At 47.7% G+C, this 60,948-nt stretch overlaps 2 protein-coding genes across 2 annotated transcripts; both read right to left on the bottom strand.

Annotated features, from left to right (window-relative positions):
• Window positions 1-659: 659 nt before the first annotated feature.
• Gdf2 (growth differentiation factor 2) lies at window positions 660-4,855 on the bottom strand. Its single transcript, XM_059273156.1, has 2 exons — window positions 4,513-4,855; window positions 660-1,609 (listed from the first exon to the last, which is right to left on the bottom strand). Exons 1-2 carry the CDS (start codon window positions 4,853-4,855, stop codon window positions 660-662), a joined length of 1,293 nt encoding a protein of 430 aa, XP_059129139.1.
• Window positions 4,856-11,185: 6,330 nt separating this feature from the next.
• Window positions 11,186-23,637, bottom strand: Gdf10 (growth differentiation factor 10). Its single transcript, XM_059274547.1, has 3 exons — window positions 23,106-23,637; window positions 13,864-14,792; window positions 11,186-12,140 (listed from the first exon to the last, which is right to left on the bottom strand). The coding sequence occupies exons 1-3, from the start codon at window positions 23,410-23,412 to the stop codon at window positions 11,949-11,951; spliced, it is 1,428 nt and encodes a 475-aa protein (XP_059130530.1). The 5' UTR covers window positions 23,413-23,637; the 3' UTR covers window positions 11,186-11,948.
• Between the last annotated feature and the right edge of the window lie 37,311 nt (window positions 23,638-60,948).

The raw sequence follows: 60,948 nt of genomic DNA, 5'->3' as shown, positions 1-60,948 counted from the left end.
TGGGCATGGAGCAAGCAGGCCATGCTGGGGCACAGCAAGTGGTGGACGTGGACCTGACTCAGCCCTGCCTGGCCTCGTGCTGGGCCTTCCATATCTAGTGACTCCTGCAGCACACAGTGACCTGTTCAACTGCATGGGGTACTTGGGAAGGTCCCAGGCTTTAGGGCCCCACAGACTCGGGGCAGACTCCTACCGCCGGGTTGCAGTAACTTGCTTGCTGAGTTTTGATTTCTACAACTGACACGATGCACATCTCAGTGGGGGTGTGGAAAATATCATGACGTGAAGGATGGAGCCCACGTCTTCCTTTACTTCTTTACTTCTTGGTTTCTTGGACCCTGTAACTCCCATGATGCTCTGCACCTCACCTGTATCTTCTGCTAGTTTCTGCTCTCCCCCATCCCCCTTTTTCCCCTTTCCTTTTCATTATCTTTCTAGCCACCACCCCTTCCAGGGTTTCCCACTTTGCCCACAGACCCATATACCCCAGTCACTGTCAATTCAGCAGAGGAACCCCCTGGGAACAAGAAGGGAAAGTGATTCTTTTCCCCCTCCAGGATAGTTCCAGATCAACTTAGCCCCCATCATGCCCAGGGGGTGCAGGATCCTATCAGGACCTCTTCCTTGTGCTTCATCCCCACCCCGGGTGGCTGCAGGGACTACCTGCACCCACACTCTGCCACACTCATTCCCTCGTAGTGGTACTTGAGGGTTGGCACCCCCATATCATCCTTGTAGAGGATGGAGATGGGACTCAGTTTGGTGGGAACACAGCAGGCTTTGCCCACCTTTGTGGGGAACTTGAGATGCACCAGAGTCTGCACAATGGCATGTTTTGTGGGTGTCACATCATCAGCCAGTGGGAAGAAACAGCCTCCTTTACACTCATAGGCATCATATTCCTTGGGCGCAATGATCCAGCTGTCCCAGCCAATGTCCTCGAAGTTCACCCTGAGGGACGTCCTCTGGCAGTGGCTGCTGGCCCCGGTGCTCCTCTTCCTTCTAGCTAAAAATGGTCCCACAGCTGTGTGCCCATCTACTTCCTCGTCCTCCTCCTCATGGCTCTCACCTGCCTCCTGGTAACCAGTTTTGGGTGTCTTCACAAGCACCGTTTCCTGCTCATGGCCGATCATCTCCTTCAGCTCCAGTCTGGTCTCCTTGGTCCCATTGCTGCGGTCATTGGAGAAGACAACAAAGAAGGGCAGGTTTTTGGAGCCTGGTGGGACACTGATGTCCAGCGTATCACAGCCCTTCCTATGGCTTGCCACTGTTACTTCTAGCTTATTTTTGTTTGTGGTGGAGTCTGCCCTGACCCACCGCTTCACAGCACTCGACACTTCCAAGGTCTCCCAGCCTTCAACCTGAATGTCCTGAGATACCAAGAAGGTCCTGGTCCCCGAGGCACCATTCCAAGTGTCCTCTCCATCCAGAACATCATAAACAGCCATGTTTCCTTCCAGCCCATGAGTGGAGTCCACATGATTTTGACAGGAGACATAGAGACGGAGCTCAGCCCTGGTGATCTGCTCGTGCCTAGGGATGGAGATGTTGAAGAGCAGGATGTGTTTCTGGAAAGGGAAGTCATCTGTGGCAGCTGTTGATACAGCATCTGAAAGGCAAACACATGCAGAGGAGCATCTGCCTGGTACCCATTTTTATGATACCAAAGTCAAACTTCGTGGTTTACTGTGAGGGATATCTAGGACATAGATTTTGCCACTATTGTCTCTACTCTGTGTCAAGAGCATTTGAGAAGGTTCTCTTAGCCCCCATCATGCCCAGGGGGTGCAGGATCCTATCAGGACCTCTTCCCTGTGCTTCATCCCCACCCCGGGTGGCTGCAGGGACTACCTGCACCCACACTCTGCCACACTCATTCCCTCGTAGTGGTACTTGAGGGTTGGTACCCCCATATCATCCTTGTAGAGGATGGAGATGGGACTCAGTTTGGTGAGTTTTTCCCAGGAAAAACAGAGGCAGGTACCTTCAGCTAAGGCTAATAGTGTCTACTATTTATTGAGCGCCTACTGTGTGCTTGGCATTACACTATGAGTTTGGGAGAATCTAGTTATTACCCCAACTTCATACATGTGGAAACGATACCTGTAACTTTTTACTGTTAGAGTACACACAGGTAATCGGCACCCTCATCTAAGGCAGGCCAGAAAACACATTGTCAGCTTTAGAGTGAAGATTCCACAGCCCTGGTTGGAGGCAATGAAAGTCCACATTTAGATAAAATAAAAAATTGCAGCATTAGAGTGTTTGGAATTGTGTTAATAACTTACATCAAAAGTGAAAATGGATTTTTTAGAGGAAAAAGTATTTCCACCCCAACAGTTTTGTTATGCTGGGCAAAAATGGGGATTTTCTCTTAGCCTCGTAAATGTCTCAGTTTCCCACTTCTGGGCTGCGGCTTGACCACGGACACTGCCACTTGTGAGTCTCCACCCACATGCCATCACTGCCTTGTCCTTGGGAGACACATTCTGATAGGCCCAGCGGATGCTTGGAAGTGTGAGTACAGATATTTCTAAGCCCTGCACAGTGTTCCAGTCAGAAAGAGGCCTGGGTTCTCTCAGATTAGGGGGACTCCTGTATGCATCACCATGAGCAGAGACCCATGGTCTGCTGAAACCTAGCAAGTGGTCTAAAGAATGGAAGCCTCAGTCATGACTCTGTCCCTCACTGAGCTTGTATCCTTGGGAAGTCTGAGCTTCTTGGTGCCTCAGTTTCCTCTCTTGTAGAGTGGGGCCCATCTTACCTGCCTTTATTGAGGTAGCACATGGGACTTGCAGGCCAGTCATGATGTTCAGTTAATACCTCTGTCCCCCTCCCAACCCGTGCAAGCCCAATGCTGTGACAAAGCATGTGGCCCTTTACTCAGGCTCTCTGGTCTCCTCACTCAGCATGGATGTGCCGTTCCAGCTCCTGAGTAACATGGTGAATGCCATGACAAATCAGAACAGTGAGAACTGTGCATTGCACTCATGGCCTGAGGTGATCTTACTGTGGGGTACCTCCACAGTGGCCATGGACCACTGTCAGACATGAGAAATCGCATGCCTACTGGGATTAGATGGATGTTTCCTAGGCCATGTATGTGTGTTTGTATGTATGTATGTATGTATGTATGTATGTATGTATGTTGATGTTGCTGCTGCTAGTGCATGTAATAAATGTGTCAAAGATATATGTGTAGGTGGGCTGGTGTCTCTAGGCTTCACATTCCAGCCCATGGAATATGATACTTTAGGCCCCAACATAAACAAAACAAAACAACAACCTCCCCCTGCCAAAAAAAATCTCAGCCTTTCCCTAAGGCAGAGATCATAGACAATCCCAGGCCCGGTGGCCTACAAACTATATTATATAATTTTTTAAAAATGAATCCATATTTTTTAAAAAGTAAGGCAAGTTTCCTTGAAACTTTCGTTGGGCAGTCAGAAAACTTAGCAGCACTGAGAATGCATGATGATCACAACTGTCCTTAGACAGGTACATGCTCTGCAGGCTGGCCAGATCTGGCCAGGGCTGGTTGTGGCCCTGAAGTGAGACCCTTGGGCAAATCTCTGGACCAGAAGCAGGGAGGCCCTGGGCTCCTGGTCCTGCAGAGTGAGACGCCACAACAGGATAAGGGGAGCAGGCTTTGTGCAGGAAACAGGGCCAGTGACATGACCTTGCAAGCGTGCCTGGCCTGGGTTCCCCAGCCCTGGCAACCCCAGCTCTCTGTCCAGTAACCCATTCTACCCAGATTCTGGAATTCTGTGACTTACCAGTTACAGACCTCACCTCCATGTTTATCTTCCAGTCTTCCTAAATCAAGGACACTTATATTTAAAACATATTGGACAGACACGTGCCTTCTGTGCTGAGGATGACTACATCCAAAAAAATAACTGGGATCTCTTCTAATTAACATTTTAAAATCTAGGTTTAAAGTCACTTTATAAGAGAGAAATTGGCTTTCCTTCAAAGCTAAAAAATATACAGGTTTACTGGAGCTAAATGAATGATCCATGTCTAAGTCCGAAGGGGACAAGAAGGGAGCGTAGAAGGGAGAGCGGAAGAGAAGTCAAGAGGAAAGGGAGGAGGGGGGAGGAGAGACGTGAGGGAAGTGGGGGTTGGGGGGAGCAGGAAGGAAAGCAAAGGAGACCGAAGGCAAAGGAAATGGGGGGAGAAAAGAGGAGAAAAGGAAAGGAAGGGACAGAGGACACAGAAGGCTGGGACCCTTGATACCTGCTGGGTTAAATGAGGCTGTGCCCCAGGGGAGGAGCCAGGCTGTCCATAAGATCCTTCCGTGTTGATGGACAGGCCCCATGATTTGCCCTGCCCCATAGGGAAGCCATTAGGCACACACAGAAGTTGAACTGGATATTTGCATTTTCACCCTGTTTGACTGTGATTCACTTCAATATAAACTTGAAGATCTGCTTGTGGCCAACCCACCTCACTGTGGGGGCGGGGTGCCGTACGTCCCACCCCAGGGAACCCTCAGGGAGCACTCTATACCTTCAACGCTGAAGCTCCGGACGATGTTGGAGGCCGGAGTGGATGACTTGTCCGTGGTGTACCTGTTATACAGGTCAATCATGTACTGGGGTGGCTCCACTCTGGTTTTGTCCTGGGAGGGAATGCCGCTCAGGTTAAGGCTGCGCAGGAAATCCGCCTTCATGTTCTCCAGGAACATCTTCAAGTCAAAGACGCCCTCCTCTCCACCTCCAGACAATCCCAGTGAGCTGCGGGCGTTTCCCCCCGGGGATGCCTGGACCCAACTCTGCAGTGGCTTCTGGTGTGTGGGACAGACCAGCAGGAACAGCAGGAGCAGGGCCACCCAGAAGGCCCCAGGGGACATCTTGGGCCCTGAAGGGGGGCCTCAGGGCTGTTGTGGTGTGTCACCAAGCACAGCGCGGAGCCCAGGAGGAGAGGGCCCACATTGTCTTGCGGACTGCTCAGCAGTGAGCATGGCTGGCTCAGGTTCTCCCCAACAATCTGAAGGCCTCCCCCCTTCTTATCTGGGTGTGGATGCTGTGCTCGGACCTCTTATCTAAGGCAGCTCTCTTTAATGAAGACTGTATAAACATCTGACAAGCACAGGGCTGGTGGGAAGGACTCGGACTACTGTAAAGGATCGGCATTTCTCCGGGGGGTCATCCACCCTAATTAGGATCTTTGTCCACTTCCTTGCTGGCTTGTTCAGAAGACTCTCCAGGCAGGGGGACACAGACCTCCAGCCCCTGGACCACAGGAATAAAGAATCCAGGAAATGAGGCCAGGAAGTTCCCCAAATATAGAAAGCTCACTGAGTACCCAGAAGATGGTACAAACTGTGGGGGCCGAGAAGGTGGGGTGTGGTGAGGACTGCATCAGAGAGAAGGCTGGGCCTTGCGCTCTCAGAACCAGGCAGTGTAACTAGGCGCTGCCCTTTGAGGAAAGGGCTCCTGGGTATCATGAACGAGCACGCATGGGCCTAGCACACTCAGCGTACCCGTGCCGTCTCAGCCAACAGATGAGGGCTCCAGTCCCAGCTCCCTCGCTTATTCCCCCAACCTGTGGCCTCAGCTCTTTGAGCCTCCCTTTCAGGAGCATAGAGGTAAGACTTAGAAGGTGTGTTCACATACATGTAGGCAGCCACTGGAGCTGGCAGTGGGTAGTTGTGTTCAACCTCCAGTGCCGGGTCTGACTGAGCTGAGTCTGCAGGAGGAAGCTCTGTGTCTAGGCCAGCTGCTCCTTAGTACCACACACATATACATCCAGAGACCCTGAGCTCCAGGCCCGTCTATGTGGTGCCGGTGTGTGCAAGTGCACATGAGTAGGTGTGTGTGTGTGTGTGTGTGTGTGTGTGTGTGTGTGCATATGTATTCAGAGGGCGACTTGGTTCATGTCAGTGGAGAGGCCACCTGGGATATACCTATCAGCCAGGAGACCCACACAGCAGTTGGGGTACACAGGAGCATTTGGGCAGTTCTGAGACTGATCCCATGCCCAGAGATGGTTTCTAGTCTATGAAGACTGCTTGTGGCAGCCCAAGGACAGTGTTTATGTTAAGAGTGGTGTCCCCATTCTTAGCTTCCATCTATTTCCACCTCAAGTGGCATTAATCACAGCAAAGAAAGAGCACAGTTACAAATAACTGGAATGTGTGGCGGCCTACTCCAGGGAAGATGGGCTATGATGCTCTGTGCTGTTGGGGCTCCTGGGGACAGGGTACAGAGGGCCAAGAACGTTCAGGAGGTTGCAGGATGAGCCATGGCAGGCTGTGGTCAGAGATCTCAGAGAAGGAGGGTGAACTGCCAGACAGAACGTGTATCCACCCTTTAGGGACACAATCAGGGGAGAAGGAAGGAGACACTGCTTGGGGGTAGAAAAGGAAGTGTACTGGGCACCGATTCCGTGTAAGAAGTGCAAAGGCTGGGAGGAGATGAATGGAGCATGTAAGAAGTACAAGGCTGGGAGGAGATGAATGGAGCATGTAAGAAGTGCGAGGCTGGGAGGAGATGAATGGAGCATGTAAGAAGTGCGAGGCTGGGAGGAGATGAATGGAGCATGTAAGAAGTGCAAGGTTGGGAGGAGATGAATGGAGCAAATGCCAAGCCCAGGAGATGGAGCTGAAGCTGCAATGTTAAGGCCAGGAGGAGCTGGAGAACAATCTGGACAGTCTCACAATGTGCGGTAGCCTCTGGGGTCCACAGGTCCCTTCCACACTCAGGGGCTGGGCACAAGGGCCTCCAGGTGGACAGTATGAACTCTGGGCAGAGCAAAGGGCTGCTACCCAATACTCTTTTTAATAGTTGACAGAATTTCACCCCACCCATGACAACAGCATATGGTATAGAAAACCGGGGCAAGGCCAAACATAAAGGAGATCAAAAGTCATCTACAGCCTCATGGTCCAGCCACACCCACTGAGAGTTAACAGTCTCAGACATGTACAGCTCTGCGAGTCCCTGCCAAACTCTGGTGGCCTGGAATGCTTTGGGGATTCAGAAAGCTTCAGGCTGACACCAAGTCATCTCACGACATTCCTGTGTTGAGGGAGACACACAGCTGAGTGAACACAAGAGGCATATTTGGTTCATCCATTTATTTCAAGTGCCACTGAAGCCTGTTCACCCAAGGTGGGACTTTGATTCAGCTGTCATTCATGGAGGTGAGAAAGCGTTCACCTGAGTTTCCATAGCACGATCGCCCTAGGATATCAGGAACCCCTTCTGTCCCAGAACACACCACTCTAAGGACACAGCTGTCTGCCTGCAGCTGTTTTTGTTTTTTTGTTTTCTGAGACAGGGTTTCCTGTGTAACAGCCCTAGCTGTCCTGGAACTCGCTTTGTAAACCAGGCTGGCCTCACATAGATCTATCTGCCTGTCTCTGCCTTCTGAGTGCTGGGATTAAATATGTGAGCCACCAGCCTGGGTTCCTGCACTTCTTCCGAGACACACTCCATGCAATTGTCCAGAGGAATGAAAATACATCCCCACGGAAGCTGCAGGGAGTAGCTGGAGGTAGGCAGAACTGGGAGGATTGCTTCCCAAATCTGGGCAGAGCTTCTCTGAGAACCTGTTTCCAGTTGGCCCGTGACAAGCAACGATTCATTGAATGTTCTCGGCCTGTGACAGTGCCCCGTCAGCTCACTCTTTAGAACTGTAGTTCTGAACGTGTGATCCACAGCCAGACCAACACCTAGGAGGTGGCTAGAAACACAAAGGCTCAGAATAGGTCAGAAAGTTGTGTGATCCTAGCAGGAAGTTCTGATGCATGTTCAAATTGAACACTAGATATGGCTTTATTTGGTGAGAGTCGTGTGCTATTGCTCCCCACCCCCCCAACCCCATGTGTGTGTGTGTGTGTGTGTGTGTGTGTGTGCATGTATGTGTGCATGTGTGTGTACATGTATGTGTTGCTAAGCATTTGCTCCAAGTACAGAAGTTTTGATAGGAGAATTGTATGAGTCTATGAGTCTTTTACAAAATGAAACACGAAGAAGCAGTTGTCCCTCAGAATTAGTCGGGGATGAGTCCCAGGGTTCCCCTACATGTATCAAAATCTGAGGATGCTTCAATTTCTGTCATGAAATGGCCTGGAGAGATGGCTCAGTAGATAAAAGCACTTGTTGCTCCTTCAGAGGAACTGAATTCAATTCCCATCACCCATGTCAGACAGCTCACAATTGCCTATAACTCCAGCTCCAGGGCATCTGATGCTCTCTTCTAGCCTCTGTGGGCACCTGCACTTACATGGTGCACACCACACACACACACACACACACACACACACACACACACACACACACGAATGCACACATAAATAAAAACAAATCTTAAAAAAGTGTAAAACAACAAAGAAATGCAGAAATGAAATAATGCATGTTCCTGTTGATAGATAAGGCAATTCCTCTGATCTAATCATTATACTGTGTATATAAATTAAAATGCTATGTTGTACCTTGGAGATATGTGCAATTTCTATGTGCCCATTGAAAGTCAAAACATCTTTTAAAATAAAATAAAATTACACCAAGTTTTTATAGTGTGCAATTTAGAGAAAAATTTCTACATACACAGTACAGAGGCATGTTTTTTTAAAATTGTTTTCAATTCCAGGGTGATTGAGTCGAAGAATTTGGAATCCACAGATATAGCTTTCCTCCTGGTCTCCCAGCCAGGCCACCTCTTACCCTTCTTGATGCACTGTTGTCAAATGCTCAAATGCAGGTAGCACCTGCAGTGCCCTCTTCCAGCCAAGGCCAGCTCTTCCTTCTCTGACCCCACAGTTGCCCTGCCTCTTCTGAAGACCTGTTCTCATGCCTTCCCACCCACACCCCAGACATCCGTAGGCTTCTCCACCATATCAGCTCCATCTCCAGTCTAGCTCCAGAAGCAGCATCAGATATGGACATCTGGTGGCTCTCATGGTATTCTATGAAGGACAGATACATGCAGAGGCACTTATTGGAATGCCTTAGACCAGCCACCTGGTTTCACCAAGATTCTGCTCCCACACTCTTATAAAACCAGAGTCAAATCTTCTCAAAGCCTGGATTTCAGTCTGATGAACTACCCTCTAAGATGCTGTAGCCTTCCTTTTAGAGGGTGTACAAGCTCAAGGACATAGCCCACTGAAAGCTATCAAAACTTCTCTCTCCAGACCAACACAGGCTCAACCGAGTGACCTCAGGGACCCATGCATATCTAGGCAGTGTTCTAGAACCTTTTGGTTCTTGAGACAATGAAATGTTATGTTTTGGTTCTAAGGAGAAAGACGTAATTTTGTACATACACTCATCTCTGGCCTTGCTTTGCAGTGACTGTGTTCACAGTCACTGAGACAACCCTTCTTCACTCACAGAAGGGGCCACCGGCTGGGAAATTCATGGGTAGTGCTGGCCATGTTGCCCTTGACTCAAGCAGCTCTCAGCACCAAACCTGAAGTTGCCTGTGGCCTTCATAAGATGCTCGTGAACACATTATATTTTATATGGCTTTTTTTTTCTGAGACATTCATTGGTTGTTAAGTTGTGAGGCGGTTGTGTGGCAAAACAGATGCCACATATGCAATAAAGGCTGCTGTGTAAGTTAGAGCGGGTCAACAAGCTCCTTCTATTGCAGCGGGGATATCATCATTCACATGTCCAGTTTACCACACCTCAGAATCCTTTTGACACGCCTAGAACACACAGGGCCCCCCAAGTGCTATGCACTCTGCACTGGGCCTGTCCCCCTGCCAATGGCTGGACCCCAGTCAGAGCCTCGCAGGTTGCTCTGACTCATCCCAGAAATCTAGAGACAAAGATTTGAAGGGGTTGCAGGCCTTTGAGAATCTCAGTGGTCGCCCAGGAATTACAGGTGCCAGAAGGAGCTAAATGAAGCCACCACAGGTGTGGAAAGAGAGCAAACAGTTCGATGGGCAAACGGAGTGGCAAAGGTAACAGCAGGATCTGATATTTGGAAGAAAGGGTGGAGTCATTTCAAGGCCTAGTATTTTATTTTGCTATTCATACAATTATAATCTACCATGTTTCAAAAGCATTTCCCATGGCAAGCAAAGCACTAAGTCTGCAGGTCAGTTGGAGACATCCACACCATCTACAACAGCTGAGAGGACTCAGACAGCCTGTGTTAGTGGGCATGGCCCTGTCTCTCTTGACTAACCAGCATGGGGAGCTCTGTAAGCACATGTCCTAGGGTGCATGGAGCACCTCCGAGGATAGGGTGTGAGGATGCTGACAGATTCCTTCAAATGCCCGTATCTCTCTCCTACTCACCCATTCTGATGCTCTTGCAGCTCACCCAGACCACAATGCTGTCATTGCAGCCTCCTTCAGAGATTGCCCAGACTTCCCAAGGCACCGGGGCCACCTAAGCAGAGGGCCATGGAGTTGGGAGTTGGCAGTTCACTCAGGGGCAGCCTGGAAGCAGAAGTTGCTGCACATCCAGCTCCACTTCTCCAGGGCTGGACTCACTGAAGGGCTATGCAGACAGCAGAGTACCTCACAGCCCCAAGGGGATGTGGTGGTTGGGTGGGGGTGGTGTGCATAGTTCCTCGTCTTACCTGTATTTGTCTTACCTGTCTTTCCCAGAACACTCCGAGTTCTAAACTCAGCACACATGCCTCCACTGCTTCTCAGCTCACTCCCCTCTTAGCTTTGGCAGTTTACAGCCCATGTGGTGAGGCTTTTGTCAATGTTATCCCCCCAGGACCTAGCTGATGGGATTGTGGTTCATCTGCCTCAGATTGGACCTGTACTCTCCTTTAAAAAAAAAAAAAAAAAACACTCAGCCCTGGGCTTCAGAAATAACCACTGCAAGGAAGGCAAAGATCATGCTGATGCTATTTATAGTGAGGCACTTGGGGTGGCTGTTTGTGATAGGGCTGTGGGGAGACAGCCTTGTATTTTGAAAACACACGAAGGAGATCATTTGGCCCTTCCAGTCCCTCCTGAACTGTGGACCTCCTGAGATCATCCCTAACTGCTTAGGTCAAATCTGTTTTTATTATCCTGACTAAAAGATCTGTTCTTGTCACTCAAGACAAAAGCTGCCACAGACACCTGCCGATCAACGAGGCGAGGGATATGAGGAAACTCTAGGAAGGTAACTACCATCCTGGAACCACTTCCCATTTTGATGTAACCCAGGGTAGGAATTTACAGACTGAATAAGGGAACAATTGATATTTTGGACTGGGTGACATTCAGTTTTTCCAGACATCACTGTACCTTTAATTTATTAGCTTTCCATAAAAACACAGAACACTCACAATCTACAGTATACAAAGTATAACTTACAAAAATATAAAATCTTGGTTATTTTTTAGTATTCCAACATATTACTGTATGTGTTATTTCCATATGCATGTTCAAACAGCCCACACCTAACCTGCACTATTACCTCTGTGGGGAATGGGGTCAATTCTCTCCTTTGTTTTAAAATAAAGAATACATATATTAAAGGAAGAGACCAATCTTGATTTCATGTGCGTACTGCATGTACAAAAGCATGAGTAGTGAAGTGTAAGAGAAACACCCATCCATGCCAAGATTTAGGCCCTGTTTCTAGTATGTAGCCTGAGGGTTTTCAGATGAGCACTTCAACTGCTAGAGGGGTAAATACCCCAAGATTTGCATAGTCTTTCCAGGTTTTGAGATGATGAATGCATGGAGTCGACATTGTGGACACAGACCTTGAAAAATGTGGGTAGGGCTGATGGGCAAACTTCAGACCATAGTTAATTCCAGATTCCTTCCAGGAACTTAAAAAAGTCTTCACAGAGCCACCCCTAGCAAGGAAAAACTGAAGAACGATGGCACTGTGTTCAGATCTTTCTAGGTCCCAGCAGGGTTGCCTATAAGCTCTGTCTAGCACCTGGAACTGCCCGGAGTCAAGTCCTGGCTCCAAGAATGCCACTCTGCAGGGCAGGGATGAAGCCGGACTGTCTTCCACCTTCCGTCTCACCGACAGGCACAGGTCTCTACAGACATGTTGGGGTACACCTTCAGAACCACATTCCGGTTCTCATCCAGGAAAAGGACTCCAAGAGAGTTCATCTTGTCTGGAACACAACAGGGCTCTGGGATGCCAGGGACGATGCCCACAGCTCTGACGATGCTCTGGATGGTGGCGTGATTGGATGGGCGTACAATCTGCAAGACGAGAAAAGACAGCTCAGAGCAAAGGGTTTACTGCTGTTTCTCTAATAAGACCATACGGGGGGTGGCCTGGAAGAAAAAGCCCAGAGCTGGACAAATGTTTCCTTTAAAATCAGCTACAGGCTCAGTCCTGGTACCTAGGTGCTCACTTATTCTCCTATAAAAAGGATGTCACAGCTGCTACTTGAAACTGGCCACTTGGGGGCGCCTGCATGTTACCTTCCTAGGAGCACCTGGCGCTGAGCTGGAAGGAAGCTTTTGCAAGCCCGCCTAGAACCGTGCTTCAGTCATCAGACATGCCTCCAGAGCAACCCTGGCTAAAATTAAACTGATATGCTTAGTGTGGCACGGGCTGCAGACAGGCATTTCAATATGTGCTTGACTCGAGGTGACAGGTGCAGCATCAGGGCATCGTCTCATCCTGACATCTCATTAATTTATATGGACAATATGACCTTCATTTTACAGACACAGATAACAAGGCTTAAAATGGCTAAGCAGCACGATCAAGTTGCCTCAGTTAGAAAGGAGCCTGGCTTGGAAACTGTGGCCACTTCTGAAAAGATGAACACAGACAGTCAGGTCGTGTTCTTGGCTGGCTGATCAGAGCTGTAGCAGACAAGAAGCCTTATGTTTGGGGGGGGGGGTTGGGGGAGTGGGGGGTGGGGGCAGCAAGAGAAGGGCAAGAGCACATGAACGTGTAGGGTTCAGCCAGCGTTCTGAAAATGGGGAGCAGCAGGCCAGCCTGATAAAGTTAGCCGCTGTGAGCCTGCATCTGTCCTGGGCCCATGTGAAGCCCTTCAGCAGTCACCTCTCCCTACCAGCTGCCCCCTTCCTCTCTCTTGTACATGAATGGATTTGAGGAGAAGCCTCTTAATTCCAGACAGATTATATGGCCCACATCTGGGCCTGGGATTTCCCACTCGCTCTGTTTATTGAGGTTCAAATTGGATTTATATACCGACTTCCTTTCTTGGAAGACATACCACGGCGGAGTCTGCAGAACTAACCAAGCAGGGAGAACTGCTGTAGGTGCTGAGGGGTGACACGGGCAGCCCATTGTAGCACAGGCCACAGGATGATGGCTGGAGTTACCCCAGTCTGGGGGAAAGGGAAAACTCAGGGTCAGGAAGATAAAATAGTCCGGGACTGTGTATCTTTCAGACTGCTGTGCACTGTGCAGGCTGGCTGGGCTGTGGGATGCACCAAACAGGGGGAGCCCCCTGGGAGAGCTGTTGATACCAAAAGCACGGGAGTTCAGACTAGAACCGGATAGGAGAGCCTCGGTCAGGAGGGAACGTTGGATACCTGCCTCGTCCACAGGGAGGCAGCACCGACTCAGTCTCTGAAGACATCTGCTCTGCGGGAATGCCCTTTTCCTGCATTTGGGAAGTAATGCTTTGCTTTTTAAAATACCAATTCAAAGCAAGGTATAGTGGCACGTGTCTCCAGTCCCAGAAGCTGGGACGCTAAACAGGAGGACTGAAGCCAGCCTGAGATACATGCAGAGAGACTGTCTCAGAAAAAAGAAAAAAAAAAAAAATCAAAGCCAACGTTTAAAAAAAGTACCACCCTAACAGGCTGTGGGGCACCTCTGTCTATTTCTGCCTCTGCAGACGGGAGAGGTATCATCTCCATTTTGCAAATGATGCAAAGGGATGGCCAACAGGGCAGAGCCAAGTTAGGATGAGACAAGCTCAGAACACAGAGGCGGTACCTTGGGCATGGGGAACTCGCAGGCCCCGGCACAGTAGTAGGCATCGAAGGACTTCGGTGAGATGATCCATTCATTCCACCCGATGTCTGCAAAGTCCACCTTCAGGTACCTCCTGGAGCAGACCCGTGGCTCATCCCACTGCCTCCTCCTGGCTTTCTGCATTGTCTTCTCATCAAAGTTCAGCACCTGTGAGGAGGTGGTGAATGTATCCTGGTCCTTCTTCTTGCGGTCTTTGCGCCCTGTGCGGGGTTTCAGTGCCCGGAAAGGACTGGACCAGAACTCGTGCTTGTGGTAGTGCTGGGCATGCAGGGCAGGTGCTGGTCTCTCATCCAGTCCTGGCAGTTCATTGTCCTGCAGGGGCCCAGAGACCTGAGCTGCCCGGCGCACACGGGGGTCCGCTGAGTTGTTGGGGGCAGCGCGAGGCTCAAGGTCTCCAGCTGGAAAGGGGTCGTATCTCTGCAGCGTCACTGCCACACTGTTGGGCTCTGAGATGGCCAGATCATTGGCATAGACAAGGATGTAGGGCACGTGGGCGCTGGGCCTGGGTATCCCGGGGTCCTTCTCCCCAGAATCCAGCTGGGCAGAGAGGAGCAGTTCTCCGTCTCTTCGGGCAGCCTTGACGATCGATGAGATGTCCTTGGCCTGCCACAGGCCACGTGGTGGAGGTGCCAGGGCCATGGCCCCTCGGAGCAGCCCCTGAGTGGCTGTGTTCTGTGAGAGGCTTCGAAAGATTAGGTGCAAGTGTGCGGGTGGACCTGGGGTCAGGAGGCGGCAAGATGCATTCTTGGCTCGCGGCTTGCAGGATACCTCACGTGCCCGGGGCCACCGTGGGGGTTCTGAGTAGAAGTGGAAGGTGGCTGTGAGGATCATTTCCGAGTCTTGCATGGAAGTCAAGTTGAAGAAATACACAGGCTTCTGGTCGACCATTTCTGCAAGGGAAAGACAGACCACAACCTGTTAGATTTTCTCTTGAAGTGCATCCTGTTCTTGGGTTTCTGCCCAGACCTGAGACAGTAGAACAATTCCCACGGACCAGCACTTCCAAGCAGGGCTCACTTCCCCTTCCTCAACTCCTGCAGTCCTGAAAGTGTGAGGGCCTCCTTTGCTACCCTCAGTGAACTTGCACAGCTGATATCCAGGGGTAGGGAACTGTCACCATTCCATTGAGAGGAATGAGGATGAGACTGGAGGGGAAGAGGGAGAGTGGGAGTCAGGGAGAGAGGGGAGGATGAGACAGAGAAGGTGATGATCAAGGCTACAAGACAGGAAAGCTCCTGCTCTTTCCTCCTTGCCTCCCACTGGCTTTCAAAGGACAAAGGAGTGTCAGTGACACCTTCCTTAAGGGTTTGTGATGGTTTGGGTCAGATTCAAGATTTGCCTCAGGGCAGCTAGCTGGTCCAGTATTTGCCCAGCACTCTATACTACGCAGTTTTTAAAGGCAACTTCTGTTAAATGTGATCATTCTTCTAGATGAGGTGAAATAAGAAGATCTTCATTATTTTTTACTGCAGTCTTAGCACCTTTTAAGGTAATTTTACAGCCGGGAACAGTGGTGCATGCCTTTAATTCCAGCACTTGTTAGGCAGAGGCAGATGGATCTCTGAGTTTGAGGCCAGTCTGGTCTACAGAGTGAGTTTCAGGACAGCCAGGGCTACACAGTGAGACAAAAAATAGTTTTTCGAAGAAATAGCAATAATGGGGACTACAGTAGGTCACGCCACTCCAAGGTTCACACTGCCATCTGGAGACGCGTGGTCCAACTGAGGAGGGCCAGGCACATTCAGCAGTCACGTGTGTGTTTGGAGAACGCTTCTGCTTCTGCTTTCCAGGGGCAGCTGAGGCCCTTTCCTTCTCCCCTGGTTCTACATGGGGGTTCCCCAGGGTCACCTGCAGTCCCAGCCTTGATGACAATGCAAATTCCCTACAATGAGGAAGTCTAGGATTGAGAAGGAGAAAAGATCTTTTTGTGGATGCCACCTTGGGATACTGTAGACTAGTAGGAGACCAAAGTGGCTGGGTGGACTTCCCCTTCTTCTCCAGCTGAAGGGGTGTGTACTGAGGGGAGCATTACACTCTCTGTGAGACAGGTTGGTCAGTCTCTATGACACCTGTATCCAGAGGATGAGCTGGGATCAGTTTTCAAGAACCATTGACTTAGGACTGAAAATGTGCTCAGTAGTTAAGAGCACTCACTGCTCTTGTAGAGGACCCAAATTTGATTCCCAGCACCTACACGATAGCTCACAACTGTTTGTAACTTCATTTCCAGAGGGTTTGATGCCCCCCTCTGGTCTACTTGAACACCATGCATGCATATTGTACATATGCAAAACTCACACATAAACAGAAAGTAATAATAAAAAATAAAATTTTTTAAATTCTTAAAAAATCCACCCACTGGCCTAATATTTTGTTTCTATTGGGAAGGAAGCATAACTCTGCTAGGAATATCCATGATCTCTTAATGAGCCTCACAAGGAAAAACGAAAGGGAGAAACATCTACAGTAGGCTGAGTAGAGGCTGAAGGTATTCCTTATCTGGTCCCCATGCACCACCACCAGACAGGCACATCAGCCCTTCCCTGTGCTCCATATGTGAAGTAATGCTGGGTCTTGAAGTCTCCCAGAACTCTATGGCTTTGAGTGTCATGGCCTGGAGGCACCACATCCTAACTGGTAAACTTAGGGGTTATGACTGTTGGGAAAGTTGGAATGACACCTCATAGGAGGTGTGTGGATGTGCAGAACTCTGTAGCTGGAAGCTACAGGTGTCTTTGCTCTTGGCCACAGCCTGGGGCTCCTGCACAGCATGTATGTAGACATCAAGGGGATAGCCTGGGCCACCTTCTGCCTCCTACTCACTGATCTGTGTATAGGGACGCTCACTGTCCATGGCAAACACCTCTAAGCTGGAAAACAAGCTCCAGGCCCTGAAGGAGAACATCATATTCTAAGTTTATTCTTTCATAAGTCTCATAGGAAGACTAGAGCCCTCAGCTTGTGTGAGCCTTGGAGGATTAAAGAAATGGCACATGCCATATGCTTGGCAGAGGAGGTGTCCACAAAGGTACTTCCCCGACATTTTCCTGTAAAGGATCAAGGATGGCAGATTAAGGGGTTCCTATACAAACTCAAACCTGCTCACTCACCACCTGGCCTCTATAACATCCCACTTGGCAGGTTTTGTTTACCTTTAATCTAGTTCAGGTATTTCTTAATCAATTATCCCAATCATTTGTCCAGACAGGGCAAGGGCCTCCAGAGGCCAAGTGAGAAGGAAGGATTCTACTACACTTGGCTTGAATGCATTTGGGTGGAGGGAGCTCACCCCTCACTGGACAACTTGGTAAAAAAGATAATCCCTGGTGGGAGATGCTGAGGTCCAGATGGGTCACCTCTAACCCCAGAGTGGGGGGTCCATGCATGCATATGCCTTCATGCATGCAATGCAGGAGCTCTAGACTGTGGCTGAGAGTGGAGGAACCTCTGATGTTTCCAGCTAAGTGGGGCATAAGCACTAAGGAGCAAACAGAAAGAGAAGTCCCTCTGTCCTATATACTGTGCTAAAGCACTGTGGCTCTTGTCTCAGCCAATGAGAAGACAGCCTCCCTCCTCCTCTCCTCCATTTATTCACCCAGTTTCCCAATAAACATTTGCAAAAGGTCTGTGTGGGCTAAGTGATGGACTGCTTGGAGTCCAGGCAGAGGCAGTCCAAGGTGCTTGAAAGCCTCTTGGGAACATAGAATGGTAGTGATCACAATTATTCTTAGAGTCTGGTCACATTACAGCTTTACAGAACAGTCTGAACAAGCTGCCATATTATGGGAGCATTCAAATTGTATAGCACTCCTGTTCAGGTCCTTGGTACCTAAATACGCCATTCTTTACTAAGGCCCCACTTGGGCTTCCTGCCAACCTCCCAAACTATATCTGTCCTCCCCACCCCCAGGTCCCATTCTTCTGGCCTTCCGATGAGTGGCACATGTCAGGGATGGTACTTCTTCTGCCTTCTTGGCTCTCCTGATCACTCAGGCCCCTTCCAGATCTCTGCTCCTACGGTGTCCCCTTCTGCCTTTGTGGCTGAAGATCCACTCAGCCCTGTCCACCCTGACTTTGTCTTCAGGGAACCCATAGCATCCTGATGTGTAGATGTGTATTTGTTTATTACTGCACATCCCTCCAGAACACATACTCCTAGAGGGCCTGGCTTTGCCAGCTGTACTTGATGCTGTATCTCTAGATCCCAGCACAAGGTCTGGTGACAGCTGCTGCTCAGAAACAGATGTGAAGGATGGGTTCCTGGTGCACGCCCCGCACTGTAAGAACACAGGGAGGGGTGGGGCAGAGTGGACTCTGTTGCTTCAGTTAACAAAGGGGGAGTTCTTGGTATGCCAGAGAGAGCAAGTAACTAGCCTAAAGTCGTACAGCAGCTGAGAGGCAGGTTTGAGGTGTGTCCCCAGGTGGATCTCATCTGAAACACACGCCCTTTGCTCTCCAGTGTGCTCTGTTGTCGAGATGTGCCCAACAGTCCATAAATATAAATATAAATATAAATATAAATATAAATATAAATATAAATATGGGTAATTTTGATTTCTGTATTTCCCAGGAAAAAGAACTGCCTTGACTTAAACAACCAATCTCTATGGATCTTTGGGGTTCTCAGGACCCCAACCTCTTAGTGGAACACTCAAGTTCACCCTGGTGACAGTGGGAATGAGACAGGTACCCCAATGGCCTCAGCCTAAGAGTACCAACTCACACGTATGCACAGATGGCTCTGTCCAATACACACAGAAGTCCAGCCACCCTATCCTCGTTGTCCCTGGAACAGTCATCGGGGACAACAGAGTAGGCACACCATGCTGAAGATGCAAACCTCTATGCAAGCTGGAGGTAGGAAGTAGAAGGCCAGTTCCTTGTCAGCAAAGAAGGGCACTGGACCTGAGCTGAGTATCGATTTCAAGGGTCTTTCTGAGTAGGAGGCTTTACAAGCCATTCAACCCTTCCAACAGAGGTAGAGAATTCTCTGTCCTCCTCGCTTCTGGCTTCAAGCCAACCCCAGTCACTGTTGGCCTTGTAGATGCTGCATCTGTCTCACTGTGGCCTCCTTCTCGCCTGGGCTTGACTGTAATAGTTATTCTAGAACTCGATGTCAGCCCTCGATGTCACACACATGCTTCAAAAGCATCATCTATGAGAAATGAAGGGTTAATATCCCCACCACGTAAAGAACCTCAACAAAACCCATAGGAGGAGGTCATTCCCAGGGGAAGAAGTGAAGAGGCTGAGGGGCACAGCAGAGACCTCAAGGACAGCTGCAGATGGGAATAGCTGCATGCAGAAAATGCAGCCCCATCAGGTTAATGGCTATGTGCACATGTCTGTAGACATATGTGTACTTTTTTTTGTGCAGGACTGAAATGATTCTACAAAATATTATTTTAACTCTGATCCTATCTGGATGTGTGATTAAGAATAACTTACATTTGTTACTCTGTTTAAAAAACAAAAGCCTGTCGTTCCCCCCTTCTTTTTTTTTTTTTCTACACACTTTCCCTTTCACTCCACCCCACCCCCTGCAGGTGTATATGTGGTATATTGCTCCATTGTCAACAGGCAAAATTAAGGCTCTCTGGGATTGCTGCATTCTGCTTATCTGCCTCCTTGGTTTCCTCCTAACCAAATGCCCAACAGCTCCAACACACAATGGACTGTCACTTCTGCATCCTACCTGCCGTCAACAGGCTAGGGTCTTTTGTTTGTTTGTTTGTTTGTTTTTGGTTTTTCGAGACAGGGTTTCTCTGTGTAGCTTTGCGCCTTTCCTGGAACTCACTCTGTAGCCCAGGCTGGCCTCGAACTCACAGAGATCCGCCTGGCTCTGCCTCCCGAGTGCTGGGATTAAAGGTGTGCGCCACTGCCTCCCGGCTCAGGCTAGAGTCTTCTCTGGCTGTGAAGTCCTCACTGCCCTCCCCCATCCCCTGTCAGTGCTGCACTTGGGGACGCTGCGAGCACCCCAGCCTGTCTTTACCCTACCACACCCATCCCACTGCCCTATCCTGTGGTTCCTCCTACCTGCCCTGCCAGTTCATGAGCTATTTTGGGTGAGACGAACATTCTATGCATCTATGTGTCCGCCAAATGAAATGCTTAGGAAATGCCTGATGCTATCCTATGTTTTGGATTTGGTTTGTCTCCAAATGCAGGGCATTTGGTCTCCAGTGTGGCAATATTTAGAGATACTGAAACCTTTAAGGGGTGGCATCTAATGGGTAAACGTTAGTCCCTGGAGATACTTCTCATTAGACTTCACTTAGTTCCCAAGGGAGGGGCTGTCAGCCTGCCTGTTCTCCCTGCTTTCTGCTTCTCTGTCTTGCCTCATGATCAGTCCTTCTCACAAGTTTTCCAGCCATGATGCATCTGTTACCCTATGACATAACCCCAGAGTTCACCCCCAGAGCCGTTACCATGATATTTAGTCCTCCAGTCTCTCAATGTGAGCTAGATAAACCGTTTTTTTCTCCATGAGTTGCTCAACTTCTGGTATTTTGCTACAGTAACAAAATTAGGACAATACCCTGGAGAATGAAATGAGCTTGACTTGGCAGTTTTGACTGCTGGGTACGTTTGGGAGATGAAGAAAACTAGCTCAGTATCACATTGCCAGGGGTCGAGTTTGGGATTAAACACAGATCATTTATTGAGAGTGTGGATGGAGGTGAACCGTGGTCTAAACTGAATTTGGGGTCTAACCTGAACTTAGAGTCAGCCTCGAAGGCTTTCCCTCCACAGATGCAGAATAATAGGGAACAAAGTGAACTTCACAGGGGAGGTGGACAGGGACAAGGAAAGCTGATGTCGTCACAGTTAAGAGCTAATAAATTGCAAATGAGCACATACCAAGAACTGTTCTAAGTCCTTGCCATATCTGAGCTCCTTTCAAAACGTTATTAATCAGAAGGGGAATCACAATTTAAAAATGGAAAGAAACTCTTAGTCATGAGGAGTGCAGTCCCGTGGCTGGATCACAGAACTGGGATCAGGATGGTAGCGCATGCTCAGAACCTGGGCCTTGCTGCAGATGAGGGTGAAGCGGCTGTAGCAGGTTTTGGGAGTGGGTGCATTTGCTGTCTGGAAGGATGTGCTGGCCTGGGAAGCAGCAGAAACCTGTCTCCTTGGAGCCTGGGGGAATTGGTATGCTCCAAGACCAGGGCTGTGGAAAGGGGTCTATACCTTGCTCAAAACGCCCCACAGACAGATCTTCAAGAGGTAGGAGCGTCTGAGGCTAAGTGTGAAACAGTTTAGATGAGTCAAGGCAAGGCACAAGAAACCAAGCCCTGACTCCATGCCAGGTACAAACCTACCTTCTATTCAATGCCCACCCCCTCTATAGAGACACAAGAAAACATGTGACATGTGCCACAGCACACAGTCAGTAACTGGTGAAGTTGGAACTTACTCTTTAGTTTGTATCAGGAATCCAAATAAAAGGTATTTTCAGACACTTCGGGACTGGACCAGAACTCTGATTCTTAAGTGTGTCTGCCTGTTCCACCCTGACGCTCTGCTCCCAGACTTGGGCTTAGTTCTGATGGAGAGGTGGGGGTGGTATGTGGCAGTGAGAACAGCCGTTATTGCATGGCACGTACAATACCTTCCTCCCCTGACCTGTCCTTTTGTCCTTGGCTCTAAGATGGGAATGCTGGATTTAAGGTTAGTCCCCAGGCCATTTGTGGGGGTTAAAATGTCACTGTTATTTGTACCAGGAAGTATTACCTCCATTTGTTGAAAACAGACAGAACTGGACCCCTTATGAATGGACTGCAGCAGGTGCTTGTGCCCAGCAGACATGCTCACTTCTTGTAGCAGTGGTGACCTTGATGACCTTTCTCTCTCTGCTTCAAGGCTTCAAGGACCAGAGTTAATGGGCAGCAAAGGTCAAGTTCAAGCCTATATGAACACAAAGCACTCATCACGGTGCTTTTTGTTCCCGGAGCTACAACATGCAACGCTCGCTACCTAATTCGGCCAGGGCTCTGAACTTATGTTATCACTTCATTTCATCCTTCTTCAACCCCAAAAGGGAGATACTGCTATGTATGCTTTACAGAGTACGAACAGGTCCATGTAGTTTTAGTGATTGAACTCAATCATGCCAAATGCTTCTTAAGTGGCTTAATTTAATAATGCTTCTCCAGAAATGAACTCCAGGTAGTGAATGAAAGGTACCAGGGAGGCCAGAGGTGGCCTAGAACCTAGGGGCACTGGCCTGGTTAGTATGATGGAGGATGTGCCTCTTTGTGAGAATGGCTCCCTCCATTAGTCACGTTATGTCTGAATCCGAAGCCACAATGTTGCCCAGGGTGAGCAGCAGGTAGAAAGCTCCGAGCCTTCACTGTTCTACCTCAAAGTTGGCTGAGGTTTGTCCCTATCGGTCTTGGGAGAGAATACTGCCCACAGAAGGATTTCTCTCCTGGGGAACGGCCTCCTCTCAGACAAGACTGCAGGAGACCCTTGCCCACATTTTCTGGAACAGCATTCTGAAACCATGAGCAGTCACCATGACAACTAGGGTCTTCTCACCACCTGCTTCCCAGGCTACACTTCCTCTGCACTTAGCCCCCTGGCTGGCAAGGGCTGCTCAACCCGGAAGTTAGTGGGCAAGGGCTCAGAGTGACCTTCTCTAAGAAGAGGGTAAGAGAGCATCTGCCAAGTTCAACCCTGACAAGCTCAAGTGGAGTGTGGTGAGTGGAGCATGGTCCAGGAGAGGGACAAGGTGCTTCTGGACCTTTCCTGAAACCTCCCAGAGCACTCTGTCTCCTTGCCACCCAAATCATGCTTCCCACCTGGGCTCAGTGCTTGGTACTTCCACCAGTGCTGCCGTGTGACCCGCTGACCATGCTGACCTCTCATACAGCAAGCGCCAACACAACTTAACGCCACGGATTGTCCTCCAGCCCATGTCCATCTCCATTCTGTGCCTAAAGCCTTGTGCATATGCTGACCTTTGTCCAGCAGCTGTGGAAGTTCCCAGGGGCAGGACTGGTCTGCCACCCAGTGACACTTTGGTCCCCACTGCAAGCTCTAGCCTGGTACGGAGAACTGAGTGGATTGTCGGTGAAAGGATGAATTAAAAGTCAATACAAGAAAGGAGAGAGAAGTGGAGCTGTAAAGCAGCGGAGAGATCAGATATAGGGCTCCATGAATAAGGAGGACTGGGTCCCGGTGTAGACTCTACTTACCCAGCCTGGCACGGAAGCTTCGGACGGTGTTGCCTCCTCCGGGCCGAGCGCCCCGTCGGTTGTACTTCTCATAGAGCCTGAGCATGTGGACAGCGACCATGTCCTGGGCGCCTTGGCCCAGCGCAGCTGCTGCGTCCCCAGGGGATTGCTGGGGGTCCTTGTCCCTCTGCAGACCTTCGGCTGCCGAGGGCAGTGAGGGCCATGAGGGGCCCCTGTGGCCGCAGCATGCGCCCCGCAGCAGCAGGAGCAGCGGCACCATAGGCAGCAGTTGGGACCCCAAACTGAACCGAGCTGGACCAGGAGCCATGGCTGAGTGACGATGGTGAAGGGTCTGAGCCCAGAAGGACAGACAGGGAGGGCTCAGTGTTGGCTGCGCACCTCGTCCGTGGCTGGAGGGTCCGTGTGGGACGCGGACAGCCCGTGTGACCTGACTGGAGGTAGCGGGATTGGCTGTGGGCCGCAGCGCTGTGCGCGGTGCATCCACGCCGCCTGGCCAGCGGTCACAGCTGTCGGGAGCCGCGTGGAGCCCAGCCGAGCCCGCGCCGGCGCGCTCCCTTGATTGCCTCACGTTGCAAACTTTGCAGCCCACGGAGCGGCGCCTGGGACTGGCGAGTTCGAGGGGCGGGGCGGGGCGGGGTGGCCGACGGCGCCTTCGGAGGGGAATCCGGCTGTGTCCCCACTCGCGGCTGCTGAGAGCCTGTCTGTGGCCCCGGTGTGCTGTGCGTGCGCCCTGGTGTGCGGGCGTGCGCGCGCCGGGGTGTGCGCTCACGAGTGTGGGGGCCGTGGGCGTGGGCGGGCGCGCTCCCTGCTCCCCCGCCGAGAGCCGGAGACCCAGCCCCGCAGCCGGCTCCGGAGTGTCGCTGCCTGCAGCTGAGCCGGGGCGTCGCGGGGGCTGGGCGGCCTTTGGAGGGGGCCCCGCCTGCGGGGTTGCCCCTGCGATGGCATGCTATGGCTATGTGGTTGGAAGATGACAGCTCCCCCATGAGGACCCCAGAGGGGATGTGTGCCTAGCTGACTCTGAGCCAGTTTGTGCTCCAAATGCAAAGGTGCAGCCTTGGGAACAGGAGCTCTGGGATTTAACAACAACAAAAGGGGTGTGTGTGACTCCAAAGCTCAACCGACCTAACCAAGGCAGTGGAAAGAGAGGTCTTGATCAAAATACAGAATTAGAATTATCTGATTAACTGACCTTTTATTTGGCAACAGTAATTCCAGTTGTTGAAGAAATACATCAAAGATCCTTATAAATCTTCGGACAGGATTGCTAAAAAAGAAAAGGGCATGCTTTCAATTTACTTTATAAAAAGTTTCAAAGCATCAGAGCGGGAGGAGAAAAAACCCAACGGTTTTCTAGAACAGAATTCCCAGTAAAGTGTTGATGTAGGGCAACCCTGACCCCTGCTAAGCAGCTTAGCCCTGGGGCAGAAGGTCCCCAAAGGTGCTTCACTCTAGCAAAGCTACTTCCCCTGAGATAGAATTCGAGGTCCTAATGGGGAAAAATCTGGTCGATTTTTAGCCGTTTTTTTCTGATATTATGCAAACAAGTAACCAATCACAGTGGCTAGAAGTAGGGCTCTTTCACAGATCCACACTGCTCAGTCACTTTATTTGGAAGGAAAGGTGTTCCAAATTTCCCAAAGTAAAATTTTTTGCTTAAACTACACTGAAATTACTGTAACGCTTGGTCCCCTGCTAATTGAAGAATTAATGAAATGGAATATTCATTATGTTCAATATGTAATAGCATGTTCATATGTTATTAAGCTGCTGAGTTGCTTTAAATATTTTTATAATTATAGCGCTGTTGGTTTCCTTTATTAACTTGGGTATTTCATTTTGTGCATTCTTTAGGGGCAGGGTCCACTGAATTCAGCAGACTGAAAAAGGAGTTCAGGTTCCTAAACATTAAGGCATCTTTAGACTCTAAAGTGGTTCTCAACCTTCTCAATGCTGCGACCCTTTAGTGCAGTTCCTCATGTTGTGGCGACCCCCCGATCATGAAGTTATTCATAACTGTAATTTTGCTCTGCCATGATTGTAATATAAATATCTATGTTTTCCAGTGGTCTTAGATGACCCTTATGAAAGGGTCATTCGCCCAAAGGGGTTGTGACCTACAGGTTGAGAACTATTGCTTTAGAGGGAAAAAAGAGGACCCCCTTCAAACCCACGATCTCTTAGAAAGCCAGCTCACGGACACCCTCTGTGCTGCAAGGCAATAACCTCACACTTGTGAATCCAATGTTCCTCTTATCTGCTGACTTCGGGCTCTGGGAGCCAAAATAGTTACTTTTCCGGGAGGGACATAATGCAATCATTGAAAATTTCCTGGAAAAAGTTTCTGCCACTATGTAAAGCAACCCACTTATAGTTTTAAAAAATCTCAGACTGTCTTTGATCCTACCCAGAGCACAGAGATTCAGGCCTGTAATTTTTTTGGAAGTGCGCAGGGGTAGCGTTTATCATGTATATGAGTATATATTATTTTGTAAATTAACACACACTGTGTTCAACTTCCCGTTCATATGTATGTAATTCCCAATTGTGCTGTAACTGGTTTTTCCAAAATGGATTTCCTGGAGGTGAGAGTCCCAGCTCCGTAGCTGAATCTCTCCAAATAAATGGCCTGGACCGTCCTTCCTTATAAATGGCCTTCCCCCACCTCACTTCCCTCCTTTCTCCAGGAGCCCCTCACTTCCCCTTGCCCCCCCCTTTTCTCTTCTCCCCTAGAATGCCTCTGACCTGTGCCAGCTGGGGGTAGCCTCTGCTCAGGGGTAGTTTTGTCTCTGCTGGGGCCAAACACAATCGAAGCCTGTGAAAAGGAGGGAGAGTCTGCAGGAGGCCGCACAAGCTGGGCTATTCGGATCCTTGTCCATTAAAGCCTCCTCGCCCTCCTTAACTCATTCTGGCTCCATTCAAGCCAGCTCGAGGGTCAGGCTTTAGCAGGCACTAAAACCTGTAGGGTACAGCTTCTCTGACATTGTTTCGAAAGAATTAAGGCATCAGCTAGGACGGCTAATATTTCTTGCCTCGTTTTATTGCTGAACAGCAGGGATTGTAAAGTTTTGAACACTGGAGCACTGTGGCCCCCTTTCATGTGGCCGAGATGATGGGATAAAAATGTGTTTGGTGAAGCAATTCAGATTACCACTGGGTCACATCCTTGCTAGCTCCCAGCACAGCACAGACAAGAAGCAATCTGTGCAAAGGCAGCTCGTGCTGAACAGGGCTTGAGCGTGGAAATGAGGCTAATTGTGGAACTTGCCAATGAACATGTTTTGTTTTTAATAGCTCCGGCTGCAGCTCAGAATAATAAGAATGGAGATGGCTGACTATGGATCTGAGCCTTCCAATCCCCTGCTTCCACAGCTTCCCACACAGTTATGCTGCTCTTGGGAGGACCATTCTGTTAAACTCAGACTCTTGACCTTATGGATTGGGATGAGGAGTGTTCTCTCTAGAGATAGGGTGGTAGTTTAGGGGACCTCAGCCTTCCATCCTCTGTGCTACACATCCTGGGGAAGGAGGGGTGCCTTCAGCTCAGACAACAGTGAGAAAGAAATGAGGAAGCCCTGTGATTGGAAGTCACACGCCTCAGTTAGCAGGGGACAAACTGATAACTCCAGGAAGCCAGGACCATAGGGTGAAAATCACTCCCCAGGTAGATGTCAAATGAAAAGTTCTCCCTGTCCTTGTTTGATGGTACTACCCAGCTCTGTGACTGAGCCAGTTAGTGATTCTAACCAGCTCTGTTGCTCTGGGGCAGCCCCACGGCCCCTCTAAATCCTGGAAGTCTGATCAACAGGCTGTTCCACCTCCAGGACTATATGCCGGGTCTGTGGCTTCATGTCAACCCAGTCTTGGAAGCAGGAGCATCCATATGACCTTGTGAAGTCCTTTAGGACTAGGCTCTTGTCCCGTTTCCACTACTCCCTAGTTGTGTAAAACCTTAAGCAACTGAATCACTTTCTTTGGGCTCCCATCTCCTCAGCTCTGAACACCCACAACACGAGCAGCACATTATGAGGTTTATTGGTAAGGTCCTAACGAGAGAAGACCACATTGATGACATTATTGCCGCTCTTTTTGTGGTGGGTCTGAAAGAGGCTAGAGCACCTTCAGAGTGGACCCAGACATTGGGAGATTTGATGAGAGGCTTTGCAGAGGAGTCGCTTACTGCTAACAGCTAAAAGGGACAGGGCATGTTTCCTTGGTTAGCAAGTGTCCGCTCTCTAGAATGAGCTGTTGTTATCCGTGTGTCTGTGCCATGATTCACTGCTCTTCATCTAAATTTCCAAAGCTCTTGGCCCTTAAAGGACAAAAGAAATGCCAGCAAGTCCCTGTCCCCATTTGGGGTATGAGCTGTGGGGCGCTAGAGACAAGAATCTCAGGGCCTCTCCAGGCTGCCAGGCCAGAGTGTAATAAATCTGCGAAATAACAAGCACAAAGGACTTTATAATCAATGACAGATTTTATTTTTTGCTCTGGCAAAATCCATCCGTGGAGTTCACATTTTATGGGGAAATAACTACCCAGTCTGTGACTCCTCCTCAGCCCATATTCTCTTTCTGAAAGTCGGGAAAACTTAGAGGATCAGAGTCGGCCTCTCTGAGAACTGTGGCCAGGGAAGGCATGACTTCCCCTGGGCGGGGACCCAGCTCTCCCGGCACTTCCTAGGGTGGTGAGGGCCATTCATTTCTGTTTTGCTAAAATACCCGTGACATGTGAATAAACCAGGGTTACAGAACATTGTCTCAGACAGTAATCTGAGCCTGCGTGGGCTCTGGTTTGATGAAATATGGTGCTCTCTGAGCAAACACGGGGATTGGTATTACTTCTCGTTAAAGCTGAACAGTGGGACTATTTAGAAGGGGTGCATGAATGCAGCCCTGTGGGGAGTGACAATTTGAAGGGAGCCGATTTGGAGAAGGGGGTGGTGTGTGTGTGTGTGTGTGTGTGTGTGTGTGTGTGTGTGTGTGTGTGTTTGAGTTGGCTAGGGCCAGCTAACTAAGAGGAGACTACTGGAGACGCAGCCAAATAGACACTTTGGAAATTTGCGACTCCTCTGGGGTTGTGTCGCCTCCTTACAACCCCCAATCTTCCTCGAAACCTTTGATGGTCCTCTTCGAGAGACAAAGCCTCCATCCTCTGGCTGGCATTCAGGCCTTTGCCATCTGTCCTGTTTGTCTTGGTTGAGCCTTTTCCAATCTCTTCCTGTCTGTCCTCTCATGCCCCAGAATTCACAGGGGCCACATGGCTTCTCTCGGTCCCCCTCCCAGCCCCACTCCTGCTGCTCTCAGGTGACTTCGGTGGATGTTGTCACACACACCTGATGTCTCCCTGACTCTCAAGCCACTGACGACTGACCCAACCGTCGTCCACTGAGGGTTCGGAGCATAGTCCCTCCCCAGGATCCGCTCAGCCAACTGACAGAAGCGCTTCACCTAGTTTCCTCTCCTGGCCTTGTTTGTTCCCTGGGGGTCAGCCAAGTTCTACAGGCAGATGCAGGCTGGTGGCCTTAAACAGCACTGGGTGCCATCATGCTCCAGGAGTCACAGCTGTCACAGCTCATCACATTAGGCTTCTGTTTCTGGTCAAGACTGGTTCCCTCCAGCTCTGGACAGATGTGCACCAACCTTCCCTTAGAGTACTCTCTTAAGTACTCTATATATCCCTTTCCATCTCAGTGCCGGGGATGACCCGAGACTATGGGCTCTGAGGGTGGAAGGCCTGTGTCACAGGCTGGGACTGATACAGATAGTGTCTGCACAGCAGACGGCTGTGTCCACCTACCTCTCAGAGGTCCAGGAGGAAGGAGTAACTTAGGAGACTGCGCCAGGCTCTGCTGAGGGTCCTGGACACATGGCAAGAGAGAGATCATAAAAGGTGAAGGGCTGATTGCTCACCGACTTCAGGGCGTCAGGAGGTCTCATAGTAAAGCATAAACCCCCATTTCTTGCAGATGATCTGGCTGAGGATTGGACCAGGTTTTAAACAGGAAGGTGACAGAGCTCCAGAGTTTAGTTTGTTGTATCAAAGTGATGGCCTGCCTGCTTGGGACGGAGGATTCCTTGAGAGTTGGGGCACTGTGGTTAATGTGCTTTCTTAAGGAATCTTAAAACTCTATACCTCTGTGAATGCTCTGGGCCCAAGAGGACCATATTCCTTTCCTGGAAGATGTAACTAAAACGTGTGTTTCTCACATAGCCTACTTACATCTGTCCTCTGACTACCTGGGGAAATATAAGATCCTGTTGCCTCCTAGCCTGGATGTGGAAGGACTGAGCCCACCAAAGAGGAAGCCACTGTAGACTGGTTCTCATGTGCCAGGGCAGAGGAGCACGTAACTGGGATAGATCCTAATGGTACTGGATGGAGGGTAGGTGATAGATTTAGAAGGAGGGGTGGATTAACACAGGTGCACTCTCTTGTGATGCATGGTTTATACTATGGACAGGGTCCCGGTGAGTGGGGCTGATATGCTTAGGGATTGGCTCTTGGACACTTACAGAAAGCAATGGCCTGCATTCAATGCACAAATCCCCGAAATGCTACAGTAAACAAAAGAGGCACAGAGTAAATGCACAGAGAGATGAATGGGCTAGACTTGAAATGGTGTACAGGGCAAGAAAACCACCAGCCTCCATGTTCCACGGAAGGTCTCAGGAGACTCTTCACACAGAAAGTGCCATAGAAACCACTGGAGAGAGACTTGTGATATGAGAAGCAGTGATGGCCGTGGCCTGTAGGTGGAAGCTCAGGCAGGGAGCTCTTGTTACTGAACATTACTGTTTATGAAAGGATCCCAAAGCCACGGGGTGCTTAACTGTCCCAGTCAGGGCAGATAGAACCATCAGGATAAGAGGCACAGGAGAAGAACAGCCAGGGCTCTTCACTCACACAGAGCTATGAAGATGCTTAATAAAAATGCAGAATCCCTAGGGAACATGTTGCTGGGCAGCCAACAGGAGTATTGCTCCATTTATATAGTCAAAAATAAGCTAACGAGAATTAAAAAAAGCCAAAGATGAATGAATGAGGCAGAGGACAGCGACACCCATAAAAGCTACATTCTTTTGTTCAGTGTCAGATGAGGCGGCCTTTGGTCCTGGAGCACACTGGGGGAAGATGAGGCCAGGGTCCTGGAGGCACCAGCAGCACTTATCAGGGAAAGACGATAATGAACGCTCTCATTAGAAGGGACCTGTGGTCACATACTCAAGTAGCAGCTGGCCAGAGGGGGAAACGTCTGGGTACTTCAAGGACAGAGGGGCATAGAGACCAAGTTATCACCAACACTAAGGCACCTTTAGCACTATCTTGTTAGAGGGAAGTTTTTGTATTAATGGATGTTTATTCACAGTCAGCTTATTGAGCCCCAGGGTCTCTTCCATAGCCATTTCCTCAGACCTCAAATGGATAATTGGAATAGGAATTCTTGGCAGAGGCCAGAGCTTTGTGCTGGTTTCTTGGCCTGTGGGATAAGAGCCCGTGCCATAGGGAGGCAAGTTGGAGCTTTGTGTGGTGGGATGGCGTAAGAGTTACTATAGGACAGGAGTCCAAGAAGAAGCCTTTGAAACAGCTCTCTCACCCTGCTTCAGCCAGATCAATGAATCAAAATCAGTGACGTAATCCCCAGGGGAACCAGGGAACTGACTACCATCTTTTGAAACATGAAGTACACAGCTGAGATGATACTGGCAATCTCATCGTTTAACTCTTGAGTCTCTTTCTTACAGAAACCCTGCCGAGAACCGCAGTGGAAGACTCTAAATGCAACCAGGTCCAGTGTCGACAGCCTCAGTTGTAGCAAAACCCACTAGATATGGCATCTCGGCTTAGGCAGACTGGTCTCAGGTCCATAGCATTGTGGCCTTTGACCTGGTCACTGTATCTACTTAATCTCATTCCAGATGGACTAAGAAGCAGCTGTCCTTCGCATGGATATGTCAGGGATATAGCTTGGTGGTAGAACCCTTGGCTGTACATGGACCTGGTATCAGAACACAGTTACTAGTATATGCATTTCATCCTCTAGGTCCATGTTAGTTACCATCTCTGGCATGATGGGCCAAACGGATTTACGACCTGTGAGTATTCTACTGAGCATCTTGTTGGTGCCTAGGACATCCCGAGTCAGCAAGAAATGGCAAGTACTTTGGAGATTCTGGTAAGAAACCTGTGCTTCATGGAAATCTGGGGGCTTGCCATATTAGTGAGACTATTAGGTGACTAGTGTCCTAAACATGCTGGGCCATCTCCTCTAATGCAGAGGATACGTTATTGTGTCTTTCACTTCTCATCCCCAAGAAGACACAACCTCTGCTAGGTTACAAATTGCACCCTTAGGGGTACCCATCCCAGAGAATCATAAAGCCTGTTGGCTTGGAGTGAGAGCAGAAAAGGGCTCTACAGCCTTTCTAGACTGAATGAAGAACAGAGAGCTCTGTTGCTTGGTGCCCATCAAGTCTTACACCCTGAGCTTTTCATGGAGCATGGACACCATATGGGATTTATGCCAGAGCCCAGTGAGAGCAAGGGTTGAAAGCAAGGCCTAGTCATCTGCAGTAGAGGACTTCATCTTATTTGAAAGACACAAAAACACAATGGGCCAGTCATGGGACATCAGATGATGGTACAACCAGAAACGCTTGTCATGAGTTGTGTTCTCTGAATTTACCACATCACAGGCTTGGAGAAGCCCAGTAATAATTCATCAAAGAAGGATGAGGTCCAACCAAGGTTGGGCAGGGCATAGTGTCAATAGTCACAGTTCCAAAGTATGACATAGAGCTCTAGCAGGGTGTCCAGACCTTCACCCCCACCACCGTGCACCCATACCTCTCTTTAGTTCACAGCTGTGGCTGCACAGGGCTCTCTTATGATCAACTGATGGGGAAGGATAGTATCTGTGCTTGCTCCATGGATAGGTAGTTTGTTGTTGCAAACTGAAAGTGGACTTCAGTTGTGCACCCCTCTCCAGCAGAGGGGAAGCTTGAGAGTAGAGTTTGGGGGGTGGTCCATATGCACATCCACTTTATGTGGAAAGAAAAGTGACCTGAGACAAGGATGTAAATGGACTTATAAGCAGTGGTAATGGTAAATTGAAAAAAGAGACTGAAATCCCTAAGAAAAGGAGGCCTGGGAACAAGGAGTATGGGTAAGCAAGAAGGAGTGGATAGGAAAAGAGAGGATCTCTGCATTATATGTCAACACCTACCAGAGAGGCACTCAGTAATTGGCTAAATGGAAGGCCTTGATCAGCTGCATTACCCAGCCTCTGTTGTCAGTCATAGTGGATGTGTGCATGGAGCAGCTACGTCAGGAATAAAAGCCACACACAGAGCAGCAGCATAGGCATCCACTAACCCAGACTGCTCTGGCTCTGCCACATCTCAGTGTCCAGCCAACCAACAAGGAGATCAATGTAAGCCCCTAATTTGGCCCTGGCTGAGCACATAGAGTTCTTGGTAGAAGAAGAATTTGATTAGGTTGCTTATGCCCTGAAAGGGCCAGTGATTCATCCTGACTGGAGTCACGTATTCTGGGTAGCTCTGCTGTTGGGACTTCAGAGTCTTAGCCAGTCCCAGTCAATTTCTCTGCCAGATTCTCATGGCAAACAGATGAGAGGTAGTGTGTGATGATCGTCAGGGGTGATTCTGGTCTTTCCTTCTAGATAAACCCCCTTGACCAGAGGAAGAACTACTTGAGATAGGGAAGATTCTAGAACAAGAAAGATCAGAAAAGCAATGAGTGTGTATGGTCCTGAGCTGATCTCCAGGGGATTAAATCCACTCTTGTAGCCTTCCAGGAAGTTCTTCCAGGAATAAAACAGGCAGAATTCCAGGGAGCCCTTCCTAGATAGTATGGGATTATCATGCAAAGCGAATTAGCCCAACCTGAAGAGAAGGTGGGATGCAGCAGACACTCTGCTCAGCTGTCCCTTAAGGATGGAGGCCCCAGTTCTGTCTCACCTCTTTCCCCAAGGCTTCCTGGAGTCGGCTCCCCACTGAGACACTCACCAGGAATTGCCTCAGCTTCCTGAAGGGGGCGCCCAGCCCATGGCCATACCTCTCCTTCCCAGGGCCACCTAGCATAGATGGGTGGCCAGCCAGAGCTGCGCTGCTGCCCTTGAAAGGCCTGGGCTCTCTTTTGTCAATTTGGGATGAATTCAAGTATCCATTCTGGCGTCAGAACTGCCTGTGGGAACTGTCTCATTTATATCATATATCAACTGTCTCATATTATAATCACATCATATTCAATGCCCTGCCTGTCCAGCCTGCCTCCCATTGACAGAGTCCTAAGCACCTGGTCACTGATCTGGCCCACTGACTCAGCCTCCAGGCTGCTTCTTAGGCTGCTCACGAGACAGCAGCCTTCGGGCATCGAAATGTCCATGCATCCCAACATGACAATTGCTCATTTCTTAATCTTCTGTTAGCCTTTCTACGAAAAATGTTATTTTCCTTTGGTATTTCCTTAAACATCTCTCTCACGCTTACAGGTTTCTACTTTTAGCAAAGAGCAGTTTGCTAGATCGTAAGAAATTCATGAGCCCATGTTTCTTTTTATTTATTTTTATGGTTAGCTTCTATTTTTAACAAGGAATGCTGGTTTTCCATTTTACATTAGAAATGTAAAGGTTCTGTTTAAAATAAATGTAAGTCAAACAGGGTGAGCGGGCTGAACAAAAAAAATGCACCAGATAAATGATAGTTATGAGAGGGTCCATGAAGGTAATTACCTAAAACACAGTAATGTGCAAAACACCCACCCCAGCAGTTTCTCCTGCCTGATCAGCTTCCTTCTGCATCAGTGAACAATCACCCTATGGAAGCCAGCTGCAAGACTCCCTGTCTCCTGAAAACCCTCCACCCTGAAAAGTTAGTTATGTCCTTGCGTTAAATGTGCCCCACTGTGTGGACTGGTAGATCTCCATGGTTGATGCTGCAACTGACCAGTGAGGGCCTTGGGTACCCAAGTCTTAATCTTATTTTGTCTCTTAGCAATAGCATCCTGCATGAGCCAAAACACAGGGTAGATATCACAGGTAGGATGCTGCGATGCTCCCCCACCTCCTGATTGGACCTGAGACCCTTGACCTATGATTCATGTTACATTATGGTAAACTTTCCTTATATGGCAATGTAGCAAAGGCTCTAAATTATTTAATTTTGAATTAATAAAAGTGGAGATTATCCTGGGTGGGCCTGAATTAATTCAGTGGCAGCTTTTAAAGGGGGATCTGGGCCTTGCATGAAGATAGCCTGCTACTGATAACCTTGAAGAAGACACTGTATGGGGTAGGGTGTGAAGACTATACAGGAGGGAACCTCAGGGCCCTGAGAGTGGAGCAACTGATAGCCAGGAGGATGGCAGGTACCCTAGTCTTGCAGTCACGAGGTTCTTAGAGTATGAAGGACCTTGAACTTCTGAAGCCCAGTCACCACCTTGATGGCAGTTGTAGGTTCCAACTAGAGCTGTGACGGGGCAACTCATCATGATCAGAGAGTGGATGACAGAAACCTGTTCATCTCATGGCCAGGAAAATAAAAAACGAGAAAGAGGCTGGGGTCCTATTATCCCCTTCAAGGGCTCACCCAAATGACTTAAAGACCTCCCTCTAGCCCTCACCTATAAAAGGTTTCACCACATCCCAACAGCTTAATTCTAGGACTCATCCTTTAACATGGGTTTGGGGGAGACACCCAAGATCCAAGCTACAGTAAAACGGCAATTATCCACCCTGAGCCACGATGCCCCATCTCTAACCAGCAAGATGGAAAGCCACCTACTGGTAGGTCCTGGCCTTGGGAACAACTGGGGTGGGGGCAGTGTGCCATCCACCATAGGCTCCTTTCTCCCTGTCCCACCCACAGTGGCAGCCATGTTCCTTGTATCACAAGAAGATTTTCTCTAATATTAGAGAAACTGAGATGGCCTAGGGGAAGAGGAGGAAGAAGAAGGAAAGGGAAGAAAAAGGAAGAGGAGGAAGAGGAATAGAAGGAGAAGAAAGGGGTGTGGGGGATAGAGTGTACCAGTCACTGACTGTTGCATAATAAACTAACTCAAAACTTACAGTGGCTTGACGCAGTACAGATGGTCCTTGACTCTTCATAGAATGACTTCAAATTGTTTTGACTTGCCAGTGGTGTGCATGGGAAAGAGAGATGCAATCAGTAGAAAAAGTCCTTCCGATTTTGAATTTTGAGCTTGTCTTAGGCTATGACTATGCAGTTCAAAACTATCTTAGTGCTGGCCTCAGTGGTGACCCTCAGCTCCCAGTCAGCTGTGTAACCACAAAGGCAACAGGCTGATCCTGCACTGCTGTGTGCTGCTGAGCTGTGACAGTCAGGAGATTGGGCATAGTGAATGAATTTTCTTAGCACGTATTTCCCCTGTATGTCAGGGTTCTTGGATTACTTGCAGAACACTGATGTAAGTAGAGGACTGTACATACTTACCTGTGGTTCTAAGGACTAGTGATGCAGCTGTGTGTTAGTTTAAGTCTTTGAAGGATGCTGCCAGTTCTGCGAAGCCAATGTCTGAGATATCACCACCATTCATCCACATAACCTCCCTTGGCCTTTTTCTTACCTTCTCCTTGCCTTTTCTTGCAACCTGTCCCCAGCCAGTCTTTCCACTTGAATTCTCCTTCTGTCACAGACAACAGAGGATTTTTCTGATCTCAGAGCTGACCCTGCTTGTTTCTATGACATTCTGTGGACCTCTCACCTTTAGAGTTGTCTCGGTGTAAAACCCTTGCCAAGGAGCCCCACCCACCACTCTACCACTTCTTCCTCCATACCCTCTTTCTTCCAGGCTCTTCTCTCAGCCTGAAAGGTTATGGCACCTGAATCAATATTAGACCATCTTCAAATCCCAAGGCCAAATTTTGCGTCACCTGGATGCTCTGCTAGTTTCTACGGCCTGTCCTCCCTGCCCCACTCCCAGGAATGGGACTTTTCCATTTGCAGAGTTCCTGTAGATGCTTTCTTGTTCTGTATACTGGAGATGGCTGTTGAGAATCTGTCCTGTGGAAGGTACCCAGGAGATAAAGAGCGGGTTCCAGGTCAAGAATGAGAACCTCAATATTATAGCTTTCTTCTTCCTTCCCTTCCTCTTCAGAGTGAGAAGCTTTAAGGTTAACTTGTTCCATAGTTAAAGCTACCGTAAAAGAGAAGAAGATATGTAGTTGGCTTTCTGCAACCATGTGGTGTGTGACCACTAATCCAACCAATCATGATTGGTTATTAATAAAAGTTCTGTCTTACTGAACAAGAACAGTTTTTTTTAATTTTGTAAGCAATACAGTGTAATAACTATTAATATTAATAAAAATTCTGTTTTACTGAACAAGAACAGTTTTTTTAAATTTTGTAAACAATACAGTGTAACAACTATTTCCACAGCCCTTACACTGTATTAAACATTATATGCAGTCTAGGGGTCAATTAACAGGATGACGTGTGTAGGTTATATACAAATACTATGCCATGCTATCTGAGTTATTTAAGCAGCCCCAGATTCTGATGTCTTGTGGGGCCAGTTCTGGAAGCAATCTCTTGTTGATATCTAGGAATAATTGTGTAAGACAAACCTGTCAATATGCATGTCACTCTCTTGACCACAGACAGCATTTCCCCCCCTGTAGTGAGTTAGAGAGAGTAAATATTATAGGACTTGGGGCCATATTCTCTCAGTGCTACCTGTAAAAGCAACCACAGACATGTCAGTAAGTGGGTGTCACTGAATGCCCATGAAGCTTAATTACACAGTTAGCATCACTGCCTCCTGTGACAGAACAGAGGAGGAGTGGTGAGTTATCATGGGTCCTCCAGCTCTGGGCTCCTTCTGCCATGATTTATAGCCAAGGAGGAAAAGCATAACCCCAGTTGCCCATTTTGAGGGTCTGTAGAGGTCTCTGACTGGCAAGGGAGTATCTGTGAGAGGTTGTCTGGCTTTCAGAGATGGAAGGATATGCTGTTTGATGCAGGGTAAATGGTTAGGACCATGTGAAATACTCAACCGCCAGTACATTCTACATTCCTAACCAGAGCTCAGGTTTTAAGAAATCATTCTTGATCATTCCTGTGGTATGACTTTAACACAAGTGGATTTTTTTTCACTTACGAAGTCATAACATAAGATGTTTCTTACCAGGACCACCCTGGGCTCTGAGGAGGATGCATGGTACTGCCCAGTGACATGATGGACTGTGTGGGACAAGGGGACCCACACACAGGCCTGGGGCAGCCTGTCCCGGGCTCCGAGGAGAAAACATAGGCCTGCGCTGAACAGATGGGCACTATTATGGGGAGCAAATGTATGGTGTGGAATGGGAGAGAAAGAGACAGAATGTTGTGGACAGAGACATATCTGAAGAGGAGAAAGTGATGAGGAACAGGCTGAGGTGGGTGACTTGATTGCCACCCAGGGCCATGGTGATGTCTGGGTTCATGACCCTAATGCAGCTGCAGTCTGTGTTGATGTCTGTGGCTCTTGATATCACCAAAGGCTGAGAGGATAGGGTTATGCAGAGTTGGCTCCACCCCTCACTGGCTGTAACACTAACTGGTCCTGCCCCACACTGGCTGAAGCACTCAGAAGAGAGGGTCCTACATCTCACCTGGGCAGCACAATAGAGCTGATGATGTAGGTGTGGGAGAGCCAACCCTGAGGATGTGAAAGCAGGAGAATTGGCCCCGCCCCTTGCTCATCACTGTAATGGGTAAACTAGCCAGGGCAGTGCTGGAGAGCTCACCCTGATGGGGAGGACAAGGAAGAGCTGGCAGGTTCACCAACCCTGCAACTACCCAGGCTCAGAATCAGGATTATGAGTTGGCCCGCCCCAATATCCACTCCATCTATGATCTGTGGGAGCACTTGAAGGGAACTGACCTGCAGACCCAAAGCTGCAGGATCTCCATGACATAGGGCAACAACAGAATATCCAGGAGGAGTCCTAGTGAGGGCCTACCATCGATAGTGTAGCAGAAACCAGACGAATGACTCTTTGCAATGAACATTTGTAATATAAAAGGATAAAAGGGTTTACTGTGTGACTCACTGTGTCATACTACAACTTCCATGACAAGATTGATTTTTTCCTTTTCTTCTTTTTTTTTGTAAATTTTATTTTATTTTTTCGGGGGGGGGATGTCACAACAGCAGAGGGCAGATTTGAAGGAATGGGGAAATGAATGGGATCAAGATGCATGATGTGAAAGACACAAAGAATAAATAAAAAGAAAGTTAAAAAAAAGATGTTTCTTACCTAGGAGTTCAGTCTGTCGCCAACCCTTTCCCATCTTTATAAATGCATTATAGGCTACAGCATATGTCTTCCAACTGGTGTTCTCCAGTCCAGAGAGACTCATAATATTGGCCTTCTTGGATGAGCCTGGTTTCTTGTTGATATTTTCCCCTGTCTTGTGGCCCTTTTCCAGGACCAAAATACTGCCTCCAATAGCTAGACTCGGTGAGAAGTTGGCAGATTCATGCCAGGTCAGATCCTGTCATGGCTAAAGTAGGACAGCGACTTTGGTTTCGATTTCTGATGGAAACCCCTCTCCCTGCCCTCTTCCTGTGGGTCCAGCCTACTTGGTACACTTCATTGCCCATGTAGGTCTAAGCGTACAGTGTGTTGGCTTTCGAGGAGATGCTGAACCCCTGCACTTAAGGACTTTGGAATACTCGATACCCATTGGTTCAATCTAGCACTGCCTTGTCAGCTGTCAGTCCTGTGGCTGATTTCATCTTCAGTGGATACAAGAACTCGGTAAGCTCCTCTACCATCCAGACGAAGACTAACTTACCTCATAGGCTTGCCCTAGATGGCAAATCACTGGATAGTGTATTACTCTGTTCATTGTGGAACAAGGTCACCATGATGGCCAGCTTTAATGACTAACTGTGGTGATTTTTGTGTGTGATCTAACAAATAAAGCTTGCCTGAAGATCAGAGGGCAAAGCCAGCCACTAGTTAGCCGTAGAGGCCAGGCAGTGGTGGCACACACCTTTAATCCCAGCACTTGTGATCTCATGCCTTTGCTCCCAGTACTTGGGAGGCAAACATACCTTTAATTCCAGCACTACAGAGATTGAGACAGGAAGTGATATGGCTGGGCAGAGAAAGGAATATAAGGCGGGAGGAGACAGGTGCTCAGTCCTTTCGGCTGAGGAGTTGGTAAGGTGAGAGGTGACTGTGGCTTGTTCCTTTGTCTCTCTGATCTTTCAGCATTTACCTGGATATCTGGCTCTGGGTTTTTATTAAAACTAATTAGGATTTGTGCCACAACTAACAACACAACCTAGAATCCCTTGGGAAGAGAGTCTCAATAAAGGACTATCTGCATTGGATTGGCTTGTGAGCATGTATGTGGGAGGTGTTTCTTTCTTTCTTTCCTCTCTCCTTTCTTCCTTTCTTTCTTTTTCTTAAGACAGTGTTTCTATGTAGCCTTGGCTGTCCTGGAACTCACTTCGTAGACCAGGCTGGTCTTTAACTCATGTAGATCCTTCTGTTCCACTTCTGGCTTTGAGGCTTCCCTGGCCATCCTGTGGAGGATCGCCCCTCAGCATGCTGAGTTGTAACCCCAGAGTCCAGCCCCACACTTGAATATCCTGCTGCCCTACGCTGACCTCAGCCTTGGCTTCTTCACCTCTGGCTCCTAGGAAACGCCATGTCCTGACGTGAGGCCTGGCTCTGCAATGCTGCTCCCCAGTCTGGGTTCCTACTATTGTCACTTAGGCCCATGGGGCGTTCGGCTCACCCTGCCGCACTGCCGAGTCTCATGATGCCACTTGATGTGATGGCTCTTGCTGTTCAAGCTCCATCCATACGCCTTTGGATGCCAGGGGCTGCCTCTCAGAGACGCCTTCTATTGACGGTGTTGGAGTAAACCAAAGAAAACGATGTAAATGTCAAAAGAAATAGCCTTTATTGGGCATTTCTGTGGAACGTTGTTAAGTTAATCAATGTGGGATGGCCCGATCTATTCCCAAAAGTGCAGTGGGAAGTTTTACAGGGCATTTCCGTAGTTCTGTAGCAGTTTGCGGTTGTTTTTAGAGGCAGTTCATTGGCTGGGCAGAAATCCTGGATTGCAAGTTTGTCCTGATTGGTCAGCTAGCTAGAGTATTTCCAGCTGAGTGGTGCAGAAGGCTGAGACACTGACTTCATTGGTTCATCCGAGTCTACGGGAGCTTCCTGTGGTTTGGCCTTCAGCAGTTATGAATGAAATCCTCCCCCTACCCAGGGTCTACTTCAGACAGCCGCAGCTTTTATGGCTCTGTGCTGTTTTCTCTCACCGCAACACCTGCGTGAGCTTGATCCTAACATTCAGCTACATTTGTGGAAGTCAGTGGTTTAGACAGCTGGGCATGGGGAACACTGGGTGAAATGGAGGGGCAGGTTGTCCTGGAAAAGAGATACCAGGCCTCAGGGTGGGGTCTTCTGTGGACCCGGGAGCTAGGTGGAGCATGCTCGGCAGGGAGGGGCTGCAGTAGGAAGTGCTTAGAAGATATACAAGGGAGAGTGTGAGCCCAGAATAGAGGTGATGGGATGCCAGGCTCCTCCTTGAGAAGAACTGTTAGCATGATTGTACAGCAATGAAATTCCTGAAGGAATCAGTACATAAGGAGAAAGGGTTATTTAGCTCATGGCTCTGGAAGGCTCTGTCCAAGGTCAGGCAGATCCATGGCTTTAGGCCCCTGGGGAGAGACCCGATAGCAATGGTAAGGAATGCATGGGAGAGGAAACTACCCATATCATCAGCCAGGAGAAGGAGAGCAAGCGGATGGACAGATCCCAGTTGTACTGGCTGATTTTGTGTGTCAACTTGACACAAGCTAGAATCACCAGAGAGGAAGGAGCCTCATTTGAGGAAATGCCTCCATGAGATCCAGCTGTAAGGCATTTTCTCAATTAGTGATCAGTGGGGGAGGGCCCAGCCCATGGTGGGTGGTGTCATCCCTGGGCTGCTGGTCCTGGGTTCTATAAGAAAGGAGGCTGAGAAGTCCAGGGGAAGCAAGCCAGTAAGCAGCACCCCTCCATGGCCTCTGCATCAACTCCTGCCTCCGGGATCCTGCCCTGTTTGAGTTCCTGTTCTGACTTCCTTCAGTGGCGAACCATGGTATGGAAGCGTAAGCCCAATAAACCCTTTCCTTCTCAACTTGCTCGTTGGTCAGGGTGTTTTCGTCATAGCAATAGAAACCCTAACTAAGACAGCAGTCCTGTTGGGGGGTCACTCCTGCTACACCTCACTTCCCGAAGTCCACAGCACCTCTCAGTGAGGTTGCTCTAGAGAGTACACTTCTAGCACATGCCCTTTGGGGGACACCACCCATCTTCCCAGGAGCTGAGCATGGAGGTAAACAAGGACAGACCTGGCCTGGGTAGACTTGTAAGCAGTCACAGCCAGTAGGACCCGTGAGGGAGGACACTGTGGAAGAAGGCTGCTTTGTCTGCTGCAGCTGAAATAGAGACCTGACCACAGAACAGTGGATCATCCACAGAAGGTCATGGGCCAGGGCCCTGGCTGCGGGTGAGGCAGTGAACGAGACAAGGTATGAAGCAAGGCAGGCTCTCGCCATGTCTCCTTCTTTCTCCTGAAACTGACCAGCTAATTGGAACTGGAGTTCGGGAGACAATGGCTCTCTCATCTTGTTGGCAAAGAGTCTGGCCTTCTGTATTCCTGGAGTGGTTCGTTACAGACTGGTCTATGGAGGGGAGGAGGGAGGCAGAGTAGCCATGCCGCCAGTCAGCAGGAAAGGGTAGAGGCCGAGCCTGGCCTGACTGGATGATCTTGAGTGAGCATCAATTCTGTGAGCAGAGGGTAGTGTCTGCATGGAGCCCGGGCTTTGCAGGCCATGCTGAGGTTTGGACACAGTTCTTTATCTCACTCTCAGAGAGGCTGGGTCGTTCCCCCTCAGTGTGAGAGGGCAGCCGGATGGTTTCATTCAAACTGTCTGCTTGCTCACAGCTTGTTGTGATTTCTGTTGTGCAGCCACGGTGCCACCATGTCCCAGACCCTCAACACATTCGGGGCAGATCTGCGCCTCTCTGGAGCCTGCAGAGGCACCTGGCATACCGGCAGGAGGCTTTTATGTGCCTAGTTAGGTTTTATGGTGGAGCCAGGCGGATCTGTGTCTGACGAGGCGTATGAGTGACTACGGCATCTGTATTCCTGACTGGGAGTGCGGCAGAGTAGAGGCCTGTGGGGACACCCTGAGGAAACACCCCCAGGTCCAGCCACTAGACAGGAGTTCAGGCCATCCCATCCCATACCCTTGGATACTTTGTTCATGGAGAGTCAGGCCTGAGCCAAGCCCAGATGTTAGGGAAAGCAGAGTGTGTGCCTCTGTGTGTGTGTGTGTGTGTGTGTGTGTGTGTGTGTGTGTGTGTCTGTCTGTCTGTCTGTCTGTCTGTCTGTACGTGCATGGGGGGAGTGTTATGGGCTTGGGACTTCCTCCACCCCTGCCAGCGTCAGCTGTAGCTCTGAGGGATCAGGAATAGGCTGCAGAGTTCTGCTTCACTACAGAGCTGGTGTTCTGGTCAGGGCCATGGCAGTAAGTCTGTTAGGAAGATAAAATAGCAAGGTGTTTTCTGGCAGCAGGGGCTCTAGGGAAGGCGGGAGGCAGAAACTGAGATCACATGACAAGGCAGCGTCACCTATTTTGTCAAAAGCGAGTGAAGGAGCAGCAAGGCTGCACTGGAGAGCGTGTGAGCTGTTCTTGTGTAGGCTGCAGCCCGAGCTGTGGAGCAGGAGGAGCTTTCAGAGCGGCAGCAAGATAGGGCCCCTCTGGGGCCTTCCTAAGCTTGGTGAGGAGTATGCACTTCACTTTGATGGATACAGAGAGGAGGCCATGTCAGTTACTGGGGCTCATAGACACTTGAGCAGGAAGGCAGAAGGAACTGGACAGTATAAAAGGCTAAAGGGACCAACTCTGCTTAGACTGGCATGGAAAGGGTGTGTTGGGACATTCCCATTCATACCCATTGACTGCCGTTTTCAGGAATGCCCTGGTCTTGATTATCAGTTACATGGCCAGCACAATCATGGATGCCCCAAGAGCCAGCAGTGCTAAGTGCCACATCCTAGAGATGTAGGTAGTCCCGGGCATATAGAAATGGGCAAGTAGTCCAGCAGGAGGCAGGCAGCAGAGAAGGGAATGCCAAGTCCGTGTACATGCTGGGAACTGTGGACATTCTGCAGGGATGCTGGTTTGGCTGTGGCAAGAGAGACAAGAAGAAAGGCAGTGGGGGTGGGGCAAGCCTGGAATTTAGCCCAGTGGTGAGGGTAAGAAGAGTACAAATTCTGGTCAAGGTTCAGTTCAAAGAAATCTTTAAGGAGCGGCTCCAGTGTAGGGGGAGCTGTCATAGTGTTCCAGGCAGGAAGTATCCGGAGCCTGACCTGTAATGGCACCATGGGATGGAGAGAAAGGATAGATGTGGGGGAGTTGGGATGGACTCAGTCAGGATGTAGACAGTCAGGACTCAGACAAGAGGCACCGGGGATGGCCAAGGTAAAATCTGCAGGTCTCTGGGCAGAAGCCATGAGTGGCTGTAGAACCCAAGGTCAGGACACCATAACCAACTTCATGGAGAGGAAGAGTATGGCAGTAAAAGCTGATGTTCCCTTTCTGGAGTTCCAGTAACCTTCCCCGGAGTCTCTTGCTGTGAGCTGAGGCTGCACAAGAGGCTCTTGCTACTGGAGATGTGACTGGAAGTCATGGAGACTTCTCCGTCCTGCTCGAGGCCGTTATCAGATGCTGAAGTCTCCATATTTCCCATCTCCTAATGGGTCCAAGATGGCAGGAGCATGAAGTACAAGCATACAGTAGAGTCCTATGGCGGAAGCCTGCCCAAGTTCCAGAAACCTGGAATGAGAGAGAAGGTTCTGAGACTAGGGGTTTCCTGGCCCTGCCAGTAGGGGTCCTGTGTCCAGGTCCCTCATATAGAGTGATGGAGTAGGAGGTGACAGGTCACAAAGGCAGGCCAATCCGAAGAGGAAGAAGCTGGCTGATGTCTTTGTGCCCTGCTAAGTCTCCATGTGAGAGAGTCATTTGTTGCCTAGGAAGAGTGAGTGAGGAAATGCAGACTCTAGAGATGCCTTTTGCAATTGTGTTCATTGGGCTGCTTTGCAAAGTTCCTTTCCTAGGCTTTCTCCTAGCAAGTTCCACTTAGAAGGAGATGTGTGAGTGCTTGTCTTCTTGCTATATCCATTGTCCATATAAATTCTACCCAATGGTCACCGTCTTCAGAGCAGCATCTCAGCAGGTCCAGACCCTCCCATCACTCTGTCTTGACTGGCTACGCTTCGTGAGTTTTGTCTGCTTTCTGTTGGTCCCTACAAGCCCAGTTTGGCACATTTGTTCTCCCCGACCCTTCCCAGCTCCCCCTGGCCCCAGCCCCCACCACTCAGATGCTATCCATCTTAGAAACTAGGCTGGGTTCTAAACCACCTGCTGGGAAGCTCAATTTCCTGTGGATTTTTCCTTCTCTTCTGTGGATTTTCTTTTGCTTTGCTTTGAACTCAGAAAATGTTTAGAATCTTTTTTTTTTATTCCTGAAGAACCTGAGTCTTCATCACTGATACGTACTGAATGTGTTCTTTTCTTTATCCATTTTGCTGGACCTTGGATAGACCTTTTACTTAGAAGCATCCTTCAGATCCAAGATCAGTTTTGGTTTTTTTCCTATCATGCCAGCCTTCCTGACATTTTTCAATTCCATTTTCCTGGAACTTTTCTTCATTTTCTTTTAGGTCTCTTTCTTTAGGTCTTTTGCCCTCTTTACCTGTCTTTTTTACCTGTCCTTCATGTAGCAAACTTTCCTGAAATGCTTAGCCATTCATTTAAATTGAAGAACTGGCCACCAGGAACTTCAGAATGAAATAATGCAAAATAAAACAAACATATAAGAACTGACAGGAAAGTCCAGTAATATGGTTGAATTAATACTCATTAGGAAAATACAGGAAATTAGACGGCATTCTTAGAAGATGACTTAGGAATGATAATGAATCATTGTATTAGTCAATGTTAGCCAGAACTAGGGGAGAAAAAAATAGAGAGACTAGATGATAGATAGATGGTTAGATAGATAGGCAGATGATTGATTGACTGATAGATAGTAGATAGATGATAGATAGATAATAGATTGATAGGTAGATACACAGATAGATATATAATAGGAATGGGCTCAGCTGGCTACACTAATGTTCCATACAAGCTGGAGACCAGGAAAGGTAGTGGTATAATTCAGATGTAAGATTCAGGAGTCCAATAGTCACAGTCCAGAAGCTAATAATCAAGAATTACAACATTATGAGCATGAGCAGATTGATGCTTCTGGGTCAAGCAGAAAGAATGAATTTGTCATTACCTCTGCTCTATTGAGAACCTCAGTTGATTAGTTACTGCGCATCTACATGGGAGGACCACTTGCTTCACTCAGCTCACCAATGAAAATGCTGATGTCTTCTGCAAACATCTTCACTGGCACACTTAGACATAATGTTTGAACAACTGTCTGGTCATCCCTTAGTCAATGCAAGTCTAGCCAGGTTCAATAATTAGCACATGAGACCATGGTAAATGAAGACCACATGAGAATAGGAAGAAGCAAAGTGCTAGAGAGGCCCACAGAAATCCACAAAGATAACCCCACAACAGACTGCTGGCAATGGTCGAGAGACAGCCCGAACTGACCTACTCTGGTGATGGGATGGCCAAACACCCTAATTGTCGTGCTAGAAACCTCATCCAACTACTGAGGGATCTGGATGCAGAGATCCATGGCTAGGCCCCGGGTGGATCTCTGGGAGTCCAATTAGCGACAATGAGGAGGGTTTATATGAGTAAGAATTGTTGAGACCAAGGTTGGATAAAGCACAGGGACAAATAGCCAAATGAACGGAAACACATGAACTATGAACCAATGGCTGAGGGGTCACCAACTGGATCAGGTGAGTGAATGGGTGAGACAATTGATTGGCTTGATCTGTTTGGGAGGCATCCAGGCAATGGGACCGGGTCCTGTGCTCATTGCATGAGTTGGCTGTTTGAAACCTGGGGCCTATGCAGGATCGCTTGGCTCAGCCTGGGAGGAGGGGACTGGACCTACCTGGACTGAGTCTACCAGGTTGATCTCAGTCCCTGGGGGAGGCTTTGCCCTGGAGGAGGTGGGAATGGGGGGTGGGCTGGGGGGAAGGTGAGGGGGGCCGGAGGGGGGAGAACAAGGGAATCCATGGCTGATATGTAGAACTGAATTGTATTGCAAAATAAAAAAAAAATTAAAAAAAATGGGAAAAAAAATAATAATTAGCACGTGAAAAACAGTCGTGATTGAGTTTGCTTGTAGTCCTAGAACTCAGAAGGCAGATGTAGATGATCAGGAGTTCAAGACCATCCTTGGCTACATAGCGAGGCCAGCCTAGGTTACATGAGACCTTGCCTTAAAAATCAGTCTTAAGTTAAGAAGTCACACATACCCATATATAGAAAGTTAACCTATCCTAGAATTAATGATGTTAGTGTTTCAAATGTAAATCTACACTTTCAGAGCAACTGTGATGAAAATTCTGGAAGATTTTTGATGAATCAAACAAATGGTTATTAAATTCTTTGGGAAAGTAAGATGAAAGAAATAACTAGTCCATTTTGAAAAAGAAGGTGTATATACATATATTACAGTTAGATAAATGAATTAAAGAGATCTAGTATATATGATGACTATAGTTAATAATAACATAGGGAAAAACTAGTATGTTAATTAGCATAATTTATATAGTCCATAGGTATACATGTTTTCTTTTAATATTATTTTTACTTATTCTTTGAAAATTTCATCCATTTATAGAATGTATTTTGATCATACCCATCCATCACCACCCAGCTTGTCTCCCTCCTAACTTCATGTCTTCCTTTTTTAAGCTGTTAATAATTCTTAGAGTTCAATTTGTGTTGCCTGTATATACATGGTATGGTGCCATACACCAGGGCATAAGCAACCTGCAGGGACTATGTCTCCAAACAAGAGTGACTCTCCCTTCTTCGGTAGTCATCAACTACCAATGGCTCCTCGACTCAGGAGCCCCTCCCCCATCTATGCTGGAATTTTGTTCCTGTGCTGGTTTTGTGCAGGTAACTACAGCTGTTGTGAACTGATGTGAAGTGCAGAAGTTGGCATTTTACAGCTTTCCTCTCCATCTGCCAGCCTTTCCATTCTTTCTGCGGCCTCCTCTCCAGTGTTTCCCAAGTCTTAAGTGTAGGGAGGTTGATGCAGATAAGTCATCCATAGTTGATCACTCACTCAGTTAATTATACTCAATACCTTGGCCGGTTATGAGTCTCTGTATCAACCATTGGCCACTGCAAAAAAAAAAAAAAAAAAAAAAAAAAAGCTTCTCTGACAAAAGTAGAGAGCAAATAAATCTATAAATCTATTGGCATAAGGACGAAAATTTGGAAAGAACTTGGACAGCATGACCATTTAGCAAAACAATGGAAACAGTAGGTTTTCCTCCCTAGGGGCTTATGATCATCATAGAAAGCAAAAGATTAGGACCCTGGTGACTGCAATGTGATTGTGGAGAGAAATGAGGGATCCAAACAACTAGGGAGCCAACCACCCATGGATCAGAAAACCCAGTTATGTCATCAGTTTGCCCCTTCCTTGTTATAAACTAAAGCAGTGCCCATCAAATCTAATGGGATTTTATTTAGGAAAAATGCAAATTAATTGTAACATTGATACGGAAATTCAGAGGAACTAGAGTCACTGGAAGACTGTGCCAAATAGCAAGTTTAGAGGACTGATTTACAAACCGACAAAGCTCCAGTAACAAAAATAGTTTAGTTTTAGTAACCAAAATAGCTTGACATTCAGGTCAAGACAGACACATTTATGCAACGGAGAGAATACACAAATACACAAACACAGAGACAACTGATTCTGAAAACGCACAAGGATGATTCAGTAGAGAAAACACAGTCTTGAGAAAATTGTCCTCAAGCACACACACACAAAAGAACATCAATTCCTGCATTCAGCTTTTCAGATGTAAACATAGAAGGACTCAACTCAAAGGAAAATTCTAAAACTATCAATCTTCTAGAAAGACTTTCTAAGAGAAAAATACAAAATGAAAAGTGGGAGACTGGGGGAAATGTTTGAGAAATAAGTCTGGTTGACTGTTCAGAGCTCTTATAGTTTCTCAACAGGAATTATCAGGTACACAGTTTGGGCATTAGAAACAGTCAAGTGGGTAAGTAGGACCAGAAGACAGATGCTTTATTGGGGAAGAAACATGGCTGGAAACAGTGTATGGAATGAGGCTCAATGTAATGAGTCATTAAGAAATGAAAATTGGGGTGACCAACCCTGCAACTACCCAGGCCCAGAACCAGGGTTATGAGTTGGCCCACACCAACATCCACCCCATCTACAATCTACTGGAGCTTATGAAGGGGCCTGTCCTGCTGACCCAAAGCTGCAGGATTGCCATGACACGGGGCAACAACAGGATATCCAAGATGAGTCCCAGTATCAATAGTGTAGCGGAAACCTGAGACCTAGAACCAGACCAATGACTCTTTGCAATGGACACTGAAAGTAAAGATATATGGACAAAAGGGTTTACTGTGTGACTCACTGTGCCACACTTCAGCTTCCATCATGAGATTTTTTCCTTTTCTTCCTCCTTTTCTTTTTTCTTTTTTTCTCTTAAATTTTACTTTATTTTTGAGGGGAGGTTGCAAGGGCAGAGGGCATATGAAGGGATGGGGAGATGAATGGGATTGAGATACATGATGTGAAAAGACACAAAGAATAAATAAAAAGAAAGTTTTTTTTTTTAAAAAAATGAAAATTGAAACCCAAATGAGATAATGCTCTAAGTCTATTAGAATAGCTAATATAAAAGACAAACAAAGAAAAGGTTAACTGACAATACCCCATGCTGGTGAAGATGTGAAACAATAAGGATTCCTGTTAATTATTGATGTAAGTGCACAAAAGTGTATCCCCTTTGGAAAACAGCCTGGAAATGTCTTATAAAATTGAACATAGCCTTGCAGGTGATGCAGAAATCTTACACTTAGGAACTTACCCAGGTGTACTTGAGATTCCCCTTCATACTAAAACCTCTGAATGTTCCTAGCAACTGTATCCACAATGTGGAGAATGTATCCTTCAATAGTTCAATGGATTAAGCCAACTGTGGTAAACCCTGCAACAGAATGCAGTTCAAAAACAAACAATTGAGTTACATCACAATGTGAATGGACTTTACTAAGTAAAATAAGTTAGAATTCACTTTTGTGAATTACAAAATAGACAAAATCATAAAGATTTTAGTAAGAGCCGTTTTGAGAGGTGGGGAAGGGTGGAATGGCCTAAAGGAAGTCTCATGAGAGAATTACTAAGCACATGGAATGGGCTGAATGGGACTCTAGTGAGAAACCAAGTAGAAAGTCTGTAAGCATATGGTTCCCCATTTGGAAATTTTAGTTATTTGGCCTGAGTCAAAAGTGAATGAAAAAATTTCAAAAACAAATCCTTTTAAGTCTTAAATCATACAAAGCAGGATGAAATCTTACATTTTCCCAATTTATGAGATGTAATTCATCGGTCTGTCCAGTGTAGCTGTGCTTTATACACTACCTGCCTGCTGGTCACCTAGATGCTGCATCACCCCATTATAAGATCAGTTGTCACAACAGCAAGTAATGTTTATTTCGTTTAATATGGCCCCAGAGTTCAAGACTTGAGATGTTAGCAATTTGGAGATGCTAAAGAAAGATCTCTATTTAAATAAAAAGTGAGTGCTATCCAACTTATCAAACCAAAGAAAGAAAAAAATCACATGCTGAAGTTGCTAAGATTTATCGTAAGAGTGGATCTTCTATCCGTGAAATGGTGAGAAGAAAAAATAAATCTGTATAAATCTGTGCTGCTTGTGTTGTCACACCTCAGAGGGCTAAGGTCACAGCTGGAGCCTGATTAGTGCTTCGTTAGGATGGAAAAAGCAATTAAATTGGTAGGTGGAAGACACAGGCAGAAAAGGTGTCCTGTCTGATGACAATGTGCCGCACCAGGAAGTGTTAGGGTCCCTTCAGATGGCCAAAGTTGCAGATATCTGTCAGGGACCTTGAGCTGGATGCCTTGCACATAAATGGGATGACTCTGTGTCTTTATCAAAATCCACAGAACAGACCATCCAAGAATGCAAGTGTTAAGAACTAGCGTAGAATATTTTGCCAATGTTATATAGGAAGCGAGGCGCCGGCACATATGTAATATAGTGACATTTGTCTAAAGGGTTGGCATTAACTACATCATCATGAGTGTTGATGGGGCAGGGACAAGATTATTATTACAAAGGGAAAAGAAACTAAAACAGAAAAAGGGGCTTGCACGGACCTCTAGTGAGTGTGCTTAGAGTCTCACAGTTGGATGAGTTCAAACTTGTCTGTCAAGTCAAGACAAAGCCAGACATAAAATGTAAACCCAGACAGAGCCATGCAAAGCAGACTGGAAACTCTGATTATCAGGCCTGTTGTGGGTGAGTGAGTCTGGTGCTAGTCGCTTCATGGGACTTCCCAGTCCCTTCCTGATCACGTGACCACAGGAGATTTCGTCATCCCAAGAGATCACAAATGCCGGTTTACGTTCTCATAGATGGCCCTGCACTCCCATCTACTCTCCAGGGAGTGGGGATGTGGTTGCCAGACCACAGGGAGTGGATGGAAAAGGGGCCGAGGCCATGGAAGCTCACGTCTAGAGGTTCCCACCCAAGCCCTCAGCACAACTGTGTCCCTAAGTTCAGGGAAGAACATGTGGGTATTCTGTGGATAAGGACAGGACAGAAGAATATAATCTTCCTAGTCTAGTCTCAATCCATCCACCCATAGGTTCTGTCACAGGGCACTAGAATTATGATCGTTTTTCTGCCTACAGCACCCTGGGGAACAGTCGGGCTTCAGGGACCACTGGGCAAAGGGAAGCTCCAACCAGTGGCCTCATCCTGCTTGCTTTTAGGCTCTTGGTCCCCTGTAGGAAATCCCAGTCTGAATACCCCACATGCTGAGGGGTCCTCATCTGAGACCAGCCAGCCCCTTTCTCCTTAGGCAGCTTCAGTGGGTTACGGGTCTTCAATTACCATCAAGTCCCATCCACACAGGAGCCTTCTGCATTGAAGGGCTTCTTCTCTGCTATGTCCCATGAGCCCCTCTCATAGGCCCAGAAAAGCTGCTGCTTGCTTTTAGCTTAAGCTACTTGGTGAAACACGAACTTAGTTATTAAACACAAGCATCCGTAAGAGACGGTTTAGAAAATTCCAAACAGAAGAGAATGTAGTCTAATCCTCATTCCTCTCCCAGGAAGTTAACTTCTGTCGATGTTGTTAGCCTCTACTCTTCTGAGACTCTATTTGTTCCTTCACAGCTGCACTTATACAATTGCATATTTTCATACCCCCATGCTATATATATGTATATATATGTATATATATATGTATATATATGTATATATATATTTAAAAAACATGAAAACATATTTCCAGGTGATTATAATTTTTCTAAGATCATGCATAGTGGCCGAGGACATGCAGTAGGCTAACTGAGAAGTATTTTATTATTGGTCAACTAGAGCATTTGAAGTGCTGGCTGACATAAAGAATACTGAAATGACTCACTGTTGTATAGTTTTGAAGCCCGTCACGAGATGTCTAGGGTCCTTTCCAGAGTGGAATGTTCCACTAAAGGGCACGCTTGCTTGTAGGCTCTTGATTACCTATAGGAAAGCCCACTCCGAGTATTCCACATGCTGAGAGGGTTCGTCATCTGAGACCAGCCCATGGCCTGAGGAAGACCATGAGGTGTTTCGTGGATCTCCTCTTTCCCTTCCCCTAACTCTCCTCTTTCACTAAGGGCTGTGGAAAGTTTTGAGAAGTGTTCTAGGCTAAGGGTGCTTGGCTGGGCTTGAACAATTCTACCAGCAGTTGCTGCTCCCCAGCAGACTGGTCTCCACCCCTGGAAAATCCTGTAATGCCATGCCATGTGAGGGTCCTGTATTTCCCAGGATGGACCCATGGGAACAGGGTGATTAACGAGGGTGCCTTCCTGTCTGCAAAGTTCATGCTGGAGATCCTGGGTTCAAAGAACTACGTCTGACTCACTTTTTCCAGGTCCCTAAAGGCACTTGAAACGGAACAACACTGAGTCCCTCCCTCCCTGCCCCAACCAGAGCCCATCATGAAGGGATTTCCTTTTCCAGGGCCCAGGCAGAGTTGGGACAAACACCAGCTCCCAGGCAGGAGGTAGCATGTGCTATTGACCTCAAGGATGCCTCCCTAGATCAGGGCCCCTGGTGTGCCAGAGACTTCTTCTGAAGACCTTTTCTCAGAAGAGACTCACTTTGCTCCCTTCTATTTCTGAAGTTTATCTTATAATCCTGTTCTCTCATGAGTATGAGCAATGGGAAGAAGACTGATCTGGGAGTCCCTGTGCCTAATGTTTAAAGAGCTTCAGATTACTCAGCAAGGGTGGAGAAAAAGAACCTTATGAGAGGGTGTCTTAAGGTTTCTATTGCTGTGAAGAGACACCATGACCATGGCAACTCTTATAAAGGAAAACATTTAATTAGGGCTGGCTTACAGTTTCTGAGGTTTAGTCTTGTTATCGTTATGACAGGAAGCATGGCGGCATGCAGGTAACCATGGTGCTGGAGAAGGAGATGAGAATTTTTACATCTTGATCTTCAGGCAGCAGAAGCAACTGAATGTCACACTGGGCATAGCTTCCTCCACAGTGACATAGTTCCTTCAATAAGGCCAATACCTCCTAATAGTGCCACTCCCTATGGGGGCCATTTTCTTTCAAACCACCACAGAGGAGACTGTAACCCATCCTTCCAACTTCACTAGCATGCTTGTGTGACTGAGAGGGTGCAGCCCTACCAGTACCAAGGATAGGCGAAAGGCAGACACTTAGACTTGTGAGGGTACCTTGGTGCTGGTAGGCAGCAGCTCTAGTTGTGATTGGAAGCCCAGAGATGGAGATCTGACTCCACACCAGAGCACAGTAGTGCTAGATACCCCAGGAGCACAGAGCCCACAGCCTAACAGAACTGCTTGCTGTGTTTAGGGAAATCCTGTTCATCCATTTTACTTTGAATTCTTTTTAGAAGTAAATAGGATGTACGGATAAATCAGTACACGCTTGCTATAGAAACAAAGCATCTCTGCCTCACAAAGACTGTCCCCTGATCTCTGTCCACTGCCCTCTGCCTAAGGGAGCAGCAGAGTGAGGTTAGAACTGTCTTTACACACACAGCATCCAATGTTTAAAGACTTCTCAGGCAGCCATTTTCTTCTCAGATTAAATTTCTTATTATAGGGATCTCTCTCTTTCTCTGTCTCTCTGTCTTTCTCTCTGTGTATGTGGTGTGTGTGTGTGTGTGTGTGTGTGTGTGTGTGTGTGTGTGTGTGTCAAACGTCCCAGTCTTCTATGTGTCCTGATGTAACCTGCTCACTTCCCTAGGACAAATCATACTTTCCCCTCCCTCTGAGAATGTGATGTAAAAATCAGAAAATCTTTAGAAAATCTGCCAGAATCTATTGATGCTCATCCTTTGGGCATTATGTGCCTCCTGACTCCGTCCACAGTAATGGTTTAATGACTGGTGTGTGAGAAGCCTGTAGTTAGCAAATCCTTTACCCTAAATTAGACCACAGTATTAATGTCTGTAGAAGCCAAGATGCCCTTTGTCCAGGACAAGATACAGGATTCATAGGGCTGAGGAGACAGTTCAGCAGGAAGTCACTTGTTTGGGTACAGAAGAACCTGAGTTTCATCCCTCTTCCTCCCCCTCTCTCCCTCTCTTCCCCTCTCTCTTTCTCCTCCTCCTTCTACTTTCTTCCTTCTCCTCCCCCATCATCATCATCATCATCATCATCATCATCATCATCATCATCATCTGTGGCTTCTTCCAACTATATTAGATATTTAGAAAGGTGGCTTTACAGAGCCTGGTGATCTCCAGTGAGCAAGTCCCTGTCATCATGTGACACTGTGCAGTGCCTGGAGCTGCTTCCTCGGCATAGCCAGGCCTACGAACCAAGGGATGGGACAACGGCTGTGGCGTTTCTCCGTATGTGTGTGGTGGGGAGGGCATGGGCTCCTCCAGGTGGTGGAGAGGGAGTTCTGTGCAGCTTGGACTTACGACAAAACAACACAGCACCCATACTGATCCCTCACAGGTCTTCACTGAGTAAGGTTGTGATCCACATTCTAGCTTAAGCGCTGCAGAAACCCAAGCAGTTGAATTCAAATAGAGCTGTTGCCCTCCAACTATAAACTCTGTGAGTGGTGAGATGGGGACTTTATGTGGCTTGCCGTCTTCCTGCTGGCTGTGTTTGCAGAGTCTTTACAGAGCTCCCAGCCCCACAGCTGGTGCTGATCAAGGGAGTGTTGACAGCAGGGTTTTCTTTTCCTACTAACTGGGGGGTGGAAGCGAGCATCCACCTAGTTTCTGGGGGAGCAAACGCCTGCGAGGCATTCGGTATACCTGACTCTACCTAATTGTCATCCCAGCTCTGTGAAATCTGTTCACAGTCTCTGTTTCCCAAAAGGGAAAGTTGAGGTCACAAGGGTTAAGTTGTTTGCCCTGATTGACACAGTTTGGCTGGGAAGGCAGAGCTGCTTGACTCCCAGGCCCAGACTTGATCTTCCCTTCAGGCCAGTGCTGTCCAACAGAAACAGAAAGCAAGCCATGGGGAAGAGTCAAAGATGTAATTTTATATTTTCTTGTAGCCACATTAGAAAAAGGAAAACCAGGTGACATTAATTTCAGATTTGTATTATTTAAACCAAAATAGTATTTCATTGTGCAATCAATATAAAAATGATCGATTTTACACTGTTTTTTGTGGTCCTTGGACTCCATTGTATAATTTACAAAATATAACACATCTCAATTTGGACTCGCCATATTTCAAGTCAGTAACCATATTTCACTTGTGGCTGCCACATTAGACAGCTCAGCTATAAGATTTAAAACTAGCTATTTTTGGTTTCTCTCCTAGATATTCTTGAAAAAAAAAAACCCTCATTTTTCTTAAAGCTTTTTAATAAAGTTGAAGGTTTATGAAGTACTCAATGCATGCTCAGTACACAATTGAAATTTTTTTTAAACCTATATTAGTCAGCTCGGGCCACTGTAATGAAATACTAGAGATGGGGTGGCTTAAGCCACAGAACTCTATTTCTTTACAGTTGTAGAAAGTGGGAGCCAGGTTCCAAGCACCAGCACAGTGAGTCTGTTGAAGGTTCTCCTGGCCTGCAGCCAGCTACCTTCTCCATATGTCCCTCACAGATGGAGCAGCAGAGGGAGGAAGTGCCTGTGACTTTTCTGCCTCAGCCTCCCACCGGCTGGAATTATAGCACTTCCATGACAGTGTCTCTCCTGACCTCATCTAATCCTAATTATTTCTCCAAAGCCCCATCTGCAAACGCCATCACGTTAAAGGCTTGGACTTCGATATATGAATGGGATGGGGCAGTCCAAACTATCTCTAGCTGAGCAGCATGCGGGTGAAGAGCATCTCATGGTGTCCATCTGACCCTTGGATACTGAGAAGATGGTACCCTGCAGAAATGCCCTGCAGAGTAAAAGCTTGCATATAGACTCCACTCTCTGCAACTATGCAGTCAGCTTCCTCCATCCCTGTACAAAGGCTGGGTGAGGGGCATCCTTACTCCAATTTTGAAGATTCAGAGGTGGGCTCTGAGGTTTATGATCTGTCCCAAGTCACATGGTAGCCAGAGCAGGAGCTGAGGCTTCCCAAGGCCCTGGTCCAGGTCCTTGCATTCTGCTTTGGGAACAGGTATGACAGACAGCCTGTCAATACATCCCAGAGGTACTGAGACCCACATGGGCTCTGTCTGCTTGTGCTTGCCTTGTGACTTTTTTTGAGCAGCAAGAAGCTGCTTTAACCTGTTCTGGATCATCAACTGTGCCATGTGCCTGGTGGCTTGATCTGTGTCAGTGTACACCAAAGATGCAAGACTGCTTCGCATATGACAAGAGACTTTTTAGAGAGGCATGGCTGTGTGGTGGGGGAGGGGGAGGCATTTGAACAGGCTTTAGCTTTCTTGTGATTACTGTGATTATCATCTTGTGTCCTTTTTTTCTTCTAATTTGATCTTGATGTCTCCTGAGAGTGGTCGCCTGTCGAAGTGGTCACTCTCTAGACCAGTTCTGACCAGGGGAAAGTTGGATTCTTATGTGTGTCACATGAGACCCAATATGGGGACCAAGTACACATAACATTTACTACTTACAGGTCCTAGAGAGGGTAAAGGCACTGAAGGAGGCCTGCTGGAAGTGTGCAAGCAGCAAAGGGCTCACCTGGAGGAATGAGGAGAGAGGAGAGAGGGAGACAGAGACAGCGACGGAGACTCATGGGTGAGCCTCGTGGGACTCTGCTGTCAGTAAGTTCCAGGGCATTCTTCCTCCTCCTTCTTCTCAAGTGTGTGCCGACTAATTAATCACTTTCATGACCTGTGGTCATCACTACGTTTTATTGTTGTCAGCAGGTAGTGGATGTGTTGGATGTGTGGCCGAGTGGGATGAGAAACAAGTGGGCCGGATCACAAACCAACTCACGAGAGACAGGAAATTGGGGTGTCAAACACCTTCTATCATGCCTAACAGTGAATAACAAGGCAGCAGCCACAGTGAGTAAATCCGTAATAGCTTTACGACTGAAGCTGCGGTCTCGTCACTCCTGCATCGTTCAAATCCTCACTGAAGATGTTGGGTTTGATGCCCCCAAAAGGTGTGGGGCAGCCCACCTTTCCAATCATCCCAGCCTGGACGGACAGAGAGTAGTGAGACACTCTTCAATGCAAGCATGCATCAGCAAACTTGTCAGTTTACCAGCAGACCTCAGGAGACAGGGGGTCTGGAGCTCCAGGCAGGTACTGTTGTCCAGTGGCCAAGGGTCTGAACAAGAGCCTCACTGAGAGGAATGAGGTGGGTAACCCTCAACCTGGAGAATCCACCTATGTCAAGGGAATTTATTTCCTAGTTTTTGTTCTTTAAACCCAGATGTTGGCAAGAGGGAGCTTCATGGAACTTTACAAAGACAAGCACCATTAACTGAGGAGCCATGATGTGCCAATCACTTGATATATTCCATTGACTTTGGTTTAAATGTATCCTATTAATAACAACTCTAAATTTCCATGTTGAGGTTCTATCGCCAGCACTAATTAGGAAGTAAGGCATTGATGAAGCTGTAATCAGTTGAGATGTTATGTTTGTGTGGGCTCCATATCTGAGAGACCACATGTCCTCAGAAAAAGGAAAAACCAGCGCAGAGACGCGCTCTATACAGGAAGGTATGTGTGGAGATGGGCGCTGTATCTGTAACCCAAGAAAGCCAAAGATGAGGAGTGGAGCAGATTCCTCCTCACAGCCCTCAGAGAAGCCAAGCATGCCCAGTGCCTTAACCTTGAACGCCAACCCCCAGAAGAGTGAGACAGAACTTTCTGCCGCTTAAGCTGGAAAGCATGTGACACTGTCAGGCTGCCCTGGGAAATGGATGTACCACTCCATTTAATGTACTGAACACTCACTCTTTGGGAGAAACATTTCAGCTCTGTTTTTAGAACATATAGCTCACAAAAGTGACTCCCTCAGTCACTCCCAGGTGTCACTGGAACCCCAGTCCATGCCAGTCTACATCCTGCTACTTCCATGGAAACTTCCTTTCATCCTTCAGATGAGGGCTTGGCATGAATGAGCACTGGCTCCTGCCTCTAGATGACAGAACTGTACGTTGAGTGACACACCAATGGCCCGCTGGGGTGCATGAGTCTCACTCTGTTCGATTTGCACATCTTTTATTTTCTTGACGAAATGTCTCAGAAGCAGGCTGGATCTCTGAAAGAATGTTTATTGGCTCTGCTTGCCATTTAGTTTGGCTCCATAAGTCAAAGAAATGCCAGGAAGGCCCCCAGTATTCCCATCAGGACACGGCGCGGCTTGGTGTATTGTGATTACAGGTCCTGTAAACACCTTTTCATTTGCCTGTGACATCTAGCTCACAGCGTGGGGGCTTTCTTTCTGGCCAATTTCACTCTTCTGATGGAACATTAAGGAACTTGGGTGGTTCTTAAACAAGGTGGCTGTTACCCTCTGCAGGGTTTCTACTCTCAGATGGGCTTGGTCCCCAGAGGCCTCAATACAGAACCGGGCTTCATACCTCCCCCGTAGGACCTTTCGGAATATAGCACAAGGCACAGCCTCACACAGCTGGGCTCCTCCAGCAGGCTTGCTGTGACTCATGACACCACGAAACACCTCTGGAGATAATTCTCGCCAACGCCAATTTCTTTTTAATACTTTTTTTTTTTTTCCCAAGAAAATCAAAGGTAAATCATGCTGGCTATGTAATATTACTGTTAAAGTCTGTCTGTAGCCACCTCCTTATAATTAAAAATTAATCTAAGATAAATTGAATTATATCATGTCAAGTATTTATAATGGTTTTTCATCATTAAAGAATACCCCAAGGGGTTTTTCTCCATCAGTAAATTGATTTCAATCTAATGCTTTTTACTTCCTTTTGACTTTTCCCCATATTTTGCAGTGTTCTATATTTTGATTATTTTGGAAATAAATGTCCCCTGTTAATGATATTTAGATTATCTATAGCCTGGGGTCCATTGCTAGTAATCTAATAATCTCTATTAGTTCCTAGTAGTATCTTTGTGTAACAAATAGGTTTTATTTTTGTTTTTACGACACAATCATTACCATGTAGCCCTGGCTGGCCTAGTACTCACCCTGTACACTGTGTAGCCCAGGCTAGCTTTGAACTTGAGACACTCCTCCTTCCTCAGCTTTCTAAGTGCTAGGATTACCTGCATGCCTTACCATACCTGACTAAGAAATAACATTTTAAGTAGAAGAAATCCCCATTTGAAGTACTAGGAAAACCTCCATTTCCCATCTCAGTGGAGCCTCTTTGTGCTGCCCGTGCTTTGTAGAGCCTCTCACCATCGATGCCTCATCCCTTGAATCCTGGGTACCATTTCCGGGATTTTGCTAGCAGGAAGGTCAAAAGTGGCATTTGACTGCTTTGAGCTTTGATCCAGTTACTCATGTCACATGTTCCCAGCCTGCCTGTTTCTTTCTGTGATGTCCCTTAACACATTGGCCCTTTCCATTTTTTTCCCACTGGATGGCTCGAAATTTTGTGATTCAATCAGTCTTTTATTTTCAAAACAGTATTACTGGTTTCCTGCCTTGCCGACCTTTCCTGCCATTACACAGGGTAGATCTCGGCAGTCAGTGCTGTTGCTTATAAGCTCTAGAGGCCAGCTTTATTTAATGTATGCAGAAAAGATAATTATTAGAAGTTGTAGATGAATTTCTAAACAGTCTTATTAAATAACAAACACAGAGCCAAATACAGAGGAAATAGCCAAAGAGATCAGAGAACTAGCAAAGAGCCACGACTACCTTATCTTTCCACCTCGCTGACATCGCTTCCCCAGAGAGTTTCTTCCTGCCTGACTTGTGTTTTTATTGTCTTTCTGTTCTGTCTTCTCATTGGCTCTAAGCTCAGCCACATGACTTCCTCGTCACTGCCTGTCTATACAGACCTCCAGGTCTCTATGATTGGTACTGGGATTAAAGGCTCGGGTCACCACGCTTGGCTGTGTCCTTGACCACTCAAAGACTCTGCCTGCCATGTGATCGGATTAAGGGCATGTGTTACCACCGCTGGACTTCTGCTTGTGGATCGCTATGTGACCTCTGATCTCCAGGCAACTTTATTTATTAACATACAAATAAAATCACATTTCAGCGCAATTAAAACATCACCACAAGAAGTTACAGACACCTCACTGAAGGGATTAGGTGTTTGGGGAAAAGGCCTGTTTCTGGGGTTGTTGGTACCCTGCTTCCTATCTTTGGCTTCTTCCAGACAAAAGTCGCTTCTCTGAACTCCTTTCACATGGGGTGCTGATGTTGCTTGATCTCCTTGGCCACCATCACCTCCATTGTCCCCACCAATCCCCCACAGCTCCCGTTGGCGTTAGCTCCTCCACCCCTTCACCTCTCCACCGCCATCTCCTCCACCATCAACAATCTATCACCATCTCTCTGACCGCCCTTACCCACCACCATCATACCCACCAGCGTTGCCCCCCCCCACCATCCTACAAGCCCCAGCGGCAATAATTCCCCTACGATGAACAGCTCCCACCACTGCCAACTCTACTACAGCTCTACAGCTCTCCCTCCACCTCCACCAGGTTACCATAACTACAGTAAACTCCAAGGTGTACCGCAGTAAGAGTCTAATGATCCACACAGAGGCTTTAGTGTTCAGGGGTCAAGGAGACTAATCTGATATTTGAGTGAATGGGGAGAGGATTGGTATCCTATATTACATACTAATATATTGCTGAGTACTATACCCTTCGGCGTGTTCTGTCTTCTCATCGTGGACCATTTCAGAATCACTCTTACTGTGATTCTGTCCAATTCCAATAAGCTTAAGAATCCCAATTCTAACATCATTGTCCAGCAAGTTTAAGACGTCTGTGGTATTGACAGATGGGTGATGATACTTTTCCATGTTCTTGACTTTCAATGCATCTCTCACATTTCTTAATGTAATGTGGTATCTTTTTCATTCATTCTAAAAGGATCTATGAATGGTATTTAGTATGAATTTCCTTCCGGTCTTTCTCTCCTGTGTGTTGACTGATTTCCACAGCTTTACCTTTTGGTTCGTTTACTGATGATTTTTCTGGG

The sequence above is a fragment of the Peromyscus eremicus genome, chromosome 9, assembly GCF_949786415.1.
Source record: "Peromyscus eremicus chromosome 9, PerEre_H2_v1, whole genome shotgun sequence".
In the NCBI taxonomy this organism is placed as follows: domain Eukaryota; kingdom Metazoa; phylum Chordata; class Mammalia; order Rodentia; family Cricetidae; genus Peromyscus; species Peromyscus eremicus.
Note: the sequence above shows the minus strand (reverse complement) of the source record. Positions and strands in the feature narration are given on the sequence as shown.

Bases quoted from the DNA above. Each gene is read 5' to 3' on its own strand.
- Gdf2 (XM_059273156.1), bottom strand. From the start codon at position 4,855: ATGTCCCCTGGGGCCTTCTGGGTGGCCCTGCTCCTGCTGTTCCTGCTG. The intron at 1,610-4,512 runs GTATAGAGTGCT...TTTGCCTTTCAG, and splicing joins CCGGAGCTTCAGCGTTGAAG to ATGCTGTATCAACAGCTGCC.
- Gdf10 (XM_059274547.1), bottom strand. From the start codon at position 23,412: ATGGCTCCTGGTCCAGCTCGGTTCAGTTTGGGGTCCCAACTGCTGCCT. The intron at 14,793-23,105 runs GTAAGTAGAGTC...TTTCCCTTGCAG, and splicing joins AAGCTTCCGTGCCAGGCTGG to AAATGGTCGACCAGAAGCCT. The intron at 12,141-13,863 runs GTACCGCCTCTG...CTCGTCTTGCAG, and splicing joins GCGAGTTCCCCATGCCCAAG to ATTGTACGCCCATCCAATCA.